The sequence below is a fragment of the Pteronotus mesoamericanus genome, unplaced genomic scaffold, assembly GCF_021234165.1.
Source record: "Pteronotus mesoamericanus isolate MK-2021 breed Mesoamerican mustached bat unplaced genomic scaffold, CSHL_Meso_final contig_94, whole genome shotgun sequence".
NCBI classification, from domain to species: Eukaryota; Metazoa; Chordata; class Mammalia; order Chiroptera; family Mormoopidae; genus Pteronotus; species Pteronotus mesoamericanus.
This window is the reverse complement of record NW_026555285.1, coordinates 46,233,801-46,305,560: the sequence shown is the minus strand read 5'-3', so window position 1 is coordinate 46,305,560 and position 71,760 is coordinate 46,233,801. Positions and strand designations below refer to the sequence as shown.

Genomic DNA, 71,760 nt, shown 5'->3' with positions numbered 1-71,760 from the left:
GAGCGCTGGTACAAACATATCCTCCCAAGGAGAGGAAACTGCTTAATTCTCCTGCTCCCTTGGGTATAAATAAATATTAAAGTGGGCCCAATAGCACCAGGGTTGCTTCCTCTGTTAAATTAGATCCTTTCAGGGGTGTCTAACCTGTGGGCCCGCGGGCCGCATGCGGCCCAGAATGGCTCCGAGTGCGGCCCAACACAAAATTGTAAATTTACTTAAAACATTACAAAACATGACTTTTTTTTTTTTTTTTGATTACATGTCGCAATGTATTTAATGTGTGGCCCGGAGACACCAAAAGGTTGGACACCCCTGCTACTTAAAACTTGGACTTGGTGCTTCACTGAGGACCGCTGACCTGGGCCGGGAAGGAGGCCTGATTCTGCTGTTAAAAGTAACTCCTACGCTCTTTTGAAGCTTTCCCTTGATGTGTTTATGATGTTTTGTTTGTTTGCTGTTTTTGAAGTCACAGAGGTAGGAGAAGTGAGCCGTAAAGAATTGGGCTCAGGAAACAAGTTACAGAAGCAGAAAGAGGGTCCTTGGAACTCAGGGGGGAGAGAGGCAAGGACACCCGCCAGGGGCTGGGGTTGGGGGAAGGCGTGGCTCACCCCACAGAGAGGGCCTCACTGTGTGATTTCTTGCCGCTGGGAAAAAAATAGAGCTTAAAGTGCTAGCTCTTTAGCAAGTTGTCATTGCCCGGCCTGGATTTCCTGCTCAACGTTCTGATCCTTTAAAAAACCCGTTAAAGCTTCAGGTACTGGCCTTTGACCTCAGAGACCAGTGAGCCCCGTCTGAGTTGGACGCCTGGTGGCGGAACGTGCCTGCTGCCAAGGCGCCTCTCACCTCGCAGGCCCCATTTCTGAATTCAGTTAATTTTGGGAATTCAGCTTTTTTGAGTTTAAGTTGTGCCTTCTGGCAATTTTTTTTTTTTATTGTCATCATGGCTTGAGAGAGATTCAAGCCACCATCAGGTGTGAGGTGGGACTGCTCTCAGTCCTTGCCCCCTTTTGTTACTTTTTGGGGGCACCGATCTTGCCTTGGGCTCTTTCTCTTTCGGACACGTTCTCTTCATTCAGGGGCCAGTTCAATCTGAATGCTATTGAGTTAGTGATAATAGCGATTACTCAATGAAACGAGAATTATTTCAAATATATACCTTTCAGAATCTTACATCATCTGTTCTACTCTGAAAATAATTTGCTAATTTTAAGGAATCTGATGCCCAATCTCAAGAAACACTTAAACTATACTTGTGGATAGTCTTAAAACACAGCGTCCTCCGATACCCATTTTGTTGTATTCCTTTTAGTAAAAGAGCTACAAGTTTTAGCTCAGCTCCTCTTAGAGAATACACCACGGATCGGTGGAAGCTCTGTATGTGAAGGCAGGGCTTACAATGACTAGTAAATGTCACTGGTTCCCTGATTTCATTCTCTCCTTTTCCAAGCCATTCTCGAAAGGGCAGTGAAAGAGAGGCCAGTCTGCTGTTCAGTCTCTTAAAATCTTCTGGCTCTCCAGGTACCTAAAATCTCAAACCTTTAGCGTATTAGAATTTGTTTTGCTGAAAACAATAGAATTCCTGGCTAGAAAAATGTAAAGGTTAAGGTTTTGTTTTTTTCTCATAATAAGAAATCTGGAGGGAGGTGTTAAGTGTCTTCGAGATGTCAGGACTCCGGCTTGCCTTTTCTTCAGTTCGCTTGGCTTTTCCTCATAGTTACAAGGTGGCTGCAGCGCCTCCAGGCTTCACGTCTTCTCACCCATCTAGGTGCAGGAAAGGAAAAGGAACTCTTCTCTTTCTTTTTAGCAGGAGGAAAACCTTTCCCAGAAGGCCCAGGAGACTTCCCTCAGGTCACTTTAGCCAGACCAAATCACATACCTTTGCCTTGGCTGCAGCTTGGGAAAGTTAAGTCTTTTGTAGAAGAGCTACTTATGATCTGCAAGGGGAGCAGGCAGGTGGCTAAGTGTGCACTCTGGGAACCTCATATACTTCCCTCGAGAAAAAAAGAAAAAGTAAATTGAAGAAAAATGATTTCCTGTGACCATAAGGCCCATTCCAAACATTTCTTTTGAATTGTTAGTGTTATGATTTATTGGTCAGAACACAACTGACCAAAACAACATATAGTACAACTTTTGATAAATTATGAAATAAAACAAAGTTGATTTTTTTTATTGGCAATATATTTCTTAAAGCTATTGAAACATATACAGCAAAAAATATTATTTATTGCTGGAATGGTATAGGGTTTAGCTCCAACTCTATTCTAATTTTTGTTTGTAAATGTAGATGTTGATTAACCTTGCTCCCAAAAATAAGTTGATGGAAACCAAAGACATTTTGTAACTGCAAGTTTGATTGGTTCTTTGGACCCGTCGTGTTATGTGCTAAAATGCACATAGTGATCTACACTAAAAGTTAATGAGGGCCTGCATGGGCGAGAGGCGTGCCGTTCTCTTGTAAAGCAGGAGACGAGCAGAAGGGAAAGGGGTCTTCGCGCCTGGTCAACAAGCACGCTCAGCAGGTCCCTTGTAGGAAGAGGACGAGGGAAGTTGAGAGCTGAAAACTGATTCCCTCCCTGCTTGCGCGCTTCTTAGAAAGTCTTTGGAGATGCCGCCCCCTCTGCCTTCTGCGTGGACACATGGACTCCAGTTCAAAGACCACCAGAGCACCTCCGAAAACCTTTGGTTTGCTTTAAAGAATGTTACAAGCATCATTAACAATTCATATATTCCCTAGGGCATGCTTTTTCAAAATTGTGACTATAGCCCATTAAGTGGAAAAAAAAAGCTCTAAGTTCCTGATGTTCTCAGTCTTGAGAGCTGCTCACTGCCAGGCAGGCCCGCCCCCCACTGGGCTTGCTGAGAACACAGAACATCGAAGGCTGAAGGGACGGGGCGGAAGGCCGCCTTTCCGGGGAGCATGGAGTGCGGCTGCGGGAGGTGGGGAGGCTGCGGCAGGTGCGTGGGAGACGGTGTCCTGTCCCTCGGATGTCTCCGTTCTTCCACGTGTCGGCTGACCAGGTCTGGTCTATGCAAAAGGTGGGAAGAGTCCTGTGGGGAGCCGCCGATACCGCTGTAAATCCCCCATTCTAGGACATCTAGAAGGTGTAGTCTGCCCGGGCGCTCAGGCCCCAGAGGGGCAACTAAAGGGCTGGGTAGGTCGGCCAGGCTGCAGAGTAGGGCAAAGGGGTCACCCACTGGGGACATCCAGGTGATGGGGTCACGGAATGGCGGGGGGAGCTGCCTGGGGGTGTGTTCTCTGCTGGCAAGGCTTGGGGGCTGTTAGATGGGCGCTGATGCCCAACCAGAAGGGGAGGGCGGCCTCAGTGCTGCCAGCTTGTACTTGCTAAGGTTGTAAGTGTCCCTTGGCCCTCCACCCCTCCCCCCGACCCAACACCCAAAGAGCAGACACAGGAAAGGGGAGGGGAGTACCTGCCACGGCCCACTCCATGCAGAGCTGCCCTGGTGATACTCAGTGACAGCACCTTGATCGCTGGAGGTGTACCTGGTGGGATGTTTTACACCCCAAGAATCAACAAAAGTTACAAATCAGTGCTTCCCCCCTCCCTCCTAAGTTGAGATGGATGTCAGGGTGCCCGACCCTACCCGCACACCCTGACTCCATGTCCCCGGAGCCGGAGCCTAGGGTGTGGCGGCAGGGAAGAGTGCAAGTCAAAGAGGAGACCAAGCTCAAGGAGTGGACAATGCACAGGCTGAGCAACCTCAATGAGACAGGCCAACCATAGACGGTCACTGAAAAGCTGTGAAATGGCACAAAGATGTCCCTAAGGGAGCCTACCCCCAGCAGAGGAATAGAATTTGACAAAACATAATGATATATTAGAAAAATAATCCATCTCATATCTATGTTTCATAAACTGAATCCCTTCAATCAAATTGCATACCTCCATACAACCAACAGGTATTGAAAAAGGCCCGTTTTAACCAAGAGTCGCTGAATGCACTAAAGGGTCAGGTTCTTAAAGAGCTGTTCCCACACGACCCAGTTGGCCCCCGGCCCTTTCCCCTTGGGTTTAGCTGGGGCCTCTCGACCACAGAGCAGGGCTGATGGGGTTTGAGGCCTTGTCTCGTCTCTAGCAGGAGCCCCCCACCCTGCCCGGCTGGAAGAGGGGGCCCACCTCCTGGTGCTGTCAGCGCTCAGTCCTCTGGGGTTGGGGCAGGGACACGTGATGGAGGGGCGGGCTCCTGCCTTGGCCAAGCTGGTTCTGGCTCCAGAAGCAGATTCTGTGGAAGTGACAGGATCACCCTCCCTCCCTTACTTAGGCCATTTCTAAGGATGAGCAGCTGTGCAGAGAATTAGTTCTCTTGCAGAACAGAAGCCTTCAACGAGACTAATTGTTTTGATAATAGGACTTCCACTGGAAAAGGGAAAAAACCCTCTCATAAAGGCAAATGGATTCTCTGCTCAGAATGCACATCTTCTGCCCAGCAGGTACCAAATTGCGGATGGTGTTTTCACATTCACAACTGGTTATTTAATGAGGAAGGAGAAAACCCTAGTTCTCCTCTCCTCTCTCCACCATGAAAACTGGCAATGCACTTCCCTTTTCTTTGAGATTCACTGAGGTGGGGAAATGTATTTTAAACAAAGTAAAAGATTCAAGAATTAGATGGAATTTAAACAAAAACAACTACATTGTTTCCAGGCTAAAAATATTTTAAGAACCAAGCCTTGTCCATAAGCTGCCAATTCCAGGTGATTTTGGAAACATGGAGAAAGCTTCTCCATGAAGCTGGACTGGTTAGGGCTGAGCTGGGCTGAAACAGTAGCGTAACCAAAATGGGATATCCTTTCTCACATAACAAAAAGTTTGGTTTGGGCAGTCCAGGGCTGGTGCAGCTACTCCATGAAGTTACTGTGTACCCCAGTGCCTTCACATGGAATGCTTCCGGTTGGAGTTGAAGGATGGCTACTCTTCTCTGGGCACTGCCCCTGAGCTTGCAGGCAGGAAGAAGGGCAACAGGCAAAGCATAAAAGCAAAGGGTCACAATCCAGGATTTTTGCTTTTTGCTATTTGCCCAATAAGTCAAAGCAAAAGCACATGTTCGCACAAAAATCTAAACATTGATTTTTACTGCAGCTTTGTTCATAATTGCCAATTGGAAATAACCAAGATGTCCCTCAGTAGGTGGATGGATAAATAAACTGTGGGACCACTCCAGGTGGTCAGAGAGTGGCTTTCTTTCTTTCTGATACTTTTTTTTCCCCTTTCAGTTATACTGAGATCTAATTGACACAGAGTTCTGTATAAGTTTTAGGTGTATGCATAATTACTCGACATACATAAACTTTAAAATGATCACCACAATTAGTGTAGTTAACATATATCTCCTTATATAGTAACAAAAAAATGTTCTTTCCTTTCGATCAGAACTTTTGGGATGTGCTTCTTTAGCAACTTTCAAATAGACCACAAAGCAGTGTTAACTATAGTCATCATATTGTACATTATATCCCCAGGACTTATTTATTTTATAGCTGGGAGTTTGTACTTTTTAAACCACCCTCATCCAATTCTCACACCAATAATTCCTCTGGCCAAGTAGCTCAGTTGGTTAGAGTGTTGTCCTGATATGCCAAGGTTGTGAGTTCGATGCTGGTCAGGGTGCACACAAGAGTCAACCAATGAATGCATCAGTAAGTGGAACAACAAATTGATGTTTCTCTCTTTCAAATCAATAAAAAAGGAAAAAAACCACCCAGGATTCTTCCAGTGAAGCCAAAGCTATTATACATACAGGGTCTGGCACAAATAATGCCCACTTTTTTATTATAAAATTTTTTATTACAAAATCATAAGCATGTAATTCTGTAACTAAACAATATCGCACTCAAGCATACTATATGACATTTTATAGCTGAAATGTTCAAATTATTACACCTATATTTTTACCCTACCAACCACACACAAGCAGGCCTTACTTCTGCCGGACCCTGTTTATATTTACATATGTAAATAAAATTATATCCTGATTTTTTAAAGTTTAAAGTTATATTAAGTTTTCCCCTTTGTCATTAAAAATGTTTTGAGGTATTATTTGTGGTTGTATAATATTCCATTACTTGGGCTCCTAACTTACTTTTCTTTTTTAATTTACCAATTTTCTTCATATTCAGGTTGTTTCCCAATGGTTCACTGTTATAAATTGCACTGCGATAAACAGATGCACAGGTCTTTACCTCTGTTTTGAGTAATTTTCTTATGACAGAGGTCTGGAAATTGAATTGCAAAGCATCAACCTTTTTAAGGCGACTGACATATCTGTTGCGACACCTCTTTCTGAGAAGATTCTACCAATTCCTGCGAAAAGCCATGTATAAACATAAATTGAGTTTTATTTTTAGCACCTCTGCTAATTTGAAAGATGGGAACGATCTCTTGCTGTGCCCCTCGATCACATATATTTCTCAGAATACCCCTGTGAGGAAGCTCCTGTGCTTTAAAATATTGTGAATCTTGGTGAGCTTTTTGGTGCCCCTCTTGCCTCACCCTGGCCCTGCATTTGATGCACTCCCCTTTGCAAAGGAGAGGACACAGTGTGGGAAACGAAGTGCAGCCAGCCCTCTGTAGCCGCAGGCTCTGTGGGCAGCAGGGAACATCACCTCACTGCTGATATGTACTACTTAGGCCCGCAATGGTTGCATCAGTACTGAATACGCACAGACTTTTTTTCCTGGTCATTATTCCCTAAACAATGCAGTAAACAACTATTTACATAGCGTTTACATTATCAGGTATTATAAGTAATCTAGAGATGATTTGAAGTACACAGGAAGATGTGTGTAGGTTACGTGCCAATACTATGCCATTTTCTATAAGGGACTTGAACACCTGTGGATTTTGGTATCTGCGTGGATCCTGGAACTAATCCCCAGTGGGTACCAAGGGACGATTGTATCTTAATTAGGTTCACACAGTTGTAAGTCTCAGTGATGATGTTCAAATCAGATATGCGTGACTCCCCAACCCTGTTGCTGCTAGGCTGCCTTGGCACTCGCCTCCTGGTTTGTGAGTGTGAGTGGTGAGAGAGAATAAACCATGAAGAGAACTCAGAGACCGGAGGAGGAGGAGCTGGTCCTTTCTCGTGTGTGTGTTGGTAGTTTGTTGTGGGTCACGTCGATTCGGGGCCCAGGGGAACCAGACCGGGGCCCTCTGGGGTGCGCGGCGGGCGGCTGAGGATGCAGGTCTGGCCTGCAGGGCAGAGTGCAGTGCGTGTGTGGGAACGGGCAGGGCCTGGCCCGTGGGGCCCTGAGCAAGGCCAGCGCTTGCCCAGTGGAAAGGTCCGGTGCTTATCGAATCTGAGAGCAAAGGCTGGGTTGGACCCAGAACGGAAATGGGACGGGGCAGAGATCCCGGGGCTGGTCACATGTGGTCGGGTCACAACCGCAAGCCTGCTGCTGAGTGTCCGGGGGCGCCCACCTCCGTAGGTGCAGCCAGCTCACGGCGTCCAGCAAGGACAAAGCTGGCGGGGGACCACGCAGTCCTGGGAAGCCCGGTGTGGGGCTGGGGGCTCTGACACCGACCAGAGGAGCACAGGGTCACTACAGGTCTGCAGAGCCAGCTCGGCTGGCAAACACAGGCCCAGGCTGCCGCTGAGCTGGCTCCGTGGCCGAGGAGAATTTGCAGCCCCTGGCATGGGGCGATTTACTGGCCCTGGGCCCAGGAGGCTCCTGTTGCAGGAAGCGGAACAGAACTCTGGGAGGGGAAATAGGACGGGGAGTCTCCCAGCGGCACAAATCAGTGTCCCCTGTTGTGTGCCAGGGTGTATTTTCAGTTCTCAGGGCATTTCCAAGGGCAGAGGGCCTGGCAGGAAATCCCGTGTACTTGTTAGTCTCTTCTTGCTTCTTACCTCAGCGGAGTCAGACGCGCCTTCCGTGATGAGCAGGGAGCCGCTGGGAGGATGGGCAGTCGGGCCCTGGTTGATGAGGGGGCAAGGCTTGCTGCCGAGAGTGGTGCCAGCCGAGGTGGTCTAGGGCGCATTTGCAAAGCTGACCCAGGCTGGGACAACTGAAGCCTTTAAGAGGAGGCGAAAGTTGTCCACGTAGCTGTGGAAGGGTGACGTGAACGGGAGTTACTCCGCACGGTGCCTGCCTGACGGCGGCAGGGTGGGGACAGAGCAGCTCCGCCTGGTGTGGGGAACAGAAGGCCAGAGGGGCAGGTGTACAGATGCTACAGAGGCGGCCTGGGCTCCAGGCAGGGCGGGCGGGCGGGCCTGGAAGCGGGAGTAGAGGATGGGGGGAGGAGGTGGAGATGGCTGAGGGAAGGCGGAGGGAGCAGGTTTCCTGGGCTGGAGGGGTGGGCGGGGAGGGGGAGAGGGAGCCGGCAGGGAAGGGCGGCTCAGAGCTGGAGAGCTGGGGGGAGCAGCACTGAGTGGTCACGGGCACCGAGGTCTGGCTTAGCCGCTGGTACCTTGATGTGGAGGAAGGAAAAAAGCCGGGAGGCTGAGGACAGGAAGCTGGAAAGGGGATGTCCTGCTGGGTGGGATTCTGTCTAGGCAGACGGCTGAGAGGCGTTGGCAGAGCAGCTCACTATAAAGAGCACTATGAAGCCAAACCTCATCTGCACTCCCCTGCTCAGGGCGTCTGTGAAGGAGATGGTGTGAGCCAGGCCAACACCGGGCCAGCATGGGGCCACAAGCACCTTGCCAGAGCCCGAGGGCAAAGGGAGATGTCAGCCTTGATTACCCCCCTGCTCGGGGGCAGGCAGTTTGGGAACTTTAGTGCAAATTATATAATTTAATTTTTGTCGTGATCCTTGAATGCTGTCCACGTCTTACATGTGATAAAACAGAGGCTCAGAGAAGTGAACTAACTTACCGTAGGCTTCCACGGCGAGGGGTGGAGTCAGAATTGGAAGCCAGATCTATCCAACGCCAAAACCTGAGACTCCACATGTGCCTGTCGCCGACGTTAGTTCCGCCGGCTCCATCTGGAAGACTATAAAATCTGCAGGTAAGTGATAAACAGCAGTGATGATTACAGGAGGTCAGTTCCAACGGGGCGAGATTATGTGTCTCCCACTCAGTCCTGGGCCCTCAGCCCGCTGCCTGTCAACATAGTGGGACTCAGGATACGCTTGTTGAGTGAATGATAATAAACAAATCTACTCAGAGCAATGACGAAAGAGGTGCAGGGACCCAAATTCCTAACAGTTATTCAAGAATGTCAGTGAAAAGTGGGAGGAGCTTCCAAGTGCCCAAGCCTCTTACCTGGAGCAGATGGAGACACGGAGTTGTCCCCTGCAGCCGCTTGGATGCTGCGGAAGCAGCAGGAGCACCAGCAGGTGTGGCCTCTCCCCAGGGGCCTCCACTTTCCCAGGAGGACGAGAGTCTTCGCCCCTGTTTTTCACTCGCCGGACTGTGCCGATCTGGCCTCCAGAGGCCAGGGGCAGCCAGCCCCCAGGTTCTCTGACGAGGGCGAAATCTCCCGCCACCAGCAGTGCTGCGGGGCATGTCCTGGGATGAGGCCGTGTCCCCGCCTCCAGGTCTCGTACATTCGTCCTCTACCAACAAAGCTACCAACTTGGACCACAGTAGGGAGAATCCTTTAGGAAACCCCCTTCTGAGAAAGTGATTTTAGAAATCTGTGCTAAGAAAAACTTGGTTTCCATTGAGGAAGGACATCGAGGCCACTTCAGTTACAAAGGACTAGGACGTCACCAGATTTTCTGCTCACAAGTGAAAACAGCTGAGCTTTGGCTTCTAGGAAATTCATCCTTAGCAGTTACCTTTTTCCTTTGTGGTTGGCATACTTAGAAACGTTTTTCTTAGCCCCAGTTTTCTATTTCTGTGTGCGCTGTCTTACGTCATTGCAATTTTAGTTGCCTCGATACATGGTAGAAATAAATAATTAGATGCAGAATAATAAACAGAAGGCTTCCGTTTCATCCAGGTGGAGTCTTGAATGCAAAGGGCCGCTGCTGACCCTCTCGGGCATGGCGGCCACCAGGTGGCGCCAAAGCTTTCCCGTCACCATCCCACATTCTGAGCGGCTCTGTCCAAAAGGCACTGGGGGACTCGGCAAAGGTGACCTAAGGGAATCTAGCGGGCATCTTTCAGATCGATGTTTCAAAAGGGGTGGGGGAGCTTAGGGAGGGTGTCCCAGGGGCATGGGGAGGGGGCCTCTTCAGCTTCACCACATGTTCTTTCTGGTGACTTCTGTCTGAAATGAATATATTGCTCCTAATAGCGGCCACATAACTGGCCAATAGTTATCACACTTTTAAGACAGAAAACTGTGAAAAAGACCCAACTGTGCTGACATCACCATTCGCTTTTGCCTCTCTTACTCAGATAAATTATGTCCTTTCAAGTCATTTGTATTTAGGCCTCTATGCTCAAGATTAGGAAAAGGCCGCCAGTAGAAGATGGAAGAACGTAATTATGTGAACATCTTTAGACTCAGGTTCTGGACCCCTCATGAATCCATCTGTCATCATTGTGACAAAAGGTGTTTCCTTCCAGGATCCGTTTTTATTCATGTTGATTTCTCCTGTTATTTTCTCAAGCCGCCGCAGTACCTCGTCAATTGTATTAACAGAGGATTAAAGAGAAGTGGATTCTTACAAATCAGAAGGAGGCATTTCTGTCCAAGTCAAGCCCAGGGAGCAGGGGCCCTGGGCAGAGAGGCCGAAGGGGACACTCAGCTATTCCCACCGCTCTCCTGAAATTCAGTCCTGGGGTCGCTGGCCAGAGGCGGCCACTGATACTGTCCTGTGGGCTTGGGAGGGAGAGGCTCTCCAGCTAATTTGCCTTTAAGGATCTCTTCCAGGAATTGCCCACCTACTCAGGCCCCTCTCAGCTGATGGGTGAGAGGGTTTGTTCACCCACAGAAAGCCCGGTAGGGCAATAGGGAGATGCCCTCATGTCTCCTGATTTACTTGTGGCTGAGACATCAGCCATGAACTCGAGTGTTTTCCTGGCAGTGGAAAACACCCGCCCCCACCTGGAATGTCCTGGGCAGCCCATCCCGGTAGGGTTCTGCGGGCTCTTCTCTGCCATTGGGCCCCTGGGCTCAAGAGGCACCTGGTGCCACCGCCTGTTTAGTGTGGCCACACAGCAGCCCTCCCACCATCGCAGGAACCTCTTTGGTGGCCCCACTGTGCCTCCACGGGTGACCCGGGCTCAGCAGGTCAGCTAGGGACCGCCCTGGAACACGTTCGAGCTTGAGGGCAGATACCAAGGTGGTGCTCCGGGTAGGGCCATGGAGGAGTAACTCTGAGCAGTAATTCTGGGGAGCCTGTTTGGGGAAGGAGGCAAATAAGGGACGGCTGTGAACTAGACAAAGGCACTTGCTAAGAGCGCCCCCTGGGGCCAGCGGGGGCAAGCGCAAGGCCAAGGGGAAGAAACAGGGTTCCGTTAAATGAGAAAATTAGGGGATCGCCTGCATCACAGAGCCTAATCCAGGAGAGAAGCCTCAGTGTTTTTAAGTGGAACACATTTATGGAGCACCCCAGTAGGCCAGCATCCATCATGACAGTGACAGCCCACGAGGCAGACCCGCCCGTGGGTGTCAGGCGCCTCGGTGGACGAGGGAGAGGCTAGTGTATGACGAGGAACGGAAGCGAGGGCTCCGTCCCTGCGATTCCTTCTCCACACAGTGGCCGCCGTTTCTGACCGTGGCACCACAGGGCAGGCAAGGGGGGCAACTGTGGTCTGTGGTGGGCTTCCCTGCCCTTCTCTCTGTGTTACGGGGACGCCTTGCATTTTCTGCTTTTCCGTGGTGCTGCTGACATCGTTCGGGGGCAGCTGAGGGTGGGTCATTGGAAAAGGACGGGGCCAGAGAGCATCCGAGGTGGACTCAGAGGCGATTCTAGGGGTCCACGCGAGGACACTGAACTAAGGGTCCTGATTGAGGATGAGGACGGGAGGAGCCGCCCCTGGGCTGCTGGTCCACTCCTTTCTGCCTCATCGATTTTTGCTGCTCCTGAGCTTGCCCCCCCCCCCCTTCGCTGGAGGCTGAGTCGCCCCCTCCACGTTATTTTCCCCCTTCTCTCTAACGTTAGCCTGTTGCTTTTCATCATCAGTTACTGATTGCGAGTCACATTTCTGGGCAGGAGGTGGACAGCTAGTGGCTTTCTAGGAATCCTCTTTGTAGAAAGAAGCCCCTCATTGCGGGTCTGGGGTCATCGGCGTGACCCGAGGAGCCCACCCTCCTGGCCTCATGACCCAGGGGGCAGCAGGGACTGCAGACCTAGATCCTTTGTCATGCACGGTGGCTGGGGTCTTAAGCCCACCTCAGTCCAGCCTGAGCGCTGGCAAACTGCAGCTCTCGAGCCACATCTGGTCCTCCGTCTGCTCTTGTAAACAAAGTTTTATTGGAACTCAGCCACCCCCGCTCGTTTACATATCGTCTTTGGCTGCTTTCCCCGCGCTCATGGCAGAGGTGAGTAATTAAGATAGAGACCATTCAGTTGGCAAAGCTTAAGAAACTTATTATCTAGCCCTTTCCAGAAAACCTTTACTCACTCCTGGTTTAGAATTTTAAGAGACCATATTTTTATTTACTTAAACTGGAGTGGAATCCTATAATTCGGAGTCCTGGAATATCCAGGGTGTTGGGGGCAAGATCTAAGGCTTTCATTGACAGGGGTGGCCAAGACTGAGGCTTTATGCGAATCTTGGGCTTGGGAGCAGCTGCCTGGAGGGCCGTGGGGAGGGTTCCGAGGCTGCACGGGCCGGTGTGGGCGCTTCCAGAGAGGTGAGGATGGGCTGTGAGTCACACGGGCAAGGAGCGCCGGATCGGGAAATGAGCAAGGCAAACGCCAGCTCTTCCCCAAAGGTAAACAGCCACGGGACAGCTCGCTATCGCCCCCGATGGCTGCCCTTGGCATTGCTGAGGGTGGAACGGGACATGTACCCTACGGGTCTGGGAGGTGAGGTTGAGCTACCGCTCACACTGCGACAGAGGCCAACGACAGGCAGGAAGGCCCAAGGCCCAGAGGAAGCTCTGGCCTCAGCGAAGGCGCCTGCACCCCCGTGCAAGGCTAGCACCTTGGCGTGTGCATTCAGGGAGCTTCCCGTGCACAGCTCCCCGTTCCCAGGACAGGAGGCATTTATTAATGTGTGCGACGAAAACGTCAGTTAAAATGTTACACATTCTTGAAAAGTGAAAAAGCCAGGGTGGCAAGGCCTGCTTCCTGGAGAAAGCAGTAGAAAATGTAGCTGCTGTTATTTAGATAGGTACATACATACACAGCCCTTTAGGTTGCAGCTTTTTAAAAAACTGAAGAATCCTAAGACTACCTACCCATTCTGTCTAAATCCTGTATCCTTTTGGAATTTCAGTGATCCTAATAAATCCAGGGGGTGGGGTGGTCTTCTGTAGCCCCTCACTTGTTACAGTGAATGTGTTGTTGGAAGGTGAATGCAAATCTAGTTTTGGGAACTCAAAGCGTATTTTTAAATGCACCAAAGCGTATTTTTAAACGCACCCAAATGCACTCATGCTAAATGCCTATAAAGTGCATTAGCCACTTCAGTGTAAATGCAGACTCTCAGATGTGGCCAGGCACCTGAGCGAGGGATGATGGGGGTTTGATCTATGTGTGCAGCTGCCTCTGCAAGCTGACTTTTGTCACCAGACGCAGTACTTGGGAAGTCCTAGGGTCCCTGTTCCCTGGTCATGTGAATCTATCTGGAAAATCTAGTATGTTGTACAATATGTTACTGTGCATTAATTTCTCATACAAGTCAGTATCTCTCCCCCATTCAACATTTTGGTTTTAATTGTTCTTCCTTCATAGCATGAAAAATTGCCAAATCAGCTCTGGCTGACTAGGTTTTCTTTTCATTTCAAATAATTGGATGGAGCAGCTGAATGGTATAAACGCACTAAACCATCTCTCAGATGGAATTGAGCATTCTAAAAATATACTTTACGACTTATGCTTGAGAATTTATTTGCATAAAAATGCCAGCGCTTTCCCACCCAGTCCCTAGAAGGGGTGGCCTGGCAGACGCGCTAACGATCCCATGAAACAGATAATCAGGTTCCAGGCTGAGCTGTGTGTCGGGGGGCTGAGGGAGAAGCGGAGAGGGGGGGGGCGGTGGGAAAAAAAAAACGGAGTAGAGGGTGTTCAGATATAGAATTCCTCTGTGTCACTGTCCCCGGGTCCAGCCAGGGCTGGGGGTGGTGCGATGTCTCTGCCAGTTCGCTCGGTGTTGGGAGCATCTCCAGGGAGCCTGGGGGACAATCCTGTGCGTGAGGTGACACCAGAAGCCGCGGGCGCAGCAACAGCTGTCGCCAAGGAGCAGGGAGGCCCTTTGGCAAAGAGAGGGAGGGAAGCCCAGGGCATCTCCGCGGTCACCCCGCTCCCAGTGGGTGGCGGTCCTCCTCTGGCACCTTTGTGCTTGGGGCAGTGGCCGCCACATCCTTCGGAGGCGAGGGGCGTTTCCACGGTGCTGCAGAATCTACTGGGCGCAGAGTAGGCAGAGACCACTGACAGGTCGGAGGAAGACAGCCGCAGGCCCGTGTCCACATCCGTCTCTTGGGACCCCTCTAAGTCATCGATGGAGAGCAGGTGGCCGTGTCTCCGATCCGATGCCCAGTGCCCTGGGGCACCTGTGCCGGACAGGCACTGCGGCACATCCGAGCGGGCTGCGGAGGGGTCCTCTGTGCGCAAACAAAACAAGGACTTGCTCCTTGGAAACAGGGACTCGCTGGGGGAGCTGCTGGTTCGTCCGGCCAATCCCCGCTGGTGCCGGGCAGGCAGCCCCGGCCGGCGGGGACCCAGGCGGGGGCTGCCCGGCGGGGCCTGCTGGTCGCCGCCAGGGGCGCGGCTCTGCGCCGAGGAGCTCGGGGAGGGCGCGCGGCGAGGCTCCTGCTCCGAGGGGTGGCGGGCTCCGCGGGGTGCAGGGCATTTCTTGTGCGCCCTCTGCGCCTGTAGGGGGAAGAGGGCGCATCCCGCTAGTCACCCGGGAGCTTGGGAACTTTCAGCACCGTCGTGGCAATACATTTCACTCACCAAACTCTACAGCAACGACCGAGGCAGCAGAGCCTGGGGCGATGCCAAGGAGGGCCTAGGGGGAGGGGCAGTCCCTTGTCTCAATAGTGACACTCCAAGTGCAAAGGGGAGCGGCTCAACAGACGGGCCAGGGGAATGAGGGCCTGGCCGAGAGGAGGTAAGAATTCCCTTTAAATGCAAAAACAACAAACAAACCAATGCCCCCCCCCAAAAAAAACAAACAAAAAAGAGAATTACCTTTAAATGTAAAAAAAAATAAAAATATTAAAAATGGAAGGATCTTTCCCTCGGACCACAGCCCGACTGTGATGGAAGCAGTGAGGGTGGGCGGTGCAGTGTCTCAGATCAGCATGAGGGGGGCTGAGCGCCAGCACCCGTGTGATCACCAGGACACACCCTAGCGCTGGCCTGCCGCTCAGGGTGGTACGTCTCCCAGGAGGGAGGGGCCATCAGGGGGTCAGCATTCATTTACTCGCTACCGGGAAGCCTACGCTAGCGGTGCCTGCAGCCTGACCCCTGGGAGGCGCCAGGGGGCGTGGGCCACAGCTGCCCGCTTCATGCCCCGCCCCCCCGACTCCGCCCCATGTCTCCCCGCCCTCCCCGTGGCCCCGCAGGAGCCTCCTCTTGCCGGAAACGGGGCCCTCTGTTCCGTCGGGTCTGCTGTTCTCAGCTTCTGCCTCTGGTCTGGCTCGAAGCCCAAGCCTGCAGGGCGACCTTGCCACGCAAAGTGTCAATTCAATCACAGATTTAGGGATAGACGTAGGGCCTGGCTCTCGGGCACAGAGGCTCACTGGTCTGAGTTATGGGTCCTGGGTATAAGAAAAGCGTTCTGACTGCGGTTTACCATAAGGGGCATTTCCTGGCACCCTGCCTCCCTGCGCGCAGAAGCCCGGTGTTCCCACAGCCACTTGGGACATAGCGTTCAATGTCATGTGCATTTATCGTGTAGCTGATACGGGGAAAGGAAACAGCAAGGAGAGGGCCTCAGTCTCTGACTGGATGAAACTGACACTTCATTGAAAGGACCGAAAAAAAAAAGATGGAACTCAGACGAGAGAATGTGATGACGGAGCCCACACGCCCCCGCCTGCCCCCGTGGGAGCAGAGAGGAGACTCCCGTGGAGGTGGCCCTCCAGGTGGGCCCCGAGATGGCCAGCTGTCCTGCCGGCGGTGGCGTGGCTGGCGGGAGAGGCCATCGCAGAGGCTCAGAGGGGAGCGAGGGACTTGCAGAGCAGCGAGCAATGTGGCTTCATTCAGGGAGGCCGGGCGTGCAAAGCAGGGATGAAAGGTCAAGTTGGGAAGGGGGTCTAGTGCTGAGGGAACCCACGTACTGCTCCTCCGTTCGCTCCTTCTACTCGGGTCCTGCTCAGTCCCACCTGTGTTTCTCCTATAAGACCCGTTCCTTCCATCAATTGCTCAGATCTTTATCTGCCTAATTCAGATGACTCTTAATCCTCTAAATAGACTGACTCATTCTTTCAGCCGACTGTTACCTGTTACCGGCTGGTCTTTTCCATGGAGCTTCTCAAACTGGTGTGTTTGAGCTTTGAGTGGGTTATTAAAGGCGTGCTGAGATATAATCTCTCAAACTAGCAGCCTCTTGCACCACCTATATATCATTTTCTGTGTGCTCTTGAACGTGAAAAAGGTCTCGAGGGCGAGGCCCAGATAATTCCAAATTAGAAATGGTCTGAGCCCCGCAAATTAACACTAAACAGGTAAGTGCGGCAGAGGGAGCCATGATGGTCACGTGAGCAGCAGGCGACGGGGCCGCTGGGGCACCAGAGGGAGGCAGCACCGGGAAGGGTGGAGAAGCCTGCGCCGGCCCAGGTGCCCCGCTCCAGCTCCGCCCCCGGGCGGAACGACAGCTCGCAATTGGAGTTTCTTTCTGTGCCCCTCCCCTGGGGGGTGGCTGCTTCCAGCCTCTCTGGTCTGCCCGTCTCACTCTACCAGAAACATTAACCAGATGCTGAGAACGAATCATGGTCGATGTTTGGGGGAAACTCCTCCCCAGGGGACCTTTCCAGAGGGAAACGGCACCCCGTGCCCTGCTCCCAGGAAGCCCCCGCTGCTGCCCCTCCTCCCAGCTGTCAGGGGCTGCCCTCCAGGGCTTCTCCAAGTGACAGAAGCCGTGCACCTAGGAGTGGCTTTCTTCCTTTCTCCTTGAAGCCATGCAGGCTGGCTGACTCATTAGAATCTGGTAGTTCCCTTCTTTGCTATTTATGGACCTTTTTCTAAGAAACAGGGAGCGTTGCATAAATCAATCTGCCGAAGGCAGCCAGTCATGGAGGCCTGGTTATGTCCCTGCACCCCACGCCCCGTCCCAAGCCTGAAACGCAGTAATAGACCCGTGGACCTCTTACGCCACTTGAGGCGCAGGCAGTGGGCAGCTGGGGAGGTAAGAGGTCTGAGCCGAAGCACCTTTTTCAAGGAGCTGGGTGTCAGCTGGCCCACTCCCTGGCACGTGGCTAGAGTCCCCAGTGAAGGTGACTGTCCCAGTAGCCTTGGCGGGGTACCACACGTCATTCATGGTGTCTCATGGACGTTCACAGTCAGGGAGTTCTCTCCCATACTCACACCTCCTCCTTTTGAGGAAGGTCATTCCCTCTTGTTCTGTCCTTGATGGAAACAACCAGCGTGGTGTCTTCTACTGTGTGGAGAGCCAGCAACACGCTTTTTAACCTGGGAACGACGTTGAGGGGCAGCCTCAAGAAAACTGGGCAGTGGGTTCACATGAGAAACCAGATTTCTGTTTTAAAAACAAACATCGTATTTTGCATGTCCTTTCAGTGACTTCTGGGTAGTTTTTATATACCTACAAAAATTACTACCTGCCAGCAAAACCTACATTGTCTTTAAAAAAAAATTTCTAACGATTTTAATTTAAAAATATTTACTTAACCTATAGTAGACATAGAACATTTTATTAGTTTCAGGTGTACAACATAATTTGATATTTGTATATATTGTGAAAAGATTACCATCATCGATAGTTATTTTCTTATGAAAATTTTTAATCTTTGCAACTTTAATATGCAACACAGAATTAATTATAGTTGCCATGCTGTGCATTATACATCCAGGACTTGTTATTCTATGATGGGAAGTTGGGACACTTTGACCATCTTTACCCATCGCTGGCAACCACCAAGCCATTCTCTGTATCTATGAGTTAGGGTTTTTTAAAAAAATCCCGTGTATAAGTAAGCAGATTCGGTATTTGCCTTATTTCACTTAACATAATGCCCTCAAGGTCCACCCATGTTGTCACTAATGACGGGATTTCCTTTTTATTAATGGCTGAATAAAATACCACTGTACATATGTACCACGTCTTCTTTATCCATTCATTCCTCGATGAACTCTCAGGTTGCTTCCATGTCTTGGCTATTGTAAATACTGCTGAAATGAACATGGAAGGAATGCATATCTTTTTGAGTTAGTGTTCTTGTTTCCTTTGGATAAACACCCAGAAGCAGAATTGTTGGATAGTATGGTAGTTTCATGTTTAATTTTAAAAGAAACTTCCATACTGTTTTCCACACTGGCTATACCAATTTACATTCCCACCAACAGTGTATATGGGTTAGCTTTCTCCACATGTTTGACAACACTTGCAACTTCCTCTTTTATAATAACTACCCTAACAGGTGTGAGGTGTCTCACACTGTGGTACATATTTGCTTATCCTTGAAGATTAGTGATTGAGCAGGAATTAATGTACCTGTTGGTCATCTGAATGTCTTCTGTGGAAAAAATGTCTATTCCGATTCTTTGCTCATTTTTAAATCAATTTTTTTTTTTTTTTTTGCTGTTGAGTTATATAAATTCTTTATATATTTTGGATATTTACCCCTTATCAGGTATATGATTTGCAAATATTTTCTCCCATTTGGTAGATGACTTTTTCATTGTTGATGGATACCTTTGATGTGCAGAAGGTTTTGTTTTATGTGGCGCACTTGTTTATTTTTTCTTTTGTTGCTTGTGCTTTTGGTGCCAACCCCCCAAAAATTATCACAAAAACCTGATCTCAAGAAACGTACTACCTCTGTTTTCTTCTAGGAGTTCTATTGTTTCAGGTCTTACATTCAAGTCTTTAATCCATTCTGAGTTAATTTATGTATGTGATGTAAGATAGTGGTCAGTTTCATTCTTTTGTATGTGGCTGTCCATTTTCCCAAAATCTTTATTGAAGAGACTGTCCTTTCCCCATTGTACAGTGCGGCCTCCTTTGTTGTAAATTAATTGATCATATATACATGAGTTTATTTCTGGGTTTTTTCTTCTGTTCTATGGATAGATGTGTCTGTTTTTATGCCAATACCATACTGTTTTGATTACTACAGCTTTGTACTATCATTTGAAATCAGGAGACATGATGCTTCCAACTTTGTTCTTTCTCAACTCTTCTTTGGCTATTTGGGGTCTTTGATTGTTCTGTATGAATTTAGAATTGTTTATTCTATTTATCTGAAAAATGTCATTGAGATTTTAATAGGCACTGCACTAAATCTGTACATTGCTTGGGACTGTGTGGACATTTTTACAATGCTGATTCTTTCAATCCATGAAAATGGAATACCTTTCCATTCATTTGTGTCTTCTTCAATTTTTTTGATCAATGCCTTGTATTTTTCAGTGTACATACAGGCATTTCAACTTGGTTAAATTTATTTTTAGGTTTTTAAAATTCTTTTTGATCCAATTATAAATGGGTGTCTTTCTTAATTCTCTTTCTGATAGTTTGTTTAGAGTATAAGAGCTGCAACAGATATTTATACACTGATTTTGTAATCTGTAACTTCACTGAATTTGTTCATTGTAACAGTTTTTAAATGTGGAGTAGAATTTCCATTATATATCATGGTACTTGCAAATAGTGACACTATACTTCTTTTAAACTGGATGCCTTTTCTTACTTTTTCTTGCCTAATGGCTCTGGCTGGAGCTTGTAATACTATGTTAAGCAAAAAGTGGTGAGCATTGAAATCCTTGTCTTCTTTTCTCATTTTAGATGAAGAGCTTTCAGTTTTTTACCACTGAGTAGGAGTTAGCTGTAGGCTTGTCATATGTGAGCTTTATGATGTTAACATGCATTCCCTCTACATCCAGGATCTGAGAGGGCTTTTCTTTTTATCATAAATGAATGTTGAATCCTTCAGGTGCTTTTTTTTTTTTTGCATCAGTTGAGATGACTGTATAGTTTTTATCCTCTGTTTTGATAATGTGGTGTATAGCACTGATTGACTTGTGAATGTTGAACCATCCACATATCTCAGGAATAAAGCCCACTTGATCATGGTGTATAGCCCTTTTCATGTATTACTGAATTCTTATTGCTATTGTTTTGTTGAAGATTTTTACATCTGTGTTAATCTGGAATCTTGACTTGCAATTTTCTTATCTTGTGGTGTCCACATCTGGTTTTGGCAACAGGGCAATGTTGGCTGGTAGAATGAGTATGGAAGTGCTCCCACTTCTTCTAATTTTTGGTAGAGTTTGAGAAAGATTAGCATCAGTTCTTCCTTAAATGTTTGGTAGAATTCACCAGTAAGGTCATCTGGTGCTGGGCTTTTGTTTGTTGGGAGGTTTTTGATTACTGATACAATCACTTTACCAGTAAATGGTCTGTTCAGATTTTCTATGTCTTCATGATTCAGTCTTGGCATGTTGTATATTTCTAGGAATTTATCCATTTCTTCTAGGTTTTACAGTTCGTTGGCGTAGTCTCTTATGATCCATTGTATTTTTGTGATAACCATTTTAACATCTTCTCTTTCTGGTTTTATTTATTTGAGCCCCCTCTTTTCCTTGGTAATGCTACCTAAAGCTTTGTCAAGTTTGTATTTCAAAGAATCTGCTCATAGTTTCATTGATCTTATTGTCTTTTTGGGGTCCCCATTACACTTATTTCTTCTCTAATCTTTCTTTCTACTAAATTTTGATTCATTTGTTCTTCTTTCTCTAGTTTCTTGAGGTGTAAAGTTAGGGTTAGGCTGTTTAACTGAGATCTTTCTTGTTTCGTGAGGTAGGCATTTATTGCCATGAAGTTCCTTGTTAGAAATGGTTTTGCTGTATCCCATAAATCCTGTTAGGTCATATTCCTATTTTCATTAGTCTCAAAGTATTTTTTAAAGTTTCTCTTTTGATTGCTTCTTTGACCCACTGATGGATTGTTTAATAGCATGTTGTTTAATCTCCATATACTTGTGAAGTTTTCAGTTTTCTTCTTGTAACTGGTTTCTGATTTCATACTATTGTGGTTGGATAGGATGTTTGATCTGACTTCAGTCTCCTTAAGTTTATTAAGACCTGTTTTGTGGCCTAACATAGGATCAATCCTGGAGAATATTCCACGCGCACTTCAGACGTGTCTTCGGTTGCTCCTGGATGGAATGTTTTGTATGTAGCTGTTAAGTCCTCAGGTCTAACATGTCTTTTAGGACCAATGTTTCCTTATTGATATTTTGTTTGGTGAAAGTAGGTATTAAAATCTTCTCCTAATATTCTATCTTTAGGTCTGTTAATATTTGCTTTATTTAGGTGCTCCTATGTTGGGTGCAAAACTACTTTCTGATATTCTGTGTTTTGTTGGATTGGTCCCTTCATTGTGATAAAATGGCCTCCTTTGTCTGTTATTACAGTCTTTTTCTTAGTCAGTTTGTCTGCTGTAAGTATAGCTTCCCCCTTTTCCTTTTGGTTTGCTTTTGCTGGAAGTCACTTTTTCAATCCCTTGCCTCTCAGTCTCTGTGCATCCTCACATCTGAAGTATCCTGTAGGCAGCATATAAGGGCATCTTTTCTTTTTTTTATTTTCCATTCCACCACTCAATCTTTGGATGGAAGTTTTATCCCATTTACATTTCCGGTGATTATCGACAGGTGTGTACTTACTGCCATTGTGTTCGCCGTTTTCTGGCTCTTTTGTAATCCCTTTGCCCTTCTTCTTTTGCTTTCTTGCTTCATGACTTGATGATATGCTAACACGGCATCGGCCCTGAGAATGCACGTGCCTGTTAAGAAGGGTTCCTGGTGGCTTATTTGGCTCAAATTTATAAGCAGAGTCTGGTCGTCATTGCTCCACAGGGGACTTTGTGTTCTGTGCACTTCAGGGGTAAGGCGGCACTGCGCTGCCTGCCTTCCTGCGCTGTGTTCCTGACGTTGGAGCCGACCCCTGTACAGGAGCTCCTAGGCTCACAAACCAACCAGTGGGCTGAAGTTCCACTTGGGACTGTGCAGCCATTTGAATCTTCACTGACCAACTAGGACACTGGCTCTTGGACTGTGCTTTTGTGAAGACTTGGAGCCCTCATCTGTATGAGAGGAGACCAACTGGGGACTGGGGGCAGGCACTCTTCTCCACATCAGCCAGCTGCCTGACGTCTCGTGGGCCCACTTTCAGTTTTCACTGAGGCTGCATGTCCCGGGCTGCAGCGGCCGCATTGGTTGGAGCGGCCGTACTGGCTGGAGCGGCAACATCGTCTGAGCTGGAACGCTCCCTGCAGCTGGAACTGCCTCTCTGGACCGGACCAGAGCTGGAACACGAGGGCCACCCTGTCCGGCAGTCTTACCTGAGCCGCCTCACAGCTGTGTTGTCCCGTGGCTGTGCTATGTCATAACTGGCCTGTGTCACTACTGAGCTGTCCCACAGCTGAGCTGTTGCACTGAATGAAGTCTGTCTCCCGCTTCAAACACCCCAAACTGGGGACTCCCGGTGGTGGTGAACAGATGAAGGTGACCTTTGGCTGATGGCGGAATGCTTAGATTCCTTTCAATTTCTCTTGGTTTATGTAGGTTTTTGCTTTGGGGGACCATGTGGCTTACAAAAACAACTTCTATTTTTAACAGTCTATTTTAAGTTGTTAACAAGTTTGAACACATTATAAAGCTCTACATTTTTACGCTCCCCCATGTTTGTTGGTTTTGATGTCACAATTTACATCTTTTCCCCTTGTGTATCTATTAACAACTATTATAGCTGTACTTATTTTTACTATGTTAACTTCCATACTAACATTATAAGTGATTGACCCATCCCCTTTACAACACTAGGTTGTTCTGAATTTTACTATGTGCTTACCGTTACCAGTGAGACTTTCCTCTCATGTATAAGTTCTGTATTTTCCCTGAATGTTTATTTTCGGTATGATTTATGAAACACCCTGCCATTGACTGTGAAACACTGGCGTAGGCTGAATTCTTGTTTATATTAACAAAGGATCGTCAAAAGTTGATTAAGGATCACTTATTTAAGGATTTCCAAAAGGGCAAAAGCGAAATCATTCAAAGAACATATTTTAGATGTAGCTGACAAGTAATTAGCAACAAGTTAAACAAGAATGCCATTTTTGAAATTCGAATGAAAAAGAATGAGGAAAGCCTATCTGAACAGTGGAACAGGTTTAATAAGAAATCCTCATATAGGGAGTCTCAGAAGAAGTAAAGAAAAGAGAGAAAGGGGCAGAAACATAATTTCAAGAAAAAAATGGCCGAAAACTTCCCAAATCTGGGGAAAGACATGGCCAGCCAAGTATAAGAAGCTCAAAAACCCCCCAACAGCTTCAACCCACAGAGATCTTCGCTGACGTACATCCTAATCAATCTCTCAAAAATCAAAAACACAAAGAGAATCTTGAGAGCAGCGAGGGAGAAGAGTCATCCCATACAAAAGAACCCTGATAAGGCTGCCAGCAGACTGCCCGGCAGCAACCTCGCAGGCCAGCAGAGTGGGGGGTATGCTCTACGTGCTCAGAGGGGAAAACCTCATCCGAAAATACGCCGCCCAGCAAAGCTGTCCTTCAGAAATGAAGGGGACATGTTTAGCCAGACAAACAAAAGCCGAGGGAACTGATCACCATTAGACCTGCCCCACAAGAAATGCTAAAGGGAGTTCTTTCAACTGAAACAAAAAGACGTTTACTAGCAGCACAAAAATCTATTAAAATATAAAATACATGGGTAAAGGTGAATATATAGTCCAATTCAAAATACTCCAATACTGCAGTGGTGGTATGTAAGTCACTTTAAAATCTAGCACATAGGTCAAGAAACAAGAATGTGGGAAATAATAGCTATAATAATATGTTAATGAACATAATATAAAAAGATATAATTTGGGATAACATAAATTGTGGGGAGAGGCAAGTAAATGTGTAGAATATTCTTATGCATTTAGTTATAAGTTACAAGAGCCTGTTGGTAAGCACAGAACAAAAACCTATAATAGAGTCACAAATGATAAACAGGAAAAAGCAAACCACTACCCAAAAAAAAAAAATCAACTACAGAAAAAAGTAGCAAAAAAGAAGAAACTAAAGAAGAAACAATCAGAAAGCAATTAACAAAATGGTGATAGTAAGTCTTCCGCTATTAATAATTGTGTTAAATGTAAATGGGCTAAATTCTCCAATTAAAAGACACAGACTGGCTGACTGGATAAAACATGTTACCTACAAGAGACTAACTTAATCATTAGGAACACTCACAGGCTGAATGTGAATGGATGGTGAAAGATATTTACAGCAGGTAGAAAGTAAATAGAGCAAGGGTAGTTATATTAGACAAGAATAGATGTTAAGTCAAACTGTAACAAGAGACAAAGAGGATCACTGTATAATAATAAAGAGGTCGATTCATCAGTAGACTATAATTGCAAACTATATTATATACATGTAACACTAGAGCACCTAAAATATTACATCATTATTAACAGATCTGAAGGAAATAGGCAGCAATGCAGTAATAGTAGGGGACTCAAATATGCTATTTTCAACAATGTATAGATCATCCAGAAATAAAATCAATAAGGAAATAGATTTCAATGACTCTTCAGACCAAATAAACAGACATATGCTGAATATTTCATCCAATAGCAGCAGAACACACATCATTCTTAAAAGCACACAAAACATTCTCCAGGACAAATCACATGATAGGTCATAAACATGTCTTAGCAAACTTAAGAAGACTGAAATTATACAAAGTATCTTTTCCAACCACAATAGTATATAAGTTGAAATTAGTAACAGGAGGAAAGCTCAAATGTGAAAATTCGTATTTGAAATATGAAAATCACAAGTAAGAAAATTCACAAATATGTGAAGATTAAATAATATACTCATGAAAAACCAACAGGTAAAAGTAGAAGTCAACAGGGATATTGAAAATATCTTGAAAGAAATGAAAATAAAAGCACAACATATAAAAATCTATGGGATAGAGAGTTCTAAGAGAAAAGTTTATAGCAATAAACACCTCAAATAAACAACCTCAATTTATACCTCAATGCATTAGAAAAAGAAAAAAACTAAGCCCAAATTTAGCAGAAGGAAGAAAACAACAAAGATCAGAGCAGAAATAAATGAAACAAAGACCAGAAAAAACAAGAGAAAAGCTCAATAAAACTAAGAGCTGGTTTTTGAAAAGAAACAAAATTGACAAACCTTTAGCCAGATTCCCTGAGCAAGGTCTCAAATAAAATCAGAAATGAAAGATTACAACGGATAGCACAGAGATACAAAGAAACAGGATACTATTATGAACTATTTATTATTATATGCCAACAAACTGGATAACATAGAAAAATGGATACATTTTTAGAACCATATCCTACCAAGACCAAATCATGAAGAAATAAAAAATCTATAATGAGTAAAGAGATTAAGTAATCACATCTCCTAAGTGTCCACCAGTAGATGAATAGCTAAAACAGCTATAGTACGTTTACACAGTGGAATACTACTTGGCCGTAAAAAACATTTTTACCCTTTGCGACAGCATGGATAGACCTGGAGAACATTATGCTACGTGAAATAAGCCAGTCAGAGACAGACGAATACCATATGACTTCCCTCATATGTGGAATCTAATGAACAAACTGAATTAACAAGCAAAACAGCGACAGACTCACAGATAGAGAGCAGGCTGCCAGCTCCAGGGTGGGGGCGGGGCTGGGGGAGTTGACGGATGGAGCAAAAAAGGAAAAACAGAAAGAACTCATGGACACGGACAACAGTGTGGTGACTGTGGGGCGGGGGAGGGGGTAAAAGGGGGCTGAATGGCAGTGGGGAAAAAATACAATAAAAATAAAATTTTGGCCAAGAGAAAAAAAATGTGGTAAAAAACCTTCTTACTCTCTGTGATGTAAACTCGCAGCAGTTTAGATCCAAGTATCTGTGATTCTGAAAAAAAGTACGAAAACCAGAAAACTGTGCCTGGTATAATCTGCTCTGAGCAAACGAGTGGGGGAGGCCGAGCCGAAACGTAGGACTTCCTCTTTGTCTGACTCGGACCCCCCACCATGTTAATTAGGTTAGCATTCACTTTTCCTCCCTTTCTGGTACAATTATTTGGCCAAAGTACACTGAAGTTGTGCTCTCAATTAACCTTTGTCTGGAAAATGATACGGATAATGGAAATTCTGAAGAATGAGTTTCACTGCCACGTTCCCCTCTCAACAATCTCACTTTTTTTTCTTATCTGCAAATCTGTTTTAATAATAAAACTTGCCTTTTAGCCTTGAATTCTCATCAGCTTTAACCACTGCTATGGCCTACATAAGTTTCTTCTTACAGCATTGTCTGCTAGCTCGTTTAAAACAGAGAACTATTGAGTATATTTGTAATGTCTGTGCCAGCAACAAGGCTGCCTGCCTCAGAAGAGATCAGCTAGCTGCCCCGCAGAACAAAGGCCCAGGCTGAACAACATCTCCCTCCAGCCCTCCTTAGAACGCATGGACGTCATTGTCATTGTAGACTCTAAAGACCAAAGATGGATCTAATCTCCTCCATAAATCTGCCTCGCTGGGGAAAAATGCTAGCTGTGGAGATTATTCTTGTCATAACAATGCCTCTACTTAGCAGAGAATTTAGGACAGCACCTCAAAGTTTTGTGGGTTAATAAGAGGCATGCCAGGAATATGTCAAGCACTTACTGTCGCTACTCCTTAACGTCCTTAGGTGTTCTTGGGTCAGAACTGTGTGTGGGCTTTCTTGGGCGGTTGAAAAGAAAGTAAACATACGAAATTAAAAATAAAATCTGGACTTTGAAGTGCTTACTGTTTACGACACAGATGCAGAAACAAAGGACCCAAAGATGGGACAACTTGATCGATGTGCAATGGATACGTCAATTAAATAAGCATTTTCACTGAAGGTAAGATTGGAGGCAATGTATACGTTATAAAGATGAGCCGTTTCAGGCTCGCGTTTTCAGAGGTGGCAACAACCTGACGTGTAGTCAGAGGGCCATTTGCCCGGAGAACTGCCAACCCCTCTAAACTGCTGCAGTGTCAGGGCCGAAGGACCAAGATGGGCACGGGGCTGCGGCCTCAGGTCGGGTTCGCCCTGGATGGAGACCACAGAGGCGGTGGACCAGGCCCCCCTTTTGTGGGACCTGGGGGAGCCCTGAGGAAAGGGGCCCCCTCTCGGAATGCCGTCAGCGAGAGGGGGCCCCTCGAACTGCCTCCCTGGTTCTGGGCTCCCCGGTTCTGTGGCGGGGTCCTTGGGTTGCCACTGTCTGGAGGACCAGGTCTGAGTCGCCCTTGGACTAGTTCTGGGTGGGAGTAAATGAACCTTCTATAAGTCACTCAGTTCAAATCCTGGAGTGCTGATGGAGGCAGCTCCTGACCTGCTTTTGGGCACAGAAAAATAGCCAAAAGCTACTTCTGAAAAATTAATACCCAATTAATTAAAGTTACCAATGTCAAGCCTATTTTTTCTTAAACTCACTAAGTTCAACTCTCAAATCTCATTACTAACTAATCTAGCAGAATGTTAGCAGGTAACACATTTTTTAAAAGGGCTCTTTCAGCTTAATTAACTAATTTCCTTTTAACATCTTAAACTGCATTTATATACTTAAGGTATTTTCTTTTTAAGTTCATTCAGCGGTCTGATAAACAAAACCTTTTAATTACTTAAATAACTTTTGTAAATCTAATCAATTAAACATGGGAAATACTGAATCCTCTTAAATGTTTCAATGTTAAAAATTTACTAAAGCTTATCCTTATATTTCTCAACTTAAAACTGTGATTATCAATGAATTCTAAACCACATATTAAATTGGAAGCACAGGTTGATCTCGTTTTAATAGACCAAGCTCTCTAAAACAAAACAAATTTTATTTCATTTTATTTTACTTTATTTTTATTGTATTTTTCCATTATCCTTTATACCTGCAGAGATGCTTGTGCTGTCAGACCTGGATTTTTTTTTTCTTCTTCCAATCAAACAATGAACACTGGGTTTCTCTTTCTGCTTTGTCTTCTAGAAAGCTCAACACTTCATGTCCAATTCCTTTCTCTCTCTATCCTTCTCTATATGCTTCCTGATCTCTTCATCGGGACAATTATCCCGAAATCTATATTTACTTAAAATATTTTAAGAAGGCAGTATATAATTTTAATATGCCAAAACAGAAAGTATTGAAGACATAAAAATAAAACTAAATAGCATTATATAACATTTTCAGTACATCAATGTGAGAGAGGCTGTTGACTAGCTTCCTTCCCTAAGCAGATCAGAGATACTTGCACGCTCAGGCAGAACGTCTATTTTAACCAGGGTCCCCCCGACTTACAAGTCATTGAGTTTGAAGCCGATTTAGAAAAGTTTCCTTGGCCACAGGAGAGCCCCACTGTGAGACACCGTGGAGATGTTGTTTGTCACAGTCACTTCAGCCAGGGGCTACACAATGCTCTGGTATTTCACAGGCTAAGCCCCCTTCTTCAGGGCTGCGGGGAGGTCCAGGGGGCAGGGCGGTGGGCAAAGAGCCCAGGGACATTCGGGCCTTCTGCTCGGAGCAGGACTGGCAAGTCCAGCCACTTCCGTCCTCGGCTGCAGACTGCACGCAGAGAAAGCATCTGCCAGCAGGCGCAGTCACGCTGGGTCTCCTGGGGGCCGGGGTGCCATGGCGGCACCAGAGCCAACAGCTTTCAGCGGCAAATGGGCACCCTGTGCGACAGGCCTGGGGTTGGTCCAGGCTCCGCCTGCCACAGTGGCCTGCCCCTCTCCTTGGCCGAGGCCCGTCATGCCTTCCATGTCCCTTCCGGGTCTACTGTTGCCCCCTCCACACCCTTGGTCTGCACAGGACAGAGGGATCGCAGCCAGGGGTCACCCAATGGGCGAGGTGAGGGCTCCGGCCCAGGGCCCGAAGGCTTGCTGGGGGCCACGGACTGCAGCAGGGCTACAGAGGAGGCGGGAGCCCTCTCCCCTCCCCCACGCCCGGGGGCTGGTGTCTGCAACAGGGGGCTATGTTGTTTAAGAGCAGGTGTTTCCTGAGAGCCTGCTGTGAGCAGGCACGGTGACAGGTGCAACGAGCCACAGTAACTGGATTGTCACACGTGCGCCTTTGCAGACCTCCCTGGAAAGGACGCGATTTCTTTGAGGTGACAGAAGTCCAAACCAGTGGAACCTAGACCTTCTGGTGGCAAGGCTATACCTGAGTGTGAAGAGGGAGACAGAGGTCCTCTACATAATGTCCCAGAGGGTCCTGGGCCTCACTCTCGGCACGAGGCCAAAAACCAGGTCAAAGGGTCCTTCAAGTCAAAGTAAAGTTTGACCCTTCATTTGGGTGGGAAAGAGAAAACTAATCAAAAGGTCTGAAGCCCATTCAGTAGGTTTCCTTTTGTACATTTTTGGAGATAAATGAGGATGAAATTAGTGAAAAAAATTTTAAAGAAAACTGACATATACATCTCATCTGACAAAAACACTGCAAGAAAATACACCAATGTGCTCTGTGATGCAGGGAATAGTACAGCGATATTTTTAAAAAATTTCTAATTTCCAAAAATTCTGGGGTAGTTTGGTTTCATTTCTTTATAATAAAAATATTAACATGGGAAGAAAATTCACTGGACATTAAAGGTTTTTTTGTTTTTGTTTTTGTTTTTGTTTTCTGCCTGGTGTTTTAAGGTTAGGCCAAACTGATGGAGCTCTTAGGTCACCACGCAAATAGGATTTGGTCTAGGTCTGTGGGACCCGGGGTCAGACCCCACCTGCTGGCCTCCAGAAAGTTTCTGCTTTAGTCTCCTGGTTTCCCCATATTTATATAAAAATGATCACCACAACATTGTGACTTGTACTCTTGATGTTCTGTCCTGAGCCTCCTACCAAGCACAACTATAATATCCTTTAAAGTGAACTTCCCCAGATGTTGGTAACAAAACATGAAGCGACTGATGGGGAAACTCAAGAGTTGGAAAATTTAGTTTTAGGGAATAAGCAGCTTTGCAGTTAATGCAGGTGACACGCGATCGTTTCTGGAACTGAAGGTACGGCCCACCCTGACTCCAGGAGATGGTAAGGAATTCTTGCGACCTTTGTGCCCTGGGAGGGCTGCAAGCAATCAAGGTGGCATCCGAGCCATTGGTTCCAGGAAGAGATGTCCCACCACCCAGGGCACAGGACACAGATAAAGAATCACCCAGGACACAGATGAAGAAACACTGGTCAGAGGGTGAAAGGATGCTAGGGAACTTGCCAGACTGCAGCTCTTGCCTGATTAACCCCTCTCCTGGATTCCCGACTCCCCCACCTCACTTCCCCCCCCCGAATTCCAAACCCCTTACTTACTACACTTTTTCCTCCTCACACAAAGGCTTGAAAGGAAATGGAAGACGGTCTGTTAGGGTACAAACCCGCTGTGTTCTCAGGTCGCGAGCCCCTGAATAAAGCGCCCACAGAGATTCAATGCCTGTCTCTGCTTATCGGGCCTGGCGGCGACGGGCGGCATGAACGCGGACGTCTCTGGTTTCACAACGACCGGGCAGGGCTGCCTTCGCACAGCCCGTGCCTGGTGAACGTGCAGGGAGGGTGCTGCGGGGCAGCCTGTTTCGCATGCAGGGTCTCAGGCCCAGCCTGGGCTTCCCGGGCCGGTCTCTGAGACAGACCCCGGGAATCGGCCTTTAGGCCCGCTGAAGTTTGAGAAGCGTCGGCCGAGGGATGCCCCTGTCACTCCTGGGCTCCTTGGAAAAGGACAGAGGAGGACAGTACAACCGGTGTGCGTTCGTGAGTCAAATGCATGGATCATCTGCTGTTGGTAATGTGGCAATATGGTAATATGACCTAAATCCGAGGGCATGCAAAAAATCCAAACGATCCAATGGAAAAATGGGCAAAGGACTCAAACAAACACTTCTCCAAAGAGGACATACAGATGGGTAGTAGACATACGAAAACATGCTCAATGTCACTAATCATCAGAGAGATGCAAATTAAAACCACAATGAGATATTGCCTCACACCGATCAGAATGGCCGTCATAGACCAATCAAGAAGCAGCAAGCGCTGGTGAGGATGTGGAGAACGGGGAACCCTCATGCAGTGCTGGTGGGAATGCAGACTGGTGCAGCCACTGTGGGAAGCAGCATGGAGCCACCTCGAAAGATGAAAGATACCTGCCTTGTGACCCTCTAATGGCAGGTATCCTTGTCAGGCTCCTCGGAACTAAGGAGATGTCAACACAGAACCCAATGTGGCCGAGTCGCAGGAAGTATGTCTCCATTCTTTAGCAGCTCCAAGGAACAGGTCTACTACTCCCAGCCCTTGGCTGGGGATGAAAAAGCCAGGCTCCCTGCCATTTACTAGCTACCGAAAGCTGGGCTGAGAGAGACCACGGGGGGAGGTTATCCTCCCTCTTGGACGGGCCAAGCCCCGGAGCTGCAGGCAGGACCGCCTTGTTTTGCGCAGCCTCCCTCAGGACAGTGGCTTTTCTGCATTGACACTGGGCTGGCACCTGGCCCGCATGGCAGGCCCCGCACAGGAAGAAGCCCAGGGGGTCCCGTCATAGCTGCTGCAGTGGACGGCTGGCTGCTGACACTGCGGTGAGGGTAGAAAAAGCGTGACCGCTGCTCCCGCACTCTGAGCCGGGGACACTGGCACGTCTCAGGCATGGCTCATTTTTCCCTCACGGACTCGAAATCCTGTCCCTGAGGATTTTCCATTTTGCATTTGCTGCTATAAAACTCAAAGTCCAATTTGAGGCCTGTTTCTGGAACTGCATTGTCCAAGAGAACTTTCTGGGATGATGGAAATTTTCTGTGTTTGTGCTGTCCAGTGGGGTGGCCACTAACCGCATGCAGCTACTGAGCACTTGAAATGTGTCCGGGGGATCTAAAAATGGTTTAAATTTAATCTTTGTTGTATTTTTTCTACATTTTATTTAATTTTATTTAACTTTTAAATTTAAATGGCCACATGTGGCTAGTGACTACCAAGTTGCAGCACAGCCTTAGCGGGCATAGGGAAAATGACATGCATTTTGCATGTCACACTTGGCTTATCTTACTTTCCTATCACTATTTTTCCTCCATTTCAAATCCCTTAGGAATCTAATGATTTTTATTAAACTTTTTGTGTGGTTTATATCTTTGTCAGGCATCTTGAATCTTGTTTTAAAAATGTGAAATCTACTGAAAACACAAAAGATAAAAATATACCATATTCCTATTCCCAAGTTTTTGACTAGGAACGTCCTCCCCCACTAATGCAATGTAATTAGATTTATTTATTTTTAGAGAAGGGAAGGGAGGGAGAGAAACATCAGTGTGTGGTCACCTCTCGTACACCCCCTCCTGGGGACCTGGCCTGCAACCCAGGCATGTGCCCTGACTGGGAATCGAACCGGTGACCCTTTGGTTTGCAGGTTGGCACTCAACCCACTGAGCCACATCAGTCAGGGCAATATAGAGTAATTAATATGTTCATTGAGGGGAAGTGAGTCCCAGGAGTGGGAAGGGGGAGGCCTCCTCTCTGTTTCTGTTTCTGTTCTGTTCATCTGGGTTCTGCTTACACAAATAAAAGTTCAATTGGTGCACATTCACTGAGCTGTATATTTATGATGTGTGCACTTTTTGTAGGATATCGTTTATATCAATAAAAAGTAAAGAAGAACATATAAAGAGGATCTCTTACGTTCAAAGTACAATGTTAGTTTAGTTCTGGGAGATGTGGATTCACCACCTCAATTCCAGAAAACGGTAGTTCAGTGTTGCCAGGTGTTAACGCAAATTCCTAAGACGCCTTCTTCAGAGGGTCTCAGATGACTCCTGTTCCTGACCCCCCGCCCCCACCCCCACCCCCGCCTCCTGCCTGTTCCCCCCGACCCAGCAGCGCCAAGAAGGAAGGAGAGGGGAGTTTCAGGGGGAGGAAGGCTTTCCTTCTGTCTTATCAGATCTTGGTAAAAAACATTTCTGAGTTCTTGGAAGAGGGTGAGTACCTCCCAGAAAAAAACCCTCTTAGCTTTTCTCCTCCAGAGGAATTAAATAGGAGCAGATGCCCTCTGAAATATGGACTGTTAAGTCGATGAGGCAGGAGGGGAAAATACAATACAATTCATATTTCAAGGGTTAATTAAAAACTACCCATGAAAAATTTTTCTTTAGTGTATAATTCCACCCAATTGAACCAAAGCATATATTAAAAATTACAGTTGAAAATGGAACTTGAGAAATACATGCTACTAAGGAAAATACGGATAAAAATGAACTTTCTCAACGGTACCTGTCTCCATGACCTAAATATCTTAATTTTGCTAAAGACTGAAGCATAAATTTTTACTTTTGAAAGTAACTTAAAGCCCTGGCCAGGGAGCTCAGTTGGCTGGAGCGCCATCCCGATACGCCAAGGTTGCAGGTTGGATCCCCAGTCAGGGCACCGTGCAGGAGTCAATCGATGAATGCATAAATAAGTGGAAAAACCAATCGATGTTTCTGTCTCTTTCTAAAAAAAATCAATAAATATATAAAAAAGAAACAAAAAGTAACTGAAAGAGATGGGCAGATGTGTATGCCAGAGCAGAAGGTCGACTCTGCAGGGAAGAGTAACAGTGAGCTGGTCACGTGGCCATCGGCAGCAGTAGGAGGGGCTTTTAGTCATTTCTGCCCGTTTCAAACATGCCACTATTCTGAATAAAGGCCTGCATTCCGGAGGCCTTTATTTTCACACTTTGATGCTGTGACTTCAAAAGCCTGCACGTGAACAGATTTTATAACCGTTTAAACATGTGGATCCTCTTTGAAATATTCTCTCAGTGGTTCCTTTGAGCAGAGGCCAGGCCATCCTTTCACCCTCTGCTCCTTCGCTTACGCTATGCCCGGGATCAAGAGAAAAAAGCATTCTAATTACTACCAAAAGGAGGAAGTCCCTTCAGTAACAATCACATGCATTTTGGTTTTTCAGTATAAACAAAACCTTCCATTGACTTTTACTTCTTTGACAGCATTATATTTTGCATAAAGAGCTGGCAGTCTTCATACAAAAAGGAAAGTGTTTTCTCCCACTTCAAAAGGGGTTCCAGAGCAAATGCTGGCTTTTGTTATCCAGGTCACTGAATAATAAAGCGATATGATTTACTTATCTGTACAGTTCAAAGGGAAATCTGGAAATTAGCTCATTCCTATAAATAGTAAATATCTCTAGGTGGCCTTCTGACTTGAGCGATGTGTCCTGGCTGCAGTTATAACCAGATATCTGACCTGTGCCAAGTTCTCACTGTATTTTGTGATATGTGGATTACAGTTCTGATGTTTAATGCCCAAACCGACAAAAACGGAACCTTCCCCTGTGATTCAAGTAACCATGATCCGCACCTTCCAAGACAACCGCCCCTAAGTCACTGTTAACTTTCTCCTTTCAGGTAGCCACAAGTGAAAACTGAGGCTGTTGGGAAAAACGAAGTCCCCTATTCTGATTTACATGCTATTCAAGAAAGCCTGGGTTTGGAAAGCATTTATGGGGGCGGGGTGGCGGGGGGGTGGGGAGACACAGGTGTAGGACATTATTAAATCAATCGGCTGAACTGGGAATTCTGGGGTACGATGAGCGATCTTGAAAGAGTGTCAGGCAGCCTTGGGAAGGACGGGAGGAGAAGGGGTCCAGTATCTGAGCAAAGGCATACACCGAGGAAGAAGAGGGTTCCACTGCACCGTCTCCTTAAAACGCGCCCACTTGCCCTTTCCCAAGCTTAATGAAACCAGAAGGCCCACAGCCATCACCTACTCCTGAAAACCTTTATGAGAAAGCCGTTTTTCAAGTGATCACTGAATTTTAAGAACCTACTGCTGGGCATTGGAAGGGTAGAAGGTGGGGTGGCCCAAGAGCGAGGGAGAAAGCAGGCATCTTCTCCACTGAATGGAATATTTTTCGCAATTTTCATAGGTGGGCTTTCCTGAAGTTCCTTTGTCGGGGCGGGGGGCGGGAAAATATTGGTAAAACTCCCTGAGCGTGGGGAAGGAGAGTCAGGAATCTTTCACAGCAAGTTCCCTGGGATATAAACTCCTCCGTAACCTCCAGGAGCCATGAGCATTTCGGGGTGCGCCAGCATGGGAGGCCGAAGAGGCAGGGCCGGGGTAGGCAGCCGCTTGCCTGCGGCTCGTGGCCACGACAGTGAAGTGAAAAGGACCAATGGAAAGCGCCCTCCTCTGCTGTTCGGGGACCCTAGGGACACCTTGACCCAGCCTGAGGCCACCGATCCCTCCTCCTTCTGACCTCGTGGCTGGGTAACAGGTAGTCCACCAGGGGTTCCGGCAGAGCCAACCCGCTTTTTCTCTGTTCCCCCCACACAGACGTGGAGACAGACACGGCCGGACCCCCTGCCCCCGCGCGCGCCCCGCCAGGGTACCTGCAGCAGGATCCTGTTCCCGTCGTGGTCCTCCGTCTGCCAGCGCCCCTCGCTGATGGGGCTGCAGGGGTTGGGCAGCAGCGGCACGAGCTCGCCCAGGTCGCGGACGCGGAACTCGAGCACGGCGGAGTCGGTGGGCGCGGGGCTCTGGTCGCAGGGCAGTCTCTTGAGGGAGAACTGGATGTCCACCTCCAGGTTGGAGAAGACGGGGAAGATGCAGAAGTCCTTCTTCCTCTGGCTGGGGCTGCGCCGGAGGATCAGCTCGTAGAACTGGAGGCTGTCGGCGTAGCGGTCGTGGCGGCAGTAGACGGTGAAGCGCACGATCTCGCGGCCGTAGTGCACGGGCCGCACGGCCCAGAGCGGCGTCCCGGGAGCCAGCGAGAAGAAGTCCTGGCTGCCGGGCAGGTAGGGCAGGAGCCTGCCAGGCACGCGCTCCGTGTGGTGGTGGCGCCAGGGCGGCCGCCGCAGCGCGCGGTGCAGCCGCAGGATGCGCTCGTCGCCGAGGTCCTCCTGCAGGAACAGCAGCACGGCCAGCGCCGGCTGCGTCCCCCGCGGCGCCCTCCGCCGGCGCCGCGCCGCCCGGCGCTCGGAGACCCGGAACAGCTGCAGGTCGGGGTGGATCCAAGCCAGGACCTTGTCGATGGCCTCCTGCAGGGGCCGCGATTCCCCGGGGTCTGCGATCACGTGGATGCTCACCAGGAAGGGGTCCTGCGCCTCCTCCACGGAGAGCTCACCTGGGGGCACACGAAGAAAAACGAACAAAAAAAAAAAAACAAAAACAAAAACAAAAAAACCCCAACCCCAAATGGTGACTGTGTCCTTCGGGTGTCCCGCGATGACGGGCAACGCCTGGGCAGGAAGAGACGCTAAATTCTAAGTGAACTGACTGCATGATCAGTATGACTTTCCGATCCCAACTCAGGGGCAAAAACCACTGTTGCGACACCCTAGAAGCCAGGAGCTGAAGAACCATCGCCACGGATGGTTCCCAAGCGGGGCCGCGACAGGAAAGCTGGGCAGCCGAACTTCAGCAGGCTGAGTGTACTTTTATTAGGCAGCAGAAAGCCAAGTCTCCATTGATCTGGAAGGGACAACGGGCCCCGCCGAGAAGGAGCTGCAGCATTAAGTGTACGCCTCTTAGCATTTCCTGGAGTAATGGCAGTGCCTCCCCCCACAAACGTTCCCTGTATAACTGCGCTCCTTTGGTTTGCTTATTTCATCGGCTTATTTTTCCATTCATGTGACACATATTTTGGACTCCTGCGTGCCTGCCCCGTGCTCGCTGCTGTGCCAGGCGCGCACTCTGATTGACGGACCAAGCCGCCGCCCTTGAGGCCTCCTGCCAAAAGTGTCCTGGTGGTGGGTGGCCTGCTCCTGGTGGCCTCGTTGCTGGAAGCACAGGGAAGAACAGCCCAGGGACAAGCGCAGAGTTGTTGCTGGCGCTTATTGGGGCTACGGTCCGGGGTGCGGGACTCGCGGTGCGGCACTCGCGGTGCGGCCACCACTGCCTGTGCAAGGCGGCCTCTGGGCCTCTCCTCCCGCCAGGTCTAGGCAGAAGCCCGCGCGCCCTTGATGGGTCAGTCCCGCTCCCTAAGTCCTCCTGGCAGAACGTTCGGAAGCTTCGAATTCCAAGTGAGAAGTTCACTGTTTAAAGTGGCAACACTTTTCAATGGGGCGGGGCGCGGGGGGCGGGGGGGCGTCCAGTTTGCTGGCCACGAATATTCGGTGTATTTTATCAAATAACCCAATAAAAGCCTTGCTTTTGAAAAATGCGTTCTGTTTGCATTTATATAAGCTTTATGACTCATCCAAGGGCAATCAAGAAATCTTGATTTTATTTATTTAATTTTCTTCTCATGGATGAGTGAGAAGTGTGATGGAGTTTTGGGGTGGTCTGCTAAACGCCACAAAAATTATGTAAGTATAATGAATAATGCACATTTATTGAGCATGTAGTAGGCAGCAAAAAAACACTGTCCCCCTGCTAGGGCTATGCACAGTCATACTCTTATTGAACCATGCTAAAGGCCAATATTTCATGGTATAATAGTATAAAAATCATTTGTAAGATTTTTATATTTCAACATCCTCCTTTAATAACATAAGGCACTTTACAAATCAGCTGTTCTATTGAAAGAACTTGCATGGCATTGGCATATTTTTCTTTTTTTGCTTAAAATAATATTTCACGTATTGTATTTTTTCCATTGCCATGTATCTCCCCTATACCCTCGGTCACCTCTACCAACCCCCCGCCACCAAAAAGCACCACACTGCTGTCTGTGTCCATATGTTCTTTAACTCTCATTTTTTTCTATTTTGGTCAACCCCTCCAGCCCCTACAAGGCACTCCCCCACCTCCCCATCCCCTGCAGAGCTGTCAGCCTGCTCTCCATCTACGAGTCTGTCTCTATTTCGCTTGTTAGTTCAGTTTGGTCATTAGAGTCCACATACGAGTGAAATGATATGGTACTTGTCTTTCTCAATGGCTTATTTCATTTAGCATAATGTTCTCCAGGTCCATCCATGCTGCTCCAAGGGTAAAATTTTCTTTTTAATGGCGGAATAATATTCCATTGCATAAATGTACCATAGCTGTTTTATTCACTCATCTATTGATGGGCACTTGGGCTGCTTCCTAATCTTGGCTGTTATAAACAGTGTCGCAATGAACACAGGGGTGCAAGTATTCTTTTGAATTAGTGTTCTGGGTTTCTTCTGATAAATTCCCAGAAGTGGAATCACTGGCAGTTCCATTTTTAATTTTTTGAGGTAACTCCATACTGCTTTCTACAGTGGCTGCATGAGTCTGCATTCCCACCAACAGTGCACGAGGGTTTTCCTTTCTCCACATCTTTGCCATCTCTTCCTATTTGTTGATTTATTAATGACAGCCATTCTGACAGGTATGAGGTGATATCTTACTGTGGTTATGATACGCATTTCTCTGATGATTAGTGATGTTAAACATCTTTTCATATGTCTGTTGGCCATGTGTATGTCCTCTTTGGAGAAGTGTCTCTTTAGGTCCTTTGCCCATTTCTTAATTGGGTTGTTTGCTTATTATGGTGTTGAGTTTTAAAATTTCTTTTAAATTTTAGATATTAACTCTGATAAGATATAACAGCAAATATGTTCTCCCATTCAATGGGTTGTCTTATCGTTTTGTTGATGGTTTCCTTTGCTGTGCAAAAACTTTTTGACATAGTCCCATTTGTTTGTTTTTTTCTTTTGTTTCCTTTGCCCAAGGAGATATATCAGAAAATATGTTGCTATGAGAAAGGTCCAAGATTTTACTGCCTATATTACTTCTAGGATTTTTATGGTATTGAGTTTAACACTTAAGTATTTAATCCATTTGGAGTTTATTCTTGTGTGTGGCATACGAAGGTGGTCTAGTTTCATTTTTTTGTACATATCTGTCCAATTTTCCCAATACCATTTATTGAATAGACTGTCTTTAACCCATTATATGTTTTTGCCTACTTTGTCAAATATTAATTGACTATAAAGCTGTGGGTTTATTTCTGGGCTGTCTATTCAGTTCCACTGATCTATGTGTCTGTTTTTATGCCAGTACCATGCTGTTTTGATTACTATGGCCTTGTAGTATAGTTTGATATTAGGTAGCATGATTCCTCTAACTTTGTTCTTCTTTCTCAAGACTGCCATTGCTATTTGGGGTCTCTTGTGGTTCCATATATATTTTTGGAATATGTGTTCTAGTTCTTTGAAATATGCCATTGGTATCTCAAGATTTGCACTGAATCTGTAGATTGCTTTGGGTAATATGGATGTTAATTCTTCCTATCCATGAACGTGGTATATGCTTCCACTTGTTTGTATCTTCTTTAACTTCTTTCTTCAGTGTGTTATACTTTTCCAAGTACGGTCTTTTACATTCTTGGTTAAATTTATTCCTAGGTATTTTATCCTTTTTGATGCAATTTTGAATGGGAATTGTTTTCTTAATTTCCCCTTCTGATAGTTCATTATTGGATATTAATTTTGTATCCTGCTTCTTTACTAAATTCATTTATCAGTTCTAGCAGGGTTTTTTTTTTTTTTAATATTTAGGGTTCTCTCTCTATAGTATCATGCCATCTGCAAATAATGACAGTTTTACTTCTTCCTTTCCAATTTAGATGCTTTTTTATTCTTGTCCTATTGCTGTGGCTAGGACTTCTAGTACTATGTTGAATAATAATGGCAAAAGTGAACATCCCTGCCTTGTTCCTGATCTTAAGAAGAACACATAGTTTTTGCCCATTAAGTATGATGTTGCCTGTGGGTTTGCCATATATGTCCTTTATTATGTTGAGGTATGTACCCTCTATTCCTACTTTTCTCAGAGTTTTTATCATTAATGCATGCTGAATTTTTATTAAATGCTTTTTTTGCTTCTATTGATAGGGTCATTTGGTTTTTATCCTTCATTTTGTTTATGTAGTACGTCATGTTTACTGATATGCAGATATTGTACCAACCCTACACCCCCAGACTAAATCCCATTTGGGCATGGTGCATGATTTTTTTAACATACTGTTGTGTTCAGTTTGCTAATATTTATTGAGGAATTTAGCATCCATGTTCATCTGGGATATTGGCCTATAATAATCTTTCTTTGAGGTGCCTTTATTTGGTTTGGAATGAGGATAATGCTGGCCTTGTGTACTGAGCTTGGGAATCTTCCCTCCCCTTGTATTGGGTAAATCTGCAAAGACTCTGGTGCAGACCTATGTGACTGTGACTGGCCCTGGACAACCTGTTTGGAATTATCAGTGATCCACAGGTTGCAGCTCCACTTGCTGGGCCAGGGTGCATGCAAAGAGGCTTTTTTTTTCCTTTAAAGAAATCTTTAAGTTGTTTTGACTGGGGTGGGGGTGCTAGAGTCATCTTGAATCTAGACCTGTCTTCACACACATGCCTCACAATGTCCACTAGGGAGTTAGGCACAGGGTGATCATGCAGTCAGTAACGTCTGCAAAGTGTGATGTACTTTCAGGAAACATAATCTTGATCAGTTCACAAGAGGAAAGGTAATTTTGTTGTTATTGTAGGTAAACGTGACACCCCAAGTTAGCTGACAGGTATATTCTATCATATGCAGGTGCATTCTATCATATACATTCTATCAACCTATAATAACGTGGTTTAAAGTTTGTTGGATCAAAACCTGTGTGAATTTTAACCCCAACTTGGACTGTTAGATATCTCGCTTAGGAATAGTTAGATCAATTTGTTCTTGCCTTCTTTCTCATTTAGTCATTCACTCACACATTTCTCAAGCAATTAATAGGTACCAGGCACTGGGGAGACGAGGAAGCTGGTACCACCAAGGACTGTGGAAGTTCACTTACGTAGGCTCTGGTGTGCAGAGTGCACTCTTGTAGTTGTGCGTGCGTGACCTGCACAAGCACAGGCAGTGGTCCTCTCAAGGACCATAAGCCACAAATGAGAACTTTAGGATTTAGTTGGGAAACACAGAGGTAAAAAAGAAAATTCAATCTGATATGTACCGATAGGAAATGTAATAGCAGTAGCTTAGGCAGGAGCTGTATTCTAAAGTCATCATGAAATAAAAATTATGTGCAGACAATATTACCATGGAAAATTCCTTGAATTTCCCATATAGTACTGAAGGCACTGACTTGCAGCACCACAGCCAGATAGATGTTCCTTTGATTGAACACTTGGTGAAAAAACAGGCTTGCTTCATGGCTGTGTTATAAAAGAATAGTCTTGTAGAATTAAACACTAGACACCCTCCTCCCACTGCCCAGACCCTTCCTTTCACTCCACAAGTAGATTCTGAGAACTCAAGCAGCTTTTGGAACCAAGTCTTGGTGCTCCCATGATCACAGAGCAGAACAGAATGGTGGGTGGCGTTACTTAACCTCCCCCCACCCCCTCTGGCTGAGCACATGTCCCCAAATTTGCACGAGTTGAGTATGAGAACTATGCAATTCCGATTTACTATCACATGACGAAGGAAGGAGAAACTTTTTCTCCAGGGGGCTTGGGAGAAGCTCTCTGGAGGAGCCAGCACGTGACTGGACCTTGAAAGGTAAACATCTCACTTATAATTGCCTGCAGTGTGGGAGAGCACGCTGTGGGACGGGGAAAGACTGTTTATGAAGGCACCGAAATGTGCAAAAACACAAGCATATTTAGCGGGGTGTGGTGAGTAATTCTGAAACACAGCGGTAGGTGCAGCAGGAATACAGGGATCGGAGCCAACTTGTACAGGGCTTCTGCTCAGTTTGGTAGCGTAAGTGGCAATGGAGAGTTTTAATAGAGGGATGTCAGGATCGAGTTGGGGGAGAGTAACCACGGGCAAAGTAAGAAAACAGAAGGCAAGTGAAGAGCCTAGACAAGAGATAACGAGGACTTGGCAGTGCGGGCGGTTGCATCGCTGGCCCTAGTCCTTTATCCTGCCCTGTCTCCTTGCTCTCTGCCCTGTGACTTTGTTGCCCCTCCCACTAAGCAGATGAAGTGTGATTCTCCACTCTGACTTGGGACTAGACCAGACACCTAGCTTGGCCAACAGAAAGAGACAAGAGTGACGTGTGTTTCGGCTTGCCTTCTTGTGTTTCCGACATTTCCATGAGAAAAACATGCTTGAGGCAGCCCACTGGCGCCAGGAAGGAGGGTGAGAGATACGAGGAGCAGAGGCATGCCAGCTGAGCACACCTGCATCAGCCAGCCCCTGACACCCAAAGATACATGGGATGAACCCCCCAGCTAAGCTTGGTCTACATCAGCTGCCCCAAAACACGTGGCAACTAATGACTGACTGCTGTTTTCAGCCACCATTTGCGGGGGGTTGTGACAGTGCAGCAGCATAGATGCAGGCAGCGTCACTGGATGTACGGAAGAGGCATGGATTCAGGAGCTATGTAGGAGGCACCCCTGACAGCCACGTGGCCTGGGGGTGGGGAGCAGAAAAAGTGGGGGAGAGAGTTCCAGCCCGAGCAACTGGTCTGATGTTGATGCTTAACGGAGCTGAGAAATACTGGAAGAAGGGCAAATTCGTGGGGGAAAGATAAGAAGTTCCATTCTGGCCACGCTGGCCTGAGGTGTCCGAATAACTTCCAGGAGAAAAGTCCCGTTGGCCACGGGACCTGCGTGTTGCTTAGGTGATGGGCTGAACTCAAAGATGGGCCAGTGACCTTTGGACCATGCTCCTGCCTCTATGCAGCTGTCTTATAAACGTAGGCTCCCATGTTCACTTGAATCAGGGAAAATTCATCCGGATGGCTTAAGAAACAATCCAAATTCATGGATTATTCTGTCCTTTTCTTTGCTTGCTCTCCCTGCTCACCTGGCCACGTTCTATTTTGTTGAGTGTCAGTAGCATCACTAGCTGCAAAAGTGCAGGAGAAACAGAAGTAGCGAAATGCCAACCACTGAAATTTCCCGTCGGACAGAACTCCAGTAAAGATAGGAGAAGATATCATAATCGCCTAAAATGCATATTTGGCTCTTCCATGGTGCCTTGGTCTCCCGACAGCGGAGACGTGTGACTTTGCTGACCATTAATGGATGCTCATGAGAGATGAGAAGGGGCAGAAAGGCCTTGAAAATCTGAGGATGAAATTTACTTGGGGAAATTACAGGTGATTTCTGTGACGGGGGAAAAGAACACACGTTGCGGAAAGAGTCTTCGGGGAAGGCAACTGTCAGACTGGCAGGCTGTCCTGTTAAGGTCCTGCCTCACACTCGGCGTGTGCGTGTGGCCACGCACCTGCAGGGACACCGTCAGCTAACACTTGTATGACCCTCGCTGTGGCGGGGGGGGGGTGGCACTTTCTTGGTGTTCTATGTGTATGAGCTCATGTGATCCTCACAGCAAGCCTAGAAGGGGCGGGTGCTATTATTGTCTCCATTTTAGAGAGCAGGAAATTGAGGCACGAAGAGGCGAAGCCACCTGCCCCGGTCACCCAGCATCCAACTTTGTGTGCACAGCCACCCACCGCTCCGCACCGCGGTGCGCCCACGCTCTCAGCTCTATCGGTGTCGTGGCAGAAGGAGCAGCTGTCCCTCTCCAGCCATCTCTGACCGCGCTGCTACCACTTCACCCGTCTGCGGCTCTCCTGCCTCCTTCTAACTGGCCAGCTTCTCGGCTGCCAGCCAACAGCTTCATGTCCTGGATGCCCATTTACATCTCCTTCTCCTGGCCCTGGGTGTCTGAGGAAGAGTGACCCAGAAACCACGTCCCCGATGGCGCATGCCCAGGTCTCTACACCTGAGCACTGCCTGCAGGGACCCTGAAACAGGCCAGTGCGGCAGGTGGGGTTAGCAGTGCTAGGAAGGTAGAAGCGTGCCGCAGAGGGAGCCTGCGAGCCACCTGGGCGTGAGGACCCTCTCAGTCTCCGAGACAGCGCGGCCAGGGTGCTCAGCACCAGACTGCCTCTACCAGCTGCACAAAGGTTTCCCAGAGAGCAGCCACAAAGGCCACGCTGAGCCTGCACGGCTGAGTGAACGTTCACAGCTTTGCTAGAGGGCAAGATGCCCAGGCTCAGAGCAGGGGGTGGGGCTGAGGGGCCCAAGCGCCCGCTCAGCACCCACGCGCCTGGGCAGCTCTGGGTGCGGCCCACTGGCCTGGCTCCAGAGCTCGCTCCCTCGGTGCTACAAGAACCAGGGAGAGGGTGATGGCCCAACTCCTACCCCGGACTCTGGAGGGAGGACGAGTGGTGGCGTTAGTCGCCCTCGTCACGGCCAGCGTGTGCCCACTGCCCGTGAGCCTGAAAAAAACGGGCCCAAAGAGCCGCAGAAGGCAGAGCCACGCCGTCATCGGCTGCTAGGGTTACACACACCCCAGAGAGAAAAGTCTGCCTCCATGGAGCTAGGCAGAAAACCAAGTATTTGAGGAGGAGAGAAAATGTGAATAATTAATTGTCAGGAAAAGCCTCTCTGCCTCCCTGGAGAAGCCGAGGCGCTGCGGCAGTGGGGACAGGCTCTGCCTTTATCGTATCTGTTACACGTCTTCCCCAAGGCCCCCGCGCAGCACCTGTTCAGGGAGGACGAGCCCCAGACCAGAACCGAACCGGGCCACGGACGGACCTCCTCGGAGCCGGTGGGAGGGTGGGAGCTGTCCCCACAGTATTGAAAAAGCGCTCAAATTAGTTTGTCCCAGAAGACAAGGAAGAGTCTTTCTTGTGTGGTTATAGACAACTAGACTTTTCCTTTCATCATGCAAAACAAAGACAACTTTAAGGCCTGCACAAGTTCAGGCCTTCTCTGAGGGAGAAAGTGTACTATCAACCTGAGTATTTGTTGTATTTTTTTCCTAATATTTCATCTCTCCTATACATGCCTTTTTGTTTCAAGTGTAACAGAACATAATTTAGACAATGACAACGATGTATTGAGCTCTTACTATCTGCAAGACATTGTCCTAAAAGCTTTACATATAGTATCTCATTTCATCTTTACGCCAACACCATGATAAAGGTGTTCTCCCATTTTGCAAGTGAACGTTAACCGGCTGGTCGGAGGCCGTTGAGGGTCTCCCTTCTCACGAGCGAACTTTCTCGCCCCGCAAGTCTGCCCTCCCTGTACTTGTCCTGTTGGTTTCCTGACCCGAACCTCAGGCTGCTCGGGTGGGCTCTCATGCTGTGACATCGCTTCTTCAGGCCACGTGGGTGGGAGCTCCTGCTGGGAATGGAGCCACCGGCACGCCTGGGCAGTACCCGGTAATCCCCGCCCCGCACGGACATCCTACGTTCGAGGCCGGTGGCGGGGACGAAGGTCCTTCTGCCAGCTGCCGCCCTGATGCTGGCCCATCCCGATGTGGCCTGCACTGGGACCCCCTGCTGCCATTCTCTGTGCCCGGGCTTCATGCCAGCCTTGCCTACAACACTACCTTCAACGGCCCGGTGCCTGCCAGACTGGCCCTCCTCCAAGGACTGGCAGGCGGGTGTGTCCCCAAAAGCACCTCCTTCCCAGCGGCCGGTGTATCTAATTGAGGGTCCCAATCTCTCATTCCAATGGGAAGGCCTTGCCAAGTCTCAGGATATAACAAGCTTAGACACCTCTTTCTAGAATTCATTCAGTTGCAATCGTTTATTTAATCAAAGGATGTTTATCATGAACCTATTATGTGCTGGGCACTGGAGGATACCGTGATGAGTGACAGAACCTCTGTCTTCCTAAAAGTTATAATCGAATGGGGGAGGGAGACAATAAACACACACACACACACGTAAACTGAAGTCAGGCAGCTAAGTGCAAGAGACACTGCACCGAACAAACCCGTGTTCAGCGGGCGTGGTAAGAGGTTTCCGAGGCCGCGGCCGTAATCATTTACCGTCAGCTGAATAAGTTCCCAAGGCGCAGTCAGTGCCGTTCAGAGCCGCAGCGGGCAAGGGTGGCTGCTTAAGACTGGGTTTTGAGAAGGGAGAGTTTTAGGGCCCAGATGAGGAGGGCAAATAGAGAGTAGCCTCAGGTAGGGAGAACCAGTCTGTTCTGTGGCCACTTCCTCCTGGCATTGTTCTGAGGATACAGACCCTCCAGAAATGTTATACTATCCTCAAAGTACCATTGGAAAGCTCCCAACATTTTCTAAGAGCAGTTCTTCAAGTATGATTATCATCTTTATTTGAAAGCAAATAGTCAATCATACGTGATGCACGTGTGGAAGAAAAACAGGATGCCCAGCTACGCATGGGCCTCCCCAGCCCCGTACCTTGTCCATTTTTTCTTAGGGGACGGGGGTTAAAAAGCAGCCACTGCCCCTCCCCACAAGGTCTCTTCTGCCACTGGCTTATACAGGCAGCTCACAGAGCAGAAGCTCAGGGTGAGTGTGAACAGCCTTTGCTCGGGGATCGATCCTACGGGCCAGCAGACAGGACGCGCATCCTCCAGACTCTATTCAGGGACCAAAAATAAGTACGGGCGCCTCAATTCTTGCCTCCTTCCTTCCTCTCCTTTGTCTTCCCTCCCCTCCTCTCTGTTCAGAGGATTTTCTAAGACATGCACAGCTTAGCGTCCCCGAGCTTCTGAAAAAGTCCGTGGAGACCACTCAGGCTGATTCTAGAGAGAAAAAAGATGCCCAGAGAGCGTCTGAGAGCTCGTGCTCCTTCCGGGCAGAGCTGGGACCGAGACCGAGGACACTAAGCCCCACACCGCTGCCCCTGTACTTTGTCTCGGGATGACCTCTCTTTTCTTCTCATCAGGGGCAGGTGGCACCAGGAAGCAGCCACCGCATTCTGAGGGAAGAGACGATGACACAGAGGGACTGGTGGTCTCGGGCGAGGCTTTCCTGACAGTCTTGGTAAGGACGCGAACCAACTGCGGACACGATGCCTTCCAACCTCGCTCCCCCACGGAGGAGGCTTTTCTGTCCCTCTGAACCCAGGAACGAATGGGTGAAAGGGCATCGCCTGAATGGGAAAGAACCACTGGCAAACAGGGGAAAATCCATTTCTTAACAGAGAATGGCGACAGCCAATGCTCGCACCCCCGTCGGGAATCGGGACTCGTTCAGAAACACGCCGCCGAGGGGAGAGGGGCGCCTGGGGGGCCGCGGAAGGACAACGAGATGCAGGAGCGGCTCCCGGACGGACACGTGGGGCTGGGACGGTCGCCCTCCGGGCCCTGCCGGCCACACGGAGGGCGCAGGCACCAAGCAGGCTGTGAGGGGAGACCGGCCCTGGCCCTGCATCCTTCAAGGTGGACACTAACCCTATTAGCTGTCTCCATACACCGTCCTCGGAATGAGGTTATATCGTTCGTGGGGAAAGGCTATGTTTCAAATCTACTTGGAAGATACTTCTATTATTGTAGTGCTGCTGAACCAATGTTTTAAAGGATAGATTTAAGACTCTAGACTTAAAAAAAAAAAATTTTTTTTTCTTTAGAAAGGGTCCACACTATTATCTTTCACTGACTCCTTAAGAGGCCTTCTCCTGAGTATAGGTGTGCCCAGGATTCATGTTCCTGGCTGGGAGGAAATGCAGGCCAGGTAACAACATAGTGGACACAGACAGCCAAGGGCCCACCTGTACCCACTCATCCCTTCTTCCTGTCCAGAACTGGGATGCGATGGCTATGCTAGAGGCAGCCGTTTTTTGACGCAGAGGCAACCCTGAGGATGGAAGCCAAAAGTCAAGGATGGTACGACAGAAAGACTGAAGGAGTTTTTTTTTTTACCACACCTGCACTGCTGCCTCCTCTGGACTTTTTATTTATTTATTTATTATTAGATGTTAGAGAAAAACCCCTACTTGTTCAAGTCTTTTTTTTTTCCTCTATTATTTGTAGCCAAACACATTTCCTAACTGAAATATGAAACACATTCTCACTTGCCAAGAGGGCCCAACATTGAAGAGTGAGGCAGAAATCACCAAATATTTAAAGAGGAAAGAAAGAGCAATAAAAGGCTATTGATCCCAGTTGCACGAAGAGAAATCCAATTCGGAGATCGCAATTAAAATAATGGAGAGGAAAACATCCCAAACCAAATTACCCATTTCCCTGCACAAGAGAGGTGCTTTGTTGTGACCCAAGAGGACTGATATGGAGAGCTACAAATTAAGCAAAGGCTTCTGGTAAGTGTTTTATACAAATCATTCTTTAAAAAAATATAGCCTCTGGGCAAAACTGAGTGGAACAAAAATGGCGGCACAGAGACAGAGTTCAAGAGAGCGCTCTCTGACTTCAGGAATGTGAAAGCTTCAGGGAGCCAGTGTGAAGCGCCGGAGCATCATTCTCATTACTACTAATGGTTCTTAATAACTAAAGGGCAATAGTGAGTCTCCAGTTGGCTGAAATAATCAGAAACTGCTCCTTGTAGTTAGGCTAATAATGAAATATAATTTGACACTAAATTACAATCTCAGATATACAGCATTCTGCACAGTCTCTTATTGCAAAGAAAAGTTAAGCCAGAACATCAGCAAACAGAATAACCCAATTAAATGTCTTTCCAACTGGGGACTATTGAGAATTAAGAGTTTAACGGGATAGTGAGATAGTAAATACTGAGTTGTTTTATCCTGATTAAAAAAAAAAAAATCAGGGCTTTATCATAAGACTCTTTTTTATCATAAGACTCTTATTTTAAAATAAGCGTTTAATCCGGTGAATGACTTTGGTTATTTACACAGCAATCTTACTCACTGGAAATAGTTCCTAGATCGAAGGTCTCATTTCCCATGAATAGATTCACACTTGTAACTTAGTATTTAATATAGATGCACCTTTTTCTATACTCAGAGTGCATTTATAAACGTGCTCTCACTCGTTTTTTCCCCATATACAATAATTACCTATGACATCTGAGGAACTGCGCCCAATGGATGAGTCGGGGCCATCCCTGGATCCAATTAATGTTCTCTGAGCTACTAGCTTTCAGGCAGCAGATACTTGGTGAGTGTTTGCTGAATGACTGGGTTGCCCCAGAGTCTTTAGAGGAGGTGTTTAGAGCGCTTGTGCTAATAAAGCCCGCGCTGGTCCCTCCAGGCGGAACTTCCGTGGGGAAGGCAGTGGTATCGCTGGCCCTGCAATCGGGGTGCAATCACAGCCTCCCGGGGAAGCCTCCACCGCCAGAGTTGGAGGGCGAGTCTTACTACTGAAGCGCAGGTCACACAGAAGCACGGGTCACACAGGTGGCCTTCCCCCCGTGCACAGATGGGACTGACCGCTGGGGGACTGGGAAGACAGCGGGGAAGGACATGTAAGCCGTACTTACTGCTCGTGGAGGACATGTGGCTGTAGTCAGACCTGAAACATAAAACCTTAGCATTAGTAGGATTAAACATTTTTTTTCTTATTCCAGATGGTTTCGCCAAGCTAGAATTTTAAAGTCAGGGGCAAGGAGCATTTAACTGGTAAAGAAACGCTGCGAATGAAAAACTACCGCGTTAAGCATTGCTTGTGCAACGTAAGAGTTATGTCTGAATTTGAAAGCAGAACTGTGAAGGCACTTTCGAAACCAGGGGTCCTTTGGTTCCGGACAAGAGGGCAGAGTGCGTGGATGTTGCACTCACCTCCTCCTGCAACCACATTGAAATTACAACCAAATCTTAGAACAATCGATTTAATAACCACCTGAGAAATAGCTGAACAGAAAACCTGCAACTAAGGATATAAAGAACTCACACAGAGACTGGTAGGAAAGATGCAAAGGGGGCTGCCCCGCTGCACCCACATGTGGTGGCTGACCATCTGAAGGGGTGTCTCAGCTGCAAGATGCTCCCTTATGAGAGAGGGGTCTCAGCCTGACACCAGGTCCCCAGCTGGGAACACCCCTGCCGGGAGAGTAGCTCACGTAACATCTGGCTGTGAGAATCGCCCAGCGGGATCCCATCCCTTTGGGTGAACAGGAAGGCTGCTGAAAGCCCAGGCATCCTCTTAAACACACAAACTCACTCATTTGCAGGGCACTCACCGTGGTCTCCGTGAAGGGACAGCAGCCTGGGGAGTCCCAGAGACACACAGGGAAGACCTGAGTTCTGTGGCTCCAGGGCGAGGGCTGGAGGGATGACCAAGACTGTCCGTGTGTTGAGCCCTCCCTGCACACAGCCTCCTCTGAGTCTACGCGGGCCCGCTGACATCTGCGAGCTCCACCCTGATGACTCCCTGAAACACTGCCCTGTCCGACTCGCCCACGGCCCCAGGCTGTCTCAGTGCCAACCAGCCTGGGCTTGCACTGCAGTCTTTCTTAGGAAACTCTCCAGGAATTCCGTCAAGCTCCAGGTGTGCCAGAAACCTTCAGGGAAAGACTGAGTTGGGTGGCTTCAGGGCGAGGGCTGGCGGGATGACGTCCGTTGGCCCTGTGTGGAGCCCACGCCCCGCACACATCTACGTCAGCCCGGTAAACTCCACTAGCTCCACCCTGATGACTCCTCGAGACCCCACACCAACCACAAGCGTCTCCAGGCCACGAGTGGGTGGCATCAGACCTTGGTGTACCGTGAGCCTTTTGCTGAGCAGCTTGGCCCAGCGCTTCAACCAAATCTGAACCCGTATTAGCTTGGTGAATGCTCCCCTCTCCACCCTGCTGACTCCCTGAGGCCCTGCCTCACCCAACCTGCATGTTGCCTGAAGCTCTTTCAGCGGCTGGGCCTTACAGGCACCTGGACATTGGTGCCAGGTTTTGGGATGCCTTGGGTCTTTTGCTCACCTGCTCCAGGCCTGGAACTGGTGGCAGCCAGCCTCAGATTTGGTGGCCCCTCTCACATGACCCCAGGCCCAGCACAGGCAGCTATCAGCTGTGGATCACATCATAGCTCATAACAGGTGTCTGACATTGAGCTGCGCCGAAGTCCCTCCCAAGAGACCCCAGAACCAACACACAGGCGGCCAGAGTGTGTTCAGAACACAACAGACCGCCACCCAATCAGCTTCCCAAGTGACACACCCAAAGAGGGGGTCTCAGCAGGCCCCAGTCCCCATTGGGGCAAATCTCGTCCCATGGAATCGGCCTCTGCAAAACAGCTCACACCCTGTGGTCGTGGCCAGTCCTCACAGCCAGCCAGCCTGACAGCCTGAGGGTCAAACCCACCCACTACTGCATCAACAGCAGTCAAGGCTCACCTACAAGAGGAGGGAACAGGCAAACCACGAAAGCAACACTCGGAGAGCACCTGGCTCAGGTGATCGGGGAGGCTGCATCTCTGGTCCCCATAGAAAGCCTGCTACATAAGGTCACCCTGCCAAGATGGGGAGACAGAGCAGATCTCCCTAATGCATAGAAATGATCACAGAAAAACAGCCAAAATGAGGAAACAAAGAAACAGGTCCTCAATGAAAAAACGGGGCAAAACTTCAGAAAAAGAACTAAAAATGGAGACAAGCAATCTACCAGATACAGAGTTCAAAACACTGGTTATAAGGGTGTTTAAAAAACTTAAATAACTGATGAGCTCAGAACTTCACAAAAGATACAGTAAGCCTAAAAAAGGCAATAGAAACTGGAAAAGAAAAAAAGAGAATAGTTAGCAATGAAGAATACAATAACTGAAATGAAGGGTACACTAGAAGAAGTCAACAGCACATTAGATGAATCAGAGGATCAAATCAGTGAGTTGGAAGAAAAGGTAGCCGAAAACACCAAATTATAACAGCAAAAACATTTTTTTTTAAATGAGAATAGTTTAAGGGATATTGGGACAACACCAAGTGTAACAACATTTGTATCATAGGGATATCAGAAGGAGAAGAGAGAGAGCAAGGAATGGGAACCTATTTTTTAAAAAATAAGTGAAAATTTCCTTAACCTGTCCAAAAAAAGACATGGAAGTCTAAAAGTGCAGAGAATCCCAAACAAGATGAACCCAAAGAGGTCCATACGAAGATGCATCATTATTAAGATGCCAAAGGTTAAAACAAAGAGAGAATCTTAAAAGCAGCAAAAAAAGACAATTAGTTACCTAGAAGAAAGCTCCCATGGCCTGTTGCTGATTTCTCAACAGAAACATTTCAGGCCAAAAGGGATTGGCATGATATATTCAAAGTGATGAAAAGCAAGGACCTACAACCAAGACTACTCTATCCTGCAAGGCTGTGATTTAAAACTGAAGGAGAGAAAAAGAGCTCCGCAGACAACAAAAGCTACAGGAGCTCATTGCCATCACACCAATATTACAATAAAAGTTAAAGGGACGCCTTGAAGAAGGAGGAGGAGGAGGAGGAGGAGAAGAAGAAGAAGAAGGGAAGGGGATGGGGAAAGAGAAGAAAAGAAAAAAAAGGAAAAACATAATTATATAGAACAAAACTGCAATAAATACATGCCTATTAATGATCGCTTTAAAATATAAATGGCTTAAATGTTCTAGTCAAAAAACACAGGGGAGCACAATGGATTAAAAAAATAGGTCCATATACAAAGCTCTCTACGAGAGACCCACATCAGAATGAAAGACACACAGGGACTGGGAGTGAAGGGATGGAAAAGGTAATGCATGCAAATGAAAACAAAGCCAAAGCTGGGGTAGTAATACCTACATCAGAAAAAGTGGACTTTAAAACAAAGTCTATAATAAGAGACAAAGAAAAACATTACATAATGATAAAGGGATCACTTTGACAAGAGGATATAATCCTTGTAAATATTTATGCACCCAGCGTAGGAGCAACTAAATATATGAAGCGAATAGTAATAAACATACAGGGAGAGACGGACAGTAACAGAATCACAGTGGAAGACTCCCACACCTCATTGACACCCATGGCTGGGCCTTCCAGACATAAAATCAAAAAGGAAACAGTGGCCTTAAATGACACACTAGGCCAGATAGATTTAATTAATATTTTTAGAGCATTTCACCTTAAAGCATCAGAATATACATTCTTTTTAAGTGGTCATGGGACATTTTTGAGGACAGACCACATTTTAGGTCATAAAACCAATCTCAATAAACGTAAGAAGACTGAAATAATATCCAGCATCTTCTCTGACCACAATGTTATGAAACTAGAAATCAATTATAAGGAAAAAAAGACCTGAAAAACACACACACGGAGGCTAAATAACATGTTATAAAACAAAAAATGGGTTAACAATGACATCAAGGAAAAAATCAAAAGCTACCTTGAAACAAATGAAAATGGAAACCAAATGACCTAAAATTTATGGACGCAGCAAAAGCAGTCCAAAGGGGGAAATTCATAGCATTACAGGCCTACCTCAAGAACCCAAAATTATCTCAAATAAACAATTTCACATTACACCTACAGGAACTAGAAAAAAGTAAAAACAAACAAAGCTCAAAGTGAGTCAAAGGAAGAAAATAATAAAATTCACGGCAAAAATTTTAAAAAAGTCTAAAAAAGAAAAACAGCACAAAAGAGCAATAAAACCAAGAGTTGCTTTATTTTTTTTTAAAAGATAAACAGGATTGAGAAACTTTTAACCACATTCATCAAGATACAAATAGAGAGGTTCCGATTAAATACATTCAGAAATTTAATAGAAGAAATGACAACTGACTCCAGAGGAATACAAAAGAAAATACTACAAGCACTTATATGCCAACAAATTGGACAATCAAAAAGAAATGGATAAATTCCTAGAAACATACATTTTTCCAAGACTGAATCAAGAAAAATCAGAAAATCTGAACAGATCCGTTACTACCAATGAAATCAATCATGATTCAAAAAACTCCAATAAGCAAAAGTCCTAGACCAGATGGCTTCACAGGTCAATTTTACCAAACATTCAAAGAAGAATTAACACCTCTCCTTTTCAAACTATTTTAAGAAATCTGAGAGGAGAGAAAGCTCCCAAGGTCATAGGAGGCCAGCGTTACTATGACACCAAAACCAGATGAAGACAGTACAAAGAAAGAAAATTATAGGCCAATATACTTGATGAACAAAGAGGCAAAAATCCACAGCAAAATATTAGAAAGCCAAATTCAACAGTGCATTAAAAAGATCATATGACACGATCAAGTGGGATTTATTCCTGAGATGCAAGGTTGGTTCGTTATTGGCAAATCAACTACCACGAAAAACCACATAAACAAAATGAAGGCTAAAAATAACAAAATCATATCAATACATGTAGACAAAGCAATTGAAAAAATGCAATGTGCATTTAAGATAAAAACTCTCAGCAAAGTGGGAATAGAGGGAAGATACCACAACATAATAAAGGCCATGTACACAAATCGACAGCTTACATCATTCTCAACAGTGAAAATCTAAAATAATTTTCTTTAAGATCAGGAAAAAGGATGCCCACTTTTACCTCTTTCATTCAACATAGTATCCATAGTCCTAGCCACAGCAATCAGGCTAAAATAGGAAGTAAAAGGCATCCAAATTGGAAAGGAAGAAGTAAAACTATTATTATTTGCAGACCTGATACTGTATATAAAGAACCCTAAAAATTCCACCAAAAATAGAATTCAGTAAAATAGCAGGATATAAAATAAATACCCATAAATCAGTTTCATATTTATATACCAATAATGAAGTCTCAGAAAGGGAAACTAAGAAGACAATCCCATTTACCCCTGCATCCAAAACAAATTCCTAGAAATAAATTTAACCAGGGAGGTAAAAGACCTGTAGTCAGAAAATTATAAGTCACTGAAGAAAGAACCTGAAGAAGATACAAATAAATGGAAGCATATACCATGTTCATGGATAGGAAGAATTAACATGGTTAATATGCCCATACTATCCAAAGCAATCTACAGATTCAATGCCATCCCTATCAAAATACCAATGGCATTTTTCACAGAACTAGAACATATAATTCTAAAATTTACATGGAAACACAAAAGACCCCATTATCCATATCAATCAAAACAGCATGATACTAGTATAAAATCAAACACATACATCAATGGGACAGAATAGAATGTCCAGAAATAAACCCATGCCTACATGGCAATTAATATATAATAAAGGAGGCAATAACATACAATGGGGTACAGACAGTCTATCCAATAAACAGTGCTAGGAAAATTGGACAGATACATGCAAAACATTGAAACTAGACCAACTTCTTATACTACATATAGGAATAAACTCAAAACTGATTAAAGATTTAAATGTAAGACCCAAAGCCATGAAGCTCCTAGGAGGAACATAATCAGTAAACTCTCTGACATTTCTCTTTCCAATATTTTTTCTGATTTATCTCCTTGGTTAAGGGAAAATAAATAAATAAATAAATAAATAAATAGGACTAAGTCAAACTATGAAGTTTTTGTACTGTAAAAAAAACCACCAACAAAACGAAAAGGCAGCTCATTGAAAAGAACATAATTCACTTATGATACATCCAATAAGGGGTTAATATCCAAGTTCATAAAGAACTCATACAACTCAACACCAACCCCCGCCTCCCAAACAATCCAATTAAAAAATGGGCAAAGAATGTGAATAGACACTTCTCCGAAGAGGACATACAGATGGCCGATAGACATATGAAAAGATGCTCAGCGAATCATCAGGGCAATGCAAATTAAAACCAGAATGAGCTATCACCGCACACCTGTCCTAACAGCTGTCTTCAATAAATCAACAAACAACAAGTGCTGGAGAGGATGCGGAGAAAGGGGACCCTCATGCACTGCGGTGAGATTGCGGACTGGTGCAACCACTGTGGAAAACAGTGTGGTGGTTTCTCAAAAAATTAAAACTAGAACTACCTTTGACCCAGCAGTTCCACTTCTGGATATATATTCCAAGAAATCAAAAATACTAATTGAAAAGATATATACATCCCTATGTTCACTGCAGTGTTATTTACAATAGTCAAGATATGAAAGCAGCACAAGTGCTTGTCAATAGATGAGTGGAAAGAGAAGATGTAGTGCATATATACAATGGAATATTACTGGGCTATAGAAAGTATGAAACCTTACCATTTGCAACAACATGGATGGACCTAGAAGGTATTCTGTGAAGTGAAAAAAGTGAGACGGAGAAAGACAAATACCAAATGATTTCACTTATATGTGTAATCCAAAGAACAAAATAAATGAACAAACAAAACAGAAACAGACTCAGAGGTACAGAGAACAAACTGATGGCTGCCAGATCGGAGGTGGATGAGGAGGCTGGGCGTCAAAGGTGAAGGGATTAAGAAATCAGACTGGCGGCTGTAAGACAGTCACGGGGACCTCAAGTACAACACAGGGGCTGCAGTCAATAATGTCGTAATAATCAGGTATGGTGCCAGGTGGGTACTAGACTTACAGGCGGATGTGTGGAGGGGAATCACTTCGTAAATTATATAACTGTCTAACCGCTATGCTTTACACCGGAAACTAATATAATATTGAATGTCAACTGTAATGGGGGGGGGGCGGGGGGAAGAAATCAGGGGTCCTTCCTATCGGCTCTGTGACCCTCCCAGACTGGAAATCTGTTGAGTCCTGGGCCATCTAAATTTGCTGGCAAATTTTTGAATGGACGTTTATGTTACTGCGGACAAGTCTCGCAAATTTTCAACAGATTCTCAAAGGTGTCATCGCTCCCCAGAAGTTTAAATCACTGCAAATGATCACCTTTCAACGGCGATCGCCACATCAGGAACAAATGACTCTGTGCACAGAAGTGGCGGGCCCTTGGGGGCGTGAGTGGGGACCTTGGCCGTGAGGGCTTCCACATTCAAGGTCTGGCCAGCCATCAGGAAACAATTTCATCTCCACCTAAGAACCGACTCTGCTGGACAGTAGAGTAACAGGATGTAGGTCGCGATGGGGAAAGGGAAAGGCAGGGTTAGGGCCCTGGTGCAATTAGCCATCAGTTCCTGTGCTAAGGAATCAGCTGCTGGCATTCAGCCTCTGTGCAAATGGGCACGTGGCCAAGGATCCGCTAGCTTCTGCCCTTACTTGTGTGGCTGTTAAGCCCTCCCTCCCTGGCAACTTTTTTGGTATAGAAGCTATTCGTTTCCTCCAGCATCTCAAAGTTGTTCCCAGTTGGAAATTAATCTCTCAGGCACATAGGGATTTAATTTGCTAAGGTGGTGGTTAGGGGACATAGTTATGCAAATTAGCAGTTAATTATGTTTAACTTTATAGATAGGCACTCCTTTTATTTACTAGTCTCACAGTGCCTTTCTTGAATCATCCAATTTTCACTCCTGAGTTCCTTAGCATTTTAGAAGAGCATACTTCTTTTAAAAAACATAAAAAGCATGCCTCTCACTAGTTAAAATCACCTATATCTCTCACACAAAATGATGAACTGACTTGCTGGTAGGGGAAGAAAATGGAAGAAAAACAGCATGTTTTCTTTTTTCAAGTGAAGTACTTCAGTAGTCACAGAATCACTGAATTCTAAACTGGAACAAGAACAAACTACTAACACTTGCATATCCCTTCCTATATTACCAACTGGGTTCTCCTAGATCTAACCCAATTTTTTATATCACGGATTAGGGCACTAAGATGATACTATTTGTAAGGAGAACAGGAGGTGAGGAATAATAAGGAGCTGCACTGTGTGCGCGGAGCGGTGGCGAGGAAGAAATGAGAAGGTAGAGGAATTGGCGGGGCATGGCGACATGCTGGCCAGGGGAAATGCAAGGGAAAGGAGGGTCAAGATCAGGAACATCCTGAAGCCCAGGGTCTGTAACCCCAGTGTGGGTGCACAGCGTGTTTTCTGGAATCAGACAGGATATAAACAAGCTTTAGGACAACACTTAGAAACATTACATTATAAAAATGCAATGACGCACAACAAACATCCAGTGCAGGAGGTGCAACAGCAAAACAATTCCATTACGACACGATCATCTTAAGACGGCCGGACTTTACAGAGATTGCATGACAATTCCAATGCAATGCTCACCAAGAATGTGCGATAGGACTATTTACTTTATTATTAAAAATTTGTTAGTTTTTCCCAGCTAGGGTTTTCCAAATACCCCTGAGGCAGATGGGTTTCACCTATGCATACATTTTGAAGGCCTGAATATGGATGGAAATGTACTTATAATGAAATTTACCTATGAAACACATTCTAAGACTCCCAAGGGCAACAGCAGTATTTTAGGACAGGTGCTAGCATAACTAACACCCCTGCCAGGAATCTCCCCTATTTCTTGTGACTAAAGGCAGAGCCCGGCTGTGGCCTGCCACTCCTCCCAACCCTCCCCCCCAAGCCCCCCTGCTCCAATTCCCGCCCCATGACAGCAGCCAAACTCTGCAAAGTACAAACTTGATGTCGCTCTCTGGATGGAGTTCAGGCTTGATACTACACAGCACACACCCCTCTTCCGTCACCGATGGCCCCTGCGCTGCTCTGCAGTCTCCTCCGTCGCCCCATCTTCCATCCCTGTCCACTATCACAGCAGAAATCAACAGAAAGTCACCGCTCATGCGCTTTCCAGCCTCTGATCCTGCTGATGTGATTTGTACACAGTTGCTGCAATGATGGAGATACGATTTTAAACTGCTCTTGTCACTAGACAGTATCAGAACAGGTTGCTGCCTCATTCCTAGCACTAAAACTTTAGAGAAAGTGATGTACTATAATGTATTCAACCCTTTCCCTTTTGCTGGCTCTACGATTGTTCCTGATTATTCACTTTTGCAAAGCACACGGGGATGCGATATTTCTACCTATAGCTTGATACTTACTTTTTTTTCCTTAGAAAAATTATCATGAGGGGGAACAGGGACTAAGACAAGGTGTGAACCTTTTTATAGCTCTCAGTATACAGTCCAAATAACCCAAAATGGTTATTTACTGGAAGCACTGCTAGTAAAACACCATATAGCTTCAAACAACTCTGTGCATACGTAGTAGGTTCAAACAGTTTCAGGCTCTGGTGGGGCATGTCCTCCGCGGCTTGTTTAGTGGAGGAGGGAACAGCGATAAGGTACCTGTCTTGGGAACCTGTTTATGGTCTCATATCCTAAGAATTTACCCAGCTGGTTCTGCATAAGACCTTCCACTCTGCCGGCACGAAGCATGAAAGGTGAATCATGAATTTCAGGATGAAAATATTATAAGTGGAATAATACAAGGTTTATATATTTTCACACACCTGACACATACAGTGGACAGATTTCCAAACAGTTCATTTACTTAGTATCTGTGCCAATGATGAACAGAAGGTTAGGGGCAGTCCCTTGACTATATTTTAATTATAATTGTACATAAAGGGATCACACACTATTTAGAAGGGCCTGCACTTGAGAGTTTACCACCGTCAGCTGCCATAGGGGTACAACGAATACCTCCCTAGAGTCTGTATTCCTGGAAAATCTTGGCATAGGAATTGACTTGGGAATTTCAGTTAAATTGATCTTGACATTTCCGTAACTTATCAGCTCGATGCCTCCTCTGTTAACTCAGCCCATTGAACTAGATGCCATGGTAACTTAGAGTTAACTAGCTCTGCTTTGAACATGGGGATGATGAAGAACCCAACAGATCAGCTTGCCTTCTATGTAACACTCCTGCTTTTATCCGCTTTAACCCTGTCCCATTTTAAAACGTATTCCCGCTGTTGTTTCCCATCCACCTGTTCATAAACTTTAGACTTGTGAATTGCGACCCCCTCACTCACGGTGAAGTATCAGGGGGAAGCCACCCAAAGATCAAGAGCACAGTGCGACCTGCGGGGGAGGCCCCTTGTGGCCGCCTTACAAAGTCAGAGACCGAAAGGAACCACACAGGACAGGCCGGACATGAAAATTCCTAGCTAACAGCGAGTCACGAAAGGTAATCATGTGCTACGCCTGCAGCTTCCTTGACAAAGATCTTACCTCTGAAATAGTCTATTATAGTCTTTGTGCGTCTGAGACAACGTACCTTTCAAAGGTCAGAGTGATTTTCTTTCCCAGGCCCCTGGAAGGCACCTCCGGCGGCCGGCGGGAGCCACCTGTGACCTCCTTCCCCGCACACCATCGCTCTGCGCTGGGAAGTTTCCCTGGCCCGTAGCCCCCAGTGAGAAGAAGTACGTGTTTCTCCTTTTTGCTTTTGACCCAGTCCCAGAGATTTCCCCGCTTGGCTTTCTCCAGCCCCCTCATTGAGCTCCAGTGAAGTCCCTGTTGCCGTCCTGAGGTCTCCTCCTTTGATTCTAACGTATAAAATAAGCTGCAGAACTGCCAGTCTCCCGAGCATTTTTTCAATCTGCTGAGAGTCTGCTTCCTGGCAATTGTCATCATTTGGCTCAAAAAGACTCTTGCAAGGCTTCTCTTAGGCTGGCTGTTCTCTTGTTGACAGACCCTATATTTTCAGAAGCTCAGGCACAGCTGGCCCTGCAGTCGAAGTCCATTAATGCCAGATCAAACTTTTAAATGAAAATAATCCATCAAGTAGAGTCATATTGGAAAGAATGGCTTACAGGCCAAATATAAATATAAAGCATTGTCTTCTTCTGTGTCTTTAATTTGGGTTTACAACATTGCCTGTCCCTATATTAAGAGATTCTATTTTTTTTAAGATTTTATTTATCTATTTTTAGAGAGGAGGGAAGGGAGGGAGGAAGAGAGGGAGAGAAACATCAATGTGTCGTCGCCTCTTGTGTACCCACTACTGGGGGCCTGGCCCACAACCCAGGCCTGTGCCCTGACTGGGAATTGAACTGGCGATCCTTTGGTTCCCAGGCCAGCACTCAATCCACTGAGCCACATCAGCCAGGGCAGGGATTCTGTATTTTTTTTAAGATGGTTTATCACCATCAGTAGCTGACTTGCCAGCTTCTTCAGATCAGAAGGGCAGCAGGGGGCAGTGCTGGACCACAGAGGCCTGTCAGCCTAGCCAGGGGAGAGAAGGGCTTGGTTGGGAGGTTGACCCATCAGAGCACACTGAATTTTGGGAAGTGAATTAGGCGTTCTGAGAAAGCAGCTGGTCCATCCCACACCTGGAACTGACAGAACCCAGAGGAAGGAAGGGATGCTCTCTGGCCTACCTGGCAAATGCAGAGGCCAGTGGTGATGCCAGCCCCACAGCCAGGTTCCAGAAAACAGCCTGGAGCCAGACAGCAGCCAGGAACAAGCTAAGCTACTTGGGTGACCGCTCAGCAGCTGCCTGTGGGTCCCAAGGATGGTCCTCTAAGTGGGAACAGGAACTCTGTGCTCTGTCTTTCGTCCTGGTCTTGCTGAAGGCAGCTGGGTTTTGTCTGGGTGTTGCAGAGGAGACGGGCTTTGAGACAGAAGCCAGTCATCCTCCCAGACCATGCAATATTCAAATAAACACCTTCCTCCTTTCTCACCAGCCTCTGCCTCTAGAGTTTGCCTTTTGGAGGTGGCAGGCAGCCCAACCCCACTTGGGTTCAGTGACAGGCTTAAGGGACTACTCTGCTTGGCTGTGCTGTCTGAGTCACATATTATAAGGAAGTTCCTGGCTTCCTTTCTGGCCAATGGGCTAACAATACCCATCCTGTTCATCCAATCAGAACTTCTCTATAAGGAGCAATCAGGATGCGTAATGTCGACCAATAGGGTCTGTGCGATTCAGATCAATCATAAGTGAATAAATTTAGATACCTTGTGTACCAAAAAAAAATGGACCTAATTGGGAAGGGCAGGAACTTCCTCTATACAAGTCAGCTTCCACTGTCTCAGAGGGGCACATGAATTGTTGCTATCTGAATCTGTTTCTGCCAGGCTGCAGCTCCTTTTGCTCAAATAAATGCTTTTTATTCTTCACGACAGTCTAAAATTAACTTTGTTTTACTCTAGGAATAGTCCCTCTCCCCCAAGCCTTGGTGACCCCAAATACCTACCATCTCTCTCTGCCTGCCTGTGCTTTGCTACTTGAGCACTGCCACAGGGAAATAAATAGCAAGGTAGACTTGACTCAACTGGGTGCTCACTCAACACTACCCAACAATTACATCAAACCTCCATTCTCCTGGGGAGGGAGGGCTGCATTTTTATCAAAGGGAAACCCATACTCCCCTCTCTCCTGCTTGTTGTAAGAGGGGAGAAGTCACCTCTCTTATCCAAAGCCAATCCATCCACGGGGTGGTCTGACATCTCCCTGCCTCCACCTTTTCAGACAGCTGACATTATAGACCCTCAGGATATCTTTATCCTTTCCCGTTTACAGAATCCTTTCTGTGTGTATTTATTGCCCCATTACTGCCTACGTTTAGGAAATCCTTCCCTTACCCCACTCTCCAAATCACACCACCTTTTATTTGGGTTCACCTTTAATGTTGTCGACAATTGGTCGACATTATGCATCCTGATTGGTGGTTATGGAGAAATTCTGACTGGACAGACAGGGCAGGTATTAGCACATTGGTCTTAGAGGAAACCAGGAACTTCCTTCTAGTACTTGACGCAGACAGCAGAGCCAGGCAGAGGAGTTCAGTAAGCCCATCTCCACCCTCACTGCCACATCCTCCCTTCCCTTCCCCTCGTTACCTCCATTTACAAAGACCACACTTCACGCTCCTTGTCTTGGTTTCCAGGCAGTGCAGCCGATCTCTGTTGCCTTTCTCCTCTTGGCTTCTGGGATACCACCGTCTTCCTGCCCCCCGCCCCCCGCATGCGTACTTTTTCTCGGGCTCCTTTACTGTCTTAACCTTATGTTTAAGACTCGCCTTAAATAGTACCTGCTTCATAAAGTCGTTGAAAGATTAAATGAGTTCATGAAATATGTGAAGGCTCAGAGCAGCAGCTGGCGCATAGTGCATGCTAGGTTGCATCTAGTGAGCTTCCTCTCTGCTCCCATGCCTTCGACTGCTACTTTTAGGCTGACCATTCCCCAGTGTGATGTCAACGTGTGGACCTGCTCTCTGAGCTCTGGCTCTTCATCCCTCCGTGGACATCTCCCAATACCGCAAATGCGACAGGTTGAAAATGCACCTTCTCCCACCCTGCCCAAACTTGGTTTAAAGCGGATCACAGGCTACTTCCAGCATCTGATGAAAAATCAGTCTCTTCTCATAAAAACGCACAAATGACATCGTTTGCATACAACTTGAAACAAGTCATGGATCCCCAAATTCAGTATCCCCTGTCTTCACGAATGCTATCACCACTTGAGCAGAGCCTTAAAGGAGGAGTCGAGTTTCACCGGGCGGACAGGCACAGGAGGGGGAGAAGGGCATGGCCGGCAGAGAGGTCAGCTTGACAAAGGCAAGCAGGAGAAAGAAACACCCTGCCGATGTGGCCCAAAGCAGGGCGCAGGGGAGACCTGCCAAGAAACAAGGCCAGAGGGGGAGGGACGCCAGAGCATCAGGGCTCATAGGCCGGGCTGAGAGCTTTGCCTTTTATAGCCGACAGAGCCGCTAACAGTTTGAACGGGAGAGACACGTGATCAGATTGTGCTTTAAGTAGCATGATAGCAAACAGGTATCAAGCGCTTTCTCTGCTTTTTATGCACAAGCTCAAGAGCGAGCTATATGGAAGCCAAAGGGGGCGAGAGAGGGCGAGCTCTGCAAAAGCAGGGAAACCGTGAAGAGCTTTTTGATAACTAGACTTCAGGGGGTCTGTGACTATGTGGCAGATACCAGACCGAAATGCACACAAAGGAACTTTTATTTAAATGCAGGCCACTTTACTGGTCCCTTTAACTTAAGGCTGCCCCTGAGGCCATAAGAATTCTTTAAACATTTCTGTCCAGTTACAACTGCACACTTTTGGGGCAGGCAGAGACGGGAAGCTTCGGTATCAGCAAGCCCCTCCCAGGAGTCCCGGCAGCTGGATGCTGCTCTTTGGGGTCCTGGGGTGATGCACCTGCGTGGAGGGGGTCACGGATTCCTCTCCACCCACTTCTCCTAGAGAGAGGCCTTGGGAAAAAATATTTGTTTTGGGTAAGCTTTGCAAATTGGGGGGTGGGGGGGGGAAGCACGAGTCAGTGCTTTAACTCAGCTGAAAATGACTTGGTTAATTTTGTTGCTTTCTCCTATTCCTGTCCCTCTAACTAAAGGCAGGAGGGGAGAGAAGCCAAGGATCTTCAATTAAAGTTGATAAATGCCACATAGACAAAGTGTGGGGAAAAGCAAGGGAGTTCAGTATTTTTGGAATCAGGTGATCCTGCTGGAATGTCCCCGGGGTCTGTAGGGAACCAGAGATGCCCCCAAGTTTGGATAACAGGGAAAGGACACTCTGGGGCAAGTGTTTGGGCACAGTGTCCAGATTTGGGGTAACCCGGCAATGGAGCTGCCCGGATGGGTGGGGCTGGGCTGGCAGGAGGGGCTGCGCACGGAGCCTTTCCCGGGTCAGGTCAGAACCCTGGCTCCATACTGGGCTGGACCCTCTTCCGGCCCCCGCCCTGTTTGTTAACCCCTGAGATTAGTCCCCAACCTTCCAGGATCAAGGCTTTCTGTCTGGGCAGCTCCAGCCCTCCCCCAGGGTTACTCCGGATAGGAAAGGATGCCCACCCTTTCCTCCTGGGTCAGTACCCGCATCCTGGACATATCCTGGATGTGGCGCTGACTCTGCACAGGGAAATTCTAGAGAGATAGGGGCTGGGTGGAAGCTTTTACAAGGACGCTCTCCTCCTAAAAGACATTCAGACGACTGGTTTTGTTGGGAGAAGGCTAATTAGTCTCCGAAGGCTTAGGGTAACTGAATCGCTGAAGTGAAAAGAGCATTTCTTTAGCTATGTCTTCATCCCACCTGTACCCAAGGCAAACGGTTCAGGTGGGGCAGGTACACAAGGTGAGAAAGTTCGGCGGAGAGGAGGGCTCAGCAAGCACAGTAAAGCCTTACAATGAAAAATGCCAACTTAGATGACTTCTGAAAGACTTTCGGGTGCCGGGTGCCCTACCCTCTTTCCCTCATCCCGGATCCCCCATCCGGACTCCAGGGGGCTCCGGAGCCACAAGCAGAAAGTCCTCGTGGAAGGTCGAAACAGGTGCAAGAGCATCGCTTGTCTCTCTAACAATGATCTCAGGGGGACACTGCATTTGCCCGGCGCGCCACAGCGTCTTAGTGATAACGGAGGGCAGGAGGGGACTCGTGTGGGGGGGTACTCTGAATCTTGTCTCCCCACCTCCCCCGCCACCCGGGGTGGGCCCGTCCTGCCCCGGGTAGCCATGGACCACGCGACTCTGCGCTCAGAGCCTGCCTGGGAGGCAGCGGGCCCACCACAGCCCCTCCGACTTCCCCCGGGTGGCCAGCGGGACTGGCAGCCCTGGCCGCCCTGTTCAGCCGCAGCGCCTCCTCTCCGCCGCGGGGTTCAGGAAGGTCCGGGCCAGAGAGGAACCACGGCGCAACTCGGAGAGCGCCCCCCACCCAGACCTCGGTCCGGCTTACCCTCCGGTCTCGGCGCCGGAGTCCACACAGTCGTCCTCCTCCTCTCCGCCTCCCGCCTTGGGGTCCATGGCGCGCTCCACGCCGCGCTCTGCTCGCAGGCGCCGGCGTGACCTGGGACGCGCTCCCTCCGGGCCGCCCAGCTCAGAGCAGCCCGAGCTGGCCGGCGTCCCCGCCAGCGTCTCCCGGTCTCCGCTCGGGCAAACAACTCCCACGCCGCCCGCCTTCCCCTGCGCCGCGCCCTCTCCTGGCCACGCGTGGCCTGGCACCGTCAGCCGCTTCAACCCCGCCCCGCCCCTCGCCGCTCGGCGTGTGAGCGTGGGCGCGCGAGGGTGTGTGCGTGCGCCAGAGGGGGTGTGCACGGGGTGTGCACGGGGTGTGAGCCTGTGCGCGCTGTGTGTGCCTGTGCAAGGGGGCGTGGACGTGCGCCAGAGGGGATGTGCACGGTGTGGGAGCGTGTGCGCGTAGAGCATGTGTGAGCTCGTGTGTTACCGCGCCTGTGTATGGTGTGCATGCTTGAGCGGGAGCGGTGTGTGTGGTCGCGTGTGCCCGTGTTTGTGGTGTGATGTGGGTGGGCAGGAGAAGTATGTATTTGTAGGTGCACACGCCTGTATATATGTTGGGCTCCTGTGCCCGTCTGTGCTTTGTAACCGTGTGGGATGTGTGTGAGTGTGTATGTGTGTGCTCAGGGGATCGCCTTTCTCACTGGGGCCCACGGTCTGTCAATCGGGGTGTGAATGGAGTCCCGGGGATCGCCCCGAGGTTCCCAAGCCTGGAGGTTCCGAAGCCCGCTGTTCCCGAGCCCTGCTGGGCAAGGAGCTTGGAGCAATAGCTGACGGCATTGTGAAAGCTACGAAGTATCTGACTCACTTCTGGGACGTTAGAGCATCCAGGTGTTTTTTAATAGTTTCCTCACAATTGCCAACACCGATTTCATTATCAGCTTTCTTAGCTCGGATCTAAGTGGCTTCCCACCATCCAGCTTGCGAGTTTACAATCCGTGTCGTGCATTCTTTTGCTATTTTTTTTTTAAACACAATGTCTTTAAAAATAATTTAAAGGCCAATGGCTATCCCTTCAGCCAGGAGTTGTAGCAGTAAGGAGATAATGGCTGTTTGCCAAGTCCCATCCCTCCGGGCCTCAGGGTGAGTTAGTGGCCGCCAGTGGAGAGGCTCCTGCCCTAGGTCAGGTAAGGATGGAGGGAGGGAGGCTTGGTGGGGAGGTGGGGAAGAAGGATCAGACCAATTTGGATTGAACTCTGACAGCCTTGTGGAAGCCATTGGGAGGCAGTCATTTCTACTTTCTTCTGTTTCAAGCCAAGTTATTTTACCTCTTTGAGACTTAATTTACTTATCTGTACGGTAGGGCTATTTCTGTGTCCTATAGCCTGTTGTGGATGTAATGAGTTTATAGACATAAAATACTTAGCATCAGTCTGGATGTATGCCAAGCATTAGTCCCAGGCAACTATCATTAAATTGCAATCTCAGCCCTGGCTGGTGTGGCTCAGTGGATTGAGCACCAGCCTGAGAGTCAAAAGGTCACTGGTTCGGTTCCCAGTCAGGGCACAGGCCTGGGCTGCGGGCTTGGTCTCCAGCTGGGGGTGCATGAGAGGCAACCATACATTGACATTTCTTTCCCTGTCTTTCTCCTTCTCTTCCCCTCGCTCTATAAATAAATAAATAAATGAATCTTTAAAAAAGTCCCAGTCTCAACTTGCAAAGCCGCATCACTCTGGTAACGAACGAGTGATACGGTGAAGAGGAATATGTTTTCTTTCCTCTCTCCCTCTCCCTCCCTTTATTTCTTCCTTCCCTCTTACCTACCTAAATATCACTCCTTTCTGACTCCTACATTGCATAAAAGAGAAACCAATTAGCAAAAGAATAGAAACGCAGCCTCATCTTCAAGAAAAAAAAAAACAAAACCCACCATGTAAATATGCCAATCCCAAATCTTAACTGAATTTACCTACCAAGCATAGAATTCCTTTTACACAAAAAGAGAAATGGATATATTCTACCCAGTTGGTGCTCATTCACTGAAAGGATCGTGCCAGTTCTTTAAGGGGGATTGCGCCACCCCCCCCTCCAGTGTACTGATTTCTAAAAGAAAATTTCCACAGGAGACAAAAGAAACTTTGGGAGTTAATGACCATTTTTAATTTATCAATTCATTCACTAACTATTTAACCAGACAGAAGGGTCAATTCTGAATATACAAATGAGAGAAGGAGAGAAGGAATAGGGGAGCCAGGGGGCCCTTCAACACGATGGAGTTCCTGTCACCTACCTGGAGGGCGGATGGAGGGGCCCGTCACACCCCTAGGAAGATGGCATTAAGGAAAAGGTCAGAGAAAAAAAGAGTAAAATCCGCCTGGCCCTTAGCAGGAGGACTGTGGAAAATGAGAATCTACTTTAACTATTCCGATCTTTTTTAAATACTCAGAGAAAGGTCGGACCAGACACAAAGCCTGGGCCACATCTCAAAATGATACATTGATTGAGGCTCCCTGGTCCACAGGGACACAAGTGATACTTATCACTGGCACAGTGTCTGATGGCAACTCAGTAGTGCATTTATTACTGGGAAGAAAAGTTTGAAGCGTAATCCGTGTCCCTCCAAGCAGATGTATCTGTGTGGGCTCCCCCTTCAGCTATTGGGCCTTAGAACCTCGCTTTACTTATTTTTTAGAGCTGCCAGCAGGGAGTCAGCACAGTGCAGTGATGACCGTAGGGTCTCTCGTCTGCAACCTTGCACGGTTCCCAGGCTCTATGGCCAGCTATTTAGCAGCTATCATGTTAGACGTGGGGGGTGCAACGCCCCCCCAACCCCTGAAAGATGGGAGCAGGAGAGTGTCCTTCTCTGCCCAGGGGGCCCTGCCTACTGTTCCAGGGGTGTTCCTATCAGAGCCTGAGAACGGCGTGGGAGGGGCGCTGAGGCGGGGCAGGAAGGGTAACCATCCAGGAACCGAGAACCCAGACTTCTGGGCCTGACTCTGTGGTGTCCTAGAGGGAAGGGGTAGACCATCAACTGTTTTCAAGCTCTTACTACCTGCCCAGGCTTTACGTCTGTGAGCTCTTTAATCCTCAGAAAAAACCAAACAAACCCCACTGAGGTTCCCATCATCCTTACGATGGAGTCCCTGATCCGAACCTCCCCGGGACTGAAGGCTGTCCGGAAGTTGGAAGTGTAGGAATATCAGACGTCAGTGATTTTTTTCATCACTTTCTCTCCAACAGGTCCGAACAACACTCTCATGTTTTATTTCAGCCATAATGCTTTTCTTTTTCGGTCTTTGTTGACATCGCCGCATGTGCTGGTGGTAGAAAACAAGGCCATTCATTCATTTATGCATTGAGCCCTCAGCGTGCCAGGCGGCGGCGGGGTGCCATGGGCATGTCGGGGAACAGGTCAGAGGAGTGGCCGGCCAAAGGGAGCTTTTGAGGTCAGTTTATCGTGTTCCAGGCCCCATGGCCAGGCCTGGCCTCCCACTGCCAAGACTAAGCTTCCTGAGAGGGCCCTGGAGTCCCAGCGGTCTCCTAGCAGGCGCAGAGTGCCCTCTGCCAGTAGGGGGAGCCTGGAGCACCAAAGCCCTTCCCTGGAGGGGGAAAAAAAAATCTCAAGATAATGCGATGGTAAATAGCATCAATGTTGATGATGAAAAAGATTAGTAATCAGGAAGGCCAAAGCAACTGGGAGGGGCCTAGGGTTTTGAACAACAGAAAATAAGCAGCTTTAAGATAAGAACTTTCGGGGCTAGAGGTTAGAAACAGATACATAAAAATCTCCTAGGTATGGGATTTTCCTGGGTTTGGGTTTAGAGTTAGAGGGAAGGCAGGCAACTTCCACTGCCTGAGGTCAAACCTTCTGGACCACTCGCTGCGAGGCCAGCCTGCTCTGACACAGCTCTTTAAATGAAGTGCTAGTTCAGGGTATCCACACAGTCATTAGAACTCAAAGATATATTGGCTTGGGAGGTTTTGTTCATTTATTTTTATGTAATACTTCGTTTTAAAAACATGGTTCCCAGAGGAAAAAAATTTCAGGTTACAGAGAGATGTGACCAAAAAGAAAAAAACAAACAAACCCCAAACTGCCCCCCCCAAAACCCCAAACCAAACCAAACAAAAAAACCCACACAAAAACCCCTTTCCTCCAAGTCTCCAGAAGAGTTTGTCTGATGTGAAAAATAAATATTATGATCATGACAAGAAAAATTATAAACTATTGACAAATCTACTTGCACAAAGAAAGCCACTAGCCTTACATGCAAGCAGAAGGGGACCAGATGGCAAGGGGAACATGAAACTAAAGATAAACTGTTGAGTTGGAAAATAATCTCATTAAAATATAAATGACTGGGCTTCGATAAGGGAGAGCCGAGATAGTGGTCCTGCCTTGGCACCTGTCCAAGAACTCTCAGCCTGCAGTTTATGGCTGAGCTCTGGAGACCAGGAACCGACGCCTGACAACGTGCCCACGGTCAGTTACCTCTCCAGCTGCCGGCGGGCTGGGGAAAGATGAGACTAGATGGGAAAGACCTCTGGAAAGGTGCTGTGGAAATTTAAGAATACAGTGAAATCCCACACCCAGGACACTGCTCTCCAGGCCGTGCCCTCTGGGAATTGTGGTCAGGTCCCCTACCCATCCTCATGGTCTTCATCTAGACTTGCAAAGGCTTGGTCTCCCGGTCTTCTTCTCATTCTCACACTTTCCTTCAGTGACCTGCCTTCCACAGCTCTAACTGCCTGTATGAGTCTGTTCAGGCTGCTGTAACAAAAACATCACAGACCAGTTGGCTCAAACCCTAGCAATTCATTTCCTCACAGTCCAGGAGGCTGGAAGTCCAAGATCAAGGTGTGGGCAGGTTTTGTTGCTCCTGAGGCTGCTCTCCTTGTCTTTCCTCTGTGTGCATACATCCTGGTGTCTCTTGGTGCTTCCAGATTTCCTCTTTTTATAAGGACACCAACAATAGTGGCCCACCCTAAATGCACCATTTTAGCTTAATTATCTCCTGCAAGAACTTACCTTCACACACAGTCACGTTCTGAGGTACTAGGGGTCAGGGATTCGATAGATGAATTTGAGGCGCACAGTTTAACTCATGGCATTACCTTGGAAGAAGCCTCCCGTGCGAGGCAGGATAGCGTGCAGCATGGGTAAGTAAGATGGGATTCTGATGCCGGCCAGGCTGCCTGAGTTCATACCCTTCTTCTGTCACTCTGGGGTGGATTACACAGCCTCTCTGAGAGTCAGTCCCCTTGTTCGTGTCGTTGGCTCAGGGCTCTGTGAGGACAAGGACGTTGTTACACAGAGAGAGCTGAGATGGAGGCTGGCACACGAGATGTGTTGGATACGGTCATTTTGCTCTTCAGCCAGCTTCCAAATCTCTCGCTCCATGCGTGAGCTCTCGCGGGCCTGCATCTACTGTCCAAATGCTCTGGCCCTCTCCACCCCTCCACAGGAAGGCCATGCACGCCCCATGCCTCAGAATGACAGGGACTGGTCCAGGTAAGACAGAGACCCTGCCTGCCCTTGAACGCTGGCCATTGTTAGCAGACGATTCAGGCAAGGCAACCCTAAACCTCAACACGCTGGCACAATGTTATGACAAATGTGCTTGCGATTCACATTTAGAAACACGTACAAGATGCTGTTCGAGCCAGTGTCAGGGCGACAGCAATAGATCCTGAATAGGGTGGGCGGGCGGGAGGGGCGAAGAGGAGGAGTGAATGGGAATTGATTGAACAGAGTTGAAAACGGAGGTGGAGACGTAGAGGGTGAATGGAGCTCACCCAGCAGACAGAAAGGGGGGGGGGGGGGTCAGAAGCCCTCTGAGGCCTAGGCCGTTCACGTTCCCGTCACCTCTCCACCCCAGAGGCACTACTACACCGGCCCCTCCCCTTGCTCCTGCTGTGTCGAAGGTACGGACATCCCAGTGCCTCCCCTGGACCAACGAGGGCCTTGGCGTTCGCTCACAGTCACCCTCACCCAGTTCTTGCCTTCGTTTTGCAGTTTATTTATATAGTCTGAGAACCTGAGATTGTCAACATCCACCATGAGTAACTTCAAAATAAAACGTAAGGTTCTTATCCCCTCTAGCCTGCTCAGAAACTAGCCTATCGCTTGCCCCTTCTCTCTGCTCTCTCTTCAACCCCTCCTGGCATCTCTCCCGTTTATTTTTAGAGACAGGGAGGGAAACATCAATGTGTGGTTGCCTCTCACACACCCTCAACTGGAGACCTGGCGCGCAACCCAGGCACGTGCCCTGACTGGAGATCGAACCGGCAACCCTTTGGTTTGCAGGCTGGCGCTCAATCTCCCGAACGACACCAGCCAGGGCTCTCTCATCAACGTTTAAATACACTTATCTCTCTCAAGCTGAAAAAGAAAAAAACATCTTTGTAAGCCCACACCCTCTTTTATCAATTTGTAGCCCTTCCCACAGCAAATTTCCTGAAAGCACCGTCTGTATTTATAATCTCCATTTCCTTTCCATCCTAA

General features: G+C 47.4%; 1 protein-coding gene across 1 annotated transcript; it reads right to left on the bottom strand.

Annotated features, from left to right (window-relative positions):
* Positions 1 to 14,099: 14,099 nt before the first annotated feature.
* On the bottom strand, positions 14,100 to 65,324 carry FAM124A (family with sequence similarity 124 member A). The gene is made up of 4 exons (XM_054586644.1): positions 65,257 to 65,324; positions 49,311 to 49,342; positions 35,615 to 36,348; positions 14,100 to 14,903 (listed from the first exon to the last, which is right to left on the bottom strand). The coding sequence occupies exons 1-4, from the start codon at positions 65,322 to 65,324 to the stop codon at positions 14,100 to 14,102; spliced, it is 1,638 nt and encodes a 545-aa protein (XP_054442619.1).
* Positions 65,325 to 71,760: the final 6,436 nt, after the last annotated feature.

Bases quoted from the DNA above. Each gene is read 5' to 3' on its own strand.
- FAM124A (XM_054586644.1), bottom strand. From the start codon at position 65,324: ATGGACCCCAAGGCGGGAGGCGGAGAGGAGGAGGACGACTGTGTGGAC. The intron at 36,349-49,310 runs GTAAGTACGGCT...GTGTGCCCCCAG, and splicing joins CCACATGTCCTCCACGAGCA to GTGAGCTCTCCGTGGAGGAG. The intron at 14,904-35,614 runs GTACCCTGGCGG...TTCCCCCTACAG, and splicing joins GGAACAGGATCCTGCTGCAG to GCGCAGAGGGCGCACAAGAA.